General features: G+C 39.6%; 1 protein-coding gene and 2 long non-coding RNA genes across 5 annotated transcripts; 1 reads left to right on the top strand and 2 right to left on the bottom strand.

Moving 5' to 3' along the window:
- Positions 1–17,500: 17,500 nt before the first annotated feature.
- Positions 17,501–31,861, top strand: LOC147654605 (uncharacterized). Of its 2 annotated transcripts, none has more exons than XR_015282720.1 (4): positions 17,501–17,771; positions 20,212–20,384; positions 21,039–21,206; positions 28,344–29,606. It is a non-coding gene; the product is annotated as an uncharacterized LOC147654605 (long non-coding RNA). The 2 variants fall into 2 exon arrangements; XR_015282719.1 differs by lacking the exon at positions 17,501–17,771 and adding an exon at positions 19,210–19,423 and having other exon boundaries at positions 28,344–31,861.
- An 8,622-nt stretch (positions 31,862–40,483) lies between these two features.
- Positions 40,484–45,905, bottom strand: LOC147654604 (uncharacterized). The gene is made up of 2 exons (XR_015282718.1): positions 44,453–45,905; positions 40,484–41,807 (listed from the first exon to the last, which is right to left on the bottom strand). It is a non-coding gene; the product is annotated as an uncharacterized LOC147654604 (long non-coding RNA).
- Positions 45,906–49,079: 3,174 nt separating this feature from the next.
- LOC111925989 (uncharacterized) lies at positions 49,080–67,725 on the bottom strand. 2 transcript variants are annotated; one of them, XM_086875782.1, is made up of 3 exons: positions 67,421–67,725; positions 66,701–66,860; positions 49,080–52,196 (listed from the first exon to the last, which is right to left on the bottom strand). In XM_086875782.1, the coding sequence occupies exons 1-3, from the start codon at positions 67,651–67,653 to the stop codon at positions 52,185–52,187; spliced, it is 405 nt and encodes a 134-aa protein (XP_086731908.1). In that variant the 5' UTR covers positions 67,654–67,725; the 3' UTR covers positions 49,080–52,184. The 2 variants fall into 2 exon arrangements, with proteins under 2 accessions (XP_086731908.1, XP_023778410.1); XM_023922642.2 differs by lacking the exon at positions 49,080–52,196 and adding an exon at positions 65,179–65,456.
- Positions 67,726–72,089: the final 4,364 nt, after the last annotated feature.

Raw genomic sequence — 72,089 nt, 5'->3', positions numbered from 1 at the left:
ATCCATGCATGTCATGCCTCGATACTGTGCATATAATTCAATAACTCTTCTGAAGTTTGGCAGGTTTCCAACTGCCCTTGTGTCATCTTTATGAAATTTGAAAACATTAGGGTTGTACATATTATCTTTTGAAGTGATGATGTGATTCATTATCCTGCAGCTCTCATTACCCACAAGGGGCTAAGAAATTTATATCATATGCAAACTCAACTGTTTAGTGGTTTGTCCAGGGGCAATGCTAGGGTCAAAATTAGAAATGTCGAACCTCTCTCTTCCATCTTGCATGCTCCCTGCCCTCTCTTTATTAGCAAGATCTCTGTAAGATATAAACAAACAAACCACCAAAAAAAATTGCTTTTAGGTATTTATAGACTTAAAGGAATGTCTCAGCCAATAGGAAAAAAAAGTCAGTATTCATTCAAACAAGCTGAAATTCATCACAATGCTATTTTAGGAATTGGATGAAATAATTCTTTTCAAGCTTTCCACGATACCAATGCCAACAAAATATCACTTCAGCACCAATATCACTCCACCCTTTGCTAGGTGTTGTAGATGAGGGCTCAGTGAGCTTTCAAGGCAAGGTTCTCTGACTGATCCCACATCCTTTGGATGGTCAGGGGTTTGTCTCTGGGGCTTAACCTCCAGGTGGCACTTGCTATATTTATGTCAGTAACTCTTTTTCTGCTGGCTGGGGGTCCTGGAAAACTTTGCCAGCAAAGTTTTCTTTCTTCCCAACCTTGTTGGGATGTTGGGCAGGCAGGCCCATGCTAGTAAATAATACCAGTCTGGGGAAGGGGTCAGCCTGAGCACAGCCTGTAGTGCTTTACTGTCTGTGTGCTCCTGGGCACGATGCAGCTGTTCCACACAGGGCTTCTCCCAACCATTCCCAGACCTGCTGCAGGGATTTAATGGGGCAGGTATTGCTTCCAGCAAGCTATGTTCCATATAGACACTCTGCTTTTGGAGGCAAGAAATGTTGCCCTTGTGCACATGAGTTGTACCCTGCCAACAGTCCTCAGAATACAGGAATAGCCCCCAAAGTGGTTGTTTTTTTGTAGATATGCCATAAAATTCCACTGAAGGCTACACCCTGCTGCTGTAGCACTGTAATTGGAAAACAGAGAAGCACATCCAGCTGAGGAAGAGGAACACAGTCTATGGTCCCTCTTCAGCTCTTCTCACATCTAAGTCCTGGAACACAGAAGGAATTCAGTCTTACCTGAGCTCACAGACAGCAACTGGAGCAGCAAGAAAGAGGTCAAAATTACCAGAGTCAATACAGCAAGTCTATTACCCTCTAATAATTCTGCCTTTTATTTTTTTTCCTTTTTGAACAGGGGATATATATATATATATATATATATATATATATATATATATATAAAAGACAATTTCCATGGTATTAGTGCATCTTCCATCACTATATTGAAGTATTAAAATATAGATTACAGTTAACATTAAAATTGCTCAAATGGGACCCAAGAGACCCTTTGCACATTGCTGAATTGCAGGAATGCTTTCAGTGAAGTGATTCATTGATGTGAATAAGGAATAATCTAACTCAAATGTATGGCTAACACAAGCTAGATCTGATAGAATGGTGTGTGTGTGTGTGTGTGTGTGTGTGTGTGTGTAAGATTATATATCTACAGTTATCCTAGCAAGTAAAACATTGGGTTTGCAGCACAGTTATCTTTTGGGTCTGTGGAACTGATATAAAATATCTCAGCAAAAGCAGCCTTACGGTTGCAGCAGAGCCAATATCTTACAGCTGTGACCGTGCTAGGAGAACTGCCATCAGTGTGGTAGTAAAAAAGAAACAGGCAGGAAATAGGTTTCACATTCTGGCCAAATGTAACAGTATGGAAAAATGTTTATGTCCTGAATCAGGACAGAGCAGTCAAAAATCTAAAAACATCATGAGCTATAAATCCAGAAGATATGGTTTTGGGTCAAATCAGCTGTAACATTTTGTTTTGGCAATTTGGAAATACTTTGGTTGTTTTCAATATATATTTTGTAATTTAAGTTGCCTGTATTTCTTCATGAAATGCAATTTTGAGGCATAGAATGGTCATTTTTAGAGACAAAGTCTTCATTACTTCAAAAAACATTTGCAAATGCTTTTCAATCCATTTCCCAAAACCAACATTTCCCCTTGAAAAAAATATTGTATGAAGTAATCAATATGTTCTAATTTGAGAAGTAGAACAAGAATGTTCCTGACCAATTCACTGATGTATCCATAATGACAGCAATTTTCTTTGGTAAATGAGGCTTGGAACAATTCACATAAATTAGACTCATGTATGTGGGTGTTGCAGGACTGGCAATGATAGTTTTATATGTTTTGATAGTTTTATAAACTTCATTTGCTGAAGTTGATTGTTATTTTTTATTTTCTGACAGTATTGGGGATTCTTTCACCACACTCACAGATGTCAATGAGCAGAGCTATTCCCACCACTTAATAATGATTTTGGATTTGTTTTAGGTTTGAGCTGGACAATTACGGCATCCTAAATACTAAGAAAAGGTAGGGCAGATTGGAAATAAAAACTGTAATGGGAACTGTAAACATTTTTGCAAAGCTGTATCTCCTTTTTGTGGCCTGTAATATTTAAGAAAAATACATCTGAGGAGGCATTTTGACAGAACTTTCTGATACATGTTCACTTTGCTCAAGAGGATGACATATTCTCTCACTAATGCCTGTGTAGAACACCCACAACTCTGCACAGAAGACATTCACCCCTGTTCACACCAGAACTAGTATTAGCTGAACATGATGCCATGCATTTAACAGAGGATAAATGATTAGCAAATGTGATAACAAAGGCTAACTCTAGACAGAGCTCAGTTTTCTCCATGATTGGGAGGGAGTGGTGGGTTCTCCTAGGGGATGATCCAAAGCAGAAATTTCCCATTGGGGCTCTTTGGCCGAGCCAACACTACAGGACTGACAGGTCCTTGCAGGGTCCTTGCAGGATCCTTGCAGGCTCAGCTCATGCAGCACTCATTCCAGCACTGTGAGGGGGGTAGGAGGAGATTGTGTTTCTTTGACTTGTATTATATATATCAGTATTTCATTCCAAAGGCAATGCAGGTCCACAGGTAGGGAGGTTATCACATACCATTTCAGTTTTTACCCTGATGGAAAAAGTTGTGGGGCAGGCTGCAGAGCTCATCTTTCCTGCTGTATGGATGTGCATGCTGGGATCAGGGCTGCAAGGGGCACAGTGAAGTACCCTCGTGGTATTGCAGCCTCTTGCTCTCAAGATACAGATGAAGTATAGCATGAATTACTACTTCTGAAGTTATGCTCTGGATTTTCTGTCCCTCCAAATTCTGAAAAGTATCAGCTGTGAATTCAGATATCGTTTCTTTATTATCTGGAATAAAATCCAAGCACCATTGAGCAATGTCTTGCCTCTTAATTTTGATAATGCATATCCTTTAAAGTATGTTATGTCCTGAAAATAAATTATGGAATTGTTTTTTATAGACCAGCTCTTTACTGCTGACTCTGTTAAAATAAAGCTTCTCTGGAGACTGCAGATATTTATGACCATGATCAAATCAGTGCTGATCAAACTGCTTTGGTAGATATGGACATTTTAGACCTTCCCTTCCCTGTTGTAACTATCTGGGAAATGCTTGTTTTCATACAGACATTAATAGGGTTTCTGAAGCAATACTTAAATAGTGTTCTTATTCAGCTTTGTTTACCCCAACATAATTTTCTCTGTGTGTCTTATAGCTGCTGAGCTATAACAACTAGAATAAAATGACTTTGCAAAAATGGAGAGAGAATCTTGAGGCCATTATGCTTTGTGATTCCAACTGTTATTTTATATACCTATAGAAATTATATGTTAGCTAAACCATCTGCTAAAGTCATACACAAGCTGTTGTTTAAAAGGGTCTGCAAATGATCAGATAGAGCCTCACAACCAGGTCACTTAGTCATTACAAATGCATTTCAAATAGGATAATTTGACCAGCTGAAAGATATATAGAAGTATTTTCTGAGGAGAAAAAAACCTAGAAATTCTTTGCCTGTTACTGGGTTTTAACCTTGCAAATATCTCTAGAAAGAGACTTCTGTCCAAACCACAAAATATAGAGCTGGATTTTAAAATTCTTGAATTTGGGGGATCTGGTATGTAGTTTTAGTTCTACTCTGTGTTGAGGGGGAGCTAATTTGTGAAATTTAGAGCTGCATCTGGGTTTGAGTTGGAAATTAATCCAAGATTGGGGTTATTTACTTCCAAGAATTTTGGTTCAGACCCCATTTCTAATTATTGTCACAACTGAGAAAGCACTGATCGCTGATGCACGTCATTCAGGAACTCTGTATGAGTGTACTTGCACAAAAGTTTCACTTTACTCAATTGGAAGCAAATGTAGTGTTTGCAGCCAGACCTGGTTTGGCCATGAGTAAACTGCTTACAGCTCTGCAGAATGCAAAATTGGATCTTTAAGTGTAGTGGGTTATGGTTTCCAGGAGCAGTCAAAAGGACATCACTTACCTTGGACTTTGACTAAGAGAAGCTGAGTTTTTGTGATGACATGTTTTATCTCTGAAAGATTTTGATATTTTTGGTTAATTTCGGGAAGAGCTACTAAACATACCAGGCTTCTTCAATTTTTATGTAGGGTCTGTGTGAAGGTCCTCTTTGAGAAGGCTGGAATGTGACTGTCAAAGGAGTTGCCTTTATAAATAAAAACATGATGACTGAAAGACAGTATCAGTCATTGTCAATACTTTCTGAGGAAATGGAGACTATATCCCTGAAATCCCAAGCCACAGGAAAAAAGATTGAATTAGCTTTCTTACTTTGAGGGCCATTGTTTCGTTTTGACCTCGTTTTTTGGGGTTTTGGGTGTTTTTAATATTTATGTAACCATTATGCTTTGGTTTGAAGCTTACTCTTTGCACCTCTCACTCTTTATATGATATTATGACAAGAAAACACTACTAAAGCTGTACAGTGCAGTCCACTCCTTAGAACAGTTCATGACAAATCAAGAAAAATATTTATGGACATCTTTCTAGGACTCTGAACTTCTACCTGAGGATGATGCTGCCAGTTGAGTTATTTATAGAAATATGAATATTTAAAATATAAGCATTTCCAAGAACAGCTGCTTTAATTAATTCTGATCTTGGAGGATGGAGAATTCACTCATGTGAATGGCAAAGGGGATTCAACTTGTGGGAGGAAATCTCTGAGTTTTGTGAAGCAAGTTGTTCTTTCTTACCTGTTAGAAATACCTTAGGAGATAAAGATGAAGGTGGTATATTTCAATTAATTGTGAATGTAGTTTACCACTTCCTTCTCAGAGGAAACCTTCCTTCTCAGTTTGAAAACTTAGCTTTCTTTGGGAGGAAGGCTATAGGAATTGCCACAGTGGATCAGATCCATTGTTGATGCAGTCCCATAGCCAGTGCCCAGCAGCAATCTGTGACCAGAAGGAGATGCTTCAAGGGAAATATGGTTCATCTTTTATCTCCTCTTTCCTTAAGGTCTCCTGGGATAGATCTGTTTTAACATAATAACTAGAGAGGAGTCTGGGACCAGATTAGTGAGGTTTAATAAGTCAATTTTATACCAATTCTGTGTAAAGGAAGAGAGGATGTGGTGTGTTTTTAAAGGGCTTAATGCTGACCTGATGGTTATCCAGCCTGAGTCAACAGGGTTTATTTTACTGTTCAGCAATAGTGGAACCACAACAAGACTGGGTTTTTTTGAAGGCTTAACTCCAGACTGTCCAACACTCAACATGCCTACTCATTGCTCACTACTGAGATTTCATTAAGGTTCCAGGATTTAAAGTTGGAAAAACTGCATAATATACAACAGTTTTGTTGTTTTTTTTTTTAATTAAAGCTAGACAATAAAGATGACCCAAGCAGAATTTTGAATTCTACCTCTCTGAACTTTATTTTATATGTATCTGTGTTTAACATCAAAATAGCAGATGGAGCCAGTACTGGAAGGGGCCTGTTCTCTTGTTCAGATATTCCCAGATTTCATAAAATCAGCTTATTTGCTGAAATCAGCAGAATTTTTTCTGTTAATATTTCTGAGCATTTGTCCAATTTGCCCTCAAACCTAAATTACAACCCTAACCTAGCTCTGGACACTATCAACCCATTCCTAATTAAAAAATGGACTTTCTTTATCACAATGAATAGTTTTATCAGTTGTGATCCTTTGAGGCCAAATGTCCTTACACAGTGATAACTCTGAAGTCTTTATTATCTCTCTTTTGTAGTCATCTAAAAGCACTTTGTGAAAATGGCTTCTTACATATCAGCAAAATACACAGTTGATACCTTATTCTTTATGGACAACTCAGTGGCCAGAGATATCTGGAACACAAAACACAAAGCTTGTCTGTCCTACCTAAGGTAAAACCCTGAAATCAAACCACTCTATTTCTGCAACAAGGAAAAAGTTGTTTCGCAATAGCTGAATTGCTAATATATTGCTAATAATAATTGCTAATATATTTATATAATATATAATATAAATTTTCATTTTTTATGCTTCTTTAATTTTCTTAATAGCCACTTGGCAAATGTAAGGTGGTGTGAATTTAAATCAATGAGCTTTTCAGAATGCACAGTGTAGAAAATAAAGGTGTGTGAGGGTGACACTAGACTAAAACACAGGACACAGAGATTCACCTCATGTATTGACCACAGATTCCTGAGGTGACCATGCAAGTCACATTAACTCTTTGCATGTGAAGTCTTTCATGATGGAGGTCTCTAAACCTCTCTGGTTTAGAGGACTAGTGGCACTTTTTTATTTCTTCCTGGTCTGATCTTAACATCTTTATGGACAAAGCTGCCATTCATTAGAAATCATTATATTATCACTAAGAATCAGGCTTTGAGCTCAGCTTGAGCTTTTTGATACTACTAGAATGCAAATTTAAAGTAACACTGTAGGAATATTACATATTTATCTTGTATAGTAAATTAACTACTAGGAAGACTTATATTAAAGTTTTGAGGTATTTCCTGTCATCTCATGGAAGACAAAATGTAGACACTAAAATGTCAAGTGAGTTTGTGTCCTGCAGTCTTTCTTCCAGAGCTTTAAGGAGCTTTTTTCTCTCACAGCTTTAAGGAACAATCCCAGGCAATCATCCCGGCTCCATGCAGCTCTCGCTGTGTAGCTGAGCTCTGAGTGACCACTGGATGGCTGCACTTCCCTTCAGCATCTCCTCACCCTTGCTCCATCCTGTCATCCCAGTATTATGTGCTTATTAAGATGAACAATGGAAGGATACACCCAGAAATCTGGAAGTATTCAAAAGCCAGGCTTCACTTTTTCTCTTATATGTGCACTGTGGCCCATCAGCCTGTACAGTGAAAAGTTACAGTGCTGTTGGAAAACACCATCAAAAGGCAAAAAACGTGCAGCAGAGAAAGGAGACACAGAGATGAGTTAGCAATATAGTGAGCATATTCTGCACATTTATCTTGTTAGTCCCCATGTGCTGGTCACTTCCCAATCTGAGCACTTCTGCTGGATATCCTACTAATTCACAACTATTTCAGATTTTGATTCCCTTTCCTATGCTGGTACCCATCAAGAAGGCCCCTGCCATGTTCTTGGATGATTTCCTGGTTTCTGATATGGAGCAGGGATTCTGACCTCTGCCACCTGTCCTCTCTTCATCTCAGCCCCATGAGGAAAATGATTAAAGAGGCCACATGTGTGAAATTATCAGTGTAGCTTCACAACATTCTCATTTTCAGAGATGAAATGTTCCGAGCCAAACTTGCACTTGAAGGCCTATTTAAATTCTGTCCCAAAAGCTTTTGACACCAGAAGATTGCTGGTGCAATACCAAGACAAATAATATGAAATGATAAACAGCACCAATGTGATCAGCAGAGTAAGCAGCTCAGCTGCAGCATATCCTGTGCTCCTGAGAACTGGAAGAGCATCTCTTACTTTCTTAATAATGAGCACTGTAGAATGTGAACCATGAACACTCACATTGGAAATGGTAGCAGGGAAGATTTGGGAAGAGAGAAAATATACAGATTTTTTTCTGTGTTTATCCTGAAAAGTGACAGTCATGACCCTTTCTGCCTGATACTAGTCTTTTGTATCTTGGGGTTTTCTTTTTTTTTTTTTTTATTACCTGAAACAACATAAGGAAAACACATGAATTATGCTTTATGTGAGAAAAAAAAAGCAGGTTTAGAGCAAGGAACTTCTGTAAACAGGAGGTGTAGTAACTCAGAACTGGCTGATGCTAAGTTTAAAAGGAGAAAGAGAAAAAAAGCTGTCAGTAAAAGTGGATGTGTCAATAATTATGCAGCATGAATAGATAAATGTGTCAAGAAAATACCCACCTACCACAGTCCCATTTACAAAAAAGGTCTTTTGTTGAAGCTCACTAAAGTCAGCACAAGAGAGGGGAAGGAGAAAGCAAGCGGTGTGTTAATGGAGCGAATGAAGTCAAGGAACTAATTCTGGGTCTTGTATGAAATGCAATTTCCAGTCTCAATGCAGCTGGAGTGAAAGAAAACTTCTCAGTCTAAATATAGCATTGGCTGATTGCTGTGTGCTGTGCAGTCATGCTGAAAGGTTTCTGTCCTGATGGCCATGTGAGTGGGAGGCTCTTTGCAACCAGGCACCAGCACTGTGCATTGCTGTATGAGAGGGTTTCCTGCTGCACTGAGCAATTGATGCCAAGAGCTTGCAATACTCAAAGGCTTTGAGCAAGCTACAGTCTCTGCAGTCTTGGCTGTGTAAGCTCATGGACTTTAAAGGACAAAGTTTAGGCGATCATTTGATTTAATGATTTAAAGTTTTTCTGTAGACTAAGTGTTCAGCAGTTCTCTGTTTATTCACCCATGCCCCAGTTTGTGGGGCATTTTTAGCCCACAGGGCCAGGCACAGCTGGGTGTGCATGGCATGAGGGTGTCCTGGAAGGTTCCATGGCCTCTCCCTCATCACCTAATGTGAAATGTGCTGCCATGGGAAAATACAATAGAATGAGTGAATGGAAGAATACGATTCAGCTTCTTGGATTGACATGAATCTGGTCCTGTCCCTCAGGTGAAAATAAGGGCTATCTTTGAGCAGGTGAATTAACTCAACTGAATCTTGATTCTTCTGTCTTGTGAAGTGGGTATAATGTACCTTATCCACTCCTGGAAATGGCTTTAAGATTTCTGGATGAAAAGTTCTAGTTTAACACTGAATGTTATTTATTAGAGCACTCTGCCATCTGACTGTACCAGATGCAAATATTCACTCCTATTTCTTCAATAAGATTGAAGACAGAATCATAAACTTGGGCTTTTTTTTTTTTCTTTTTTTTTGAGAACTTTTGCACATTGATACGGAGTAATAGTGCTATTTCTCCTTTGGAATAGAATCTTCTGAAGACAGGAGAACTACTATTCCTTGCTCAGGAAGTTCCTGCTTTCTCATTGACCTTCTTCACTTCTGCAATGATTAAAATTAGGTCTTGCTAAGAAGAGGTCAGAATTATTATTGTGTTGTTTTAATTTTGAACTTCTGCATCTCCCAGGTTTAAACTGTAAGAGCAGTAAGCCCATATGTTACAGCTGCTTTCCACATGTGCTGGAGAGAGGAACGTGTGATTGTGAGGAATATGATGACATCCAAACCAATAAAACATTCATCCCAAGGTGAAGGGGTGTATCAGTTATATATTTAGACATTCGTTTTTACTGGCAGACTTAGAGCAATTTAAAAGCACAAAACCATAAGAGGAGGAAAGATCATAAGGGTCTGTGAGGGAGACTGACAGGGATGGAGGAGAGGGCTCATCATGAGCTACAGTGATGAAAACAGTGGGAGGTACACAGATGAAGTGCAACCACTCTGAGGTTCTCCTTCTTGCACATACTTTGTACTAAGAATGGCTGATTTCCAAAATTGGGGAATTTTTTTGGTTTTTTTTGTTTGGTTTTTTTTTTTTTTTAATCACCAGGAATATCTATTTTGCTATTGATTGCATTTTACTCCCTTAAATCCCCATGTCTTTGTTCTCAGTTTGTTTTTTCTATCCCCCACCCTGTATCTCATTATCAGAGTCAAAAACACTTCTAAAACTGGCAACAAGTTAAAATTATACTGACATAGATCATCCTAGTATATCCTAACAGCCCAGCCTAAGACAGTGTTATGATTTTGACATATCATAATAGACCATTGTTAGATAAGTTTGTATCTTTGACATATGTAAAGAAAGAACTCAGCATAAAGCCAACATATGCCTCTGGTCCTGCTTCCCTTGGGGGAAAGCTTCTCCCTAGACAGAAGGAATCAAGTCTTGTTAGGACCTTTCAAATAGAGCATCAGTGGATGTGAGCAGTGTAGAAATATCCCTCTGAGGTGCCATAGAACATGCACATCTGGGCTTTGGGAGGAAACACATAAGAATTTTCCATTAGAAGTAGTACCAATGCCCTTTCCAGCTTTTCTCTTCTGTTAACAACATCTACTGCTACAGCAATGCTGAGCCTCTTCTGGACAGCCTCCTCTGTGCACATCATGCTCAGCTGAATGAGACAGGGCTTTGGCCCCTTGAATTACTAATTCTTTTGGGAATGTAACACATCTAGATGTCTGAAATACAGAGATATTTTGAGATTCCAGAAGTATTTTTTCACTTGGCACTGTTATTCCAGCATGGTTACAATCACATCACTGTAAATGTCTCTAATTTCTTTTAGGTTAAAGGAAACATCAGTTACCAAGCCAAGTAGTATATTTAGCAGATCAGAAATGAAGAATTGCTAAAAAATTTATAAAAGCAATTAATAAATTAGCAAATACACAATTGAAAATATATCCAATAATAAATAGTTAAGGCATAGGCCTGAGCACAAATATGGTCTTTTAAAATCATTAATCTATGTGTGTATAAATTCACTGGTATTTTAGAAGAACATTCAGAAAACAGCATATCCAACTAGTTAAAAAAATAAAAAAATAAAAAAGGGTAACTAAATCTGTATCAATAACAGTAAGAAAACTGAAAAGTGCTATATATGTGATGCAAGGCATGATTGTATCTCGCTAATGCACAGTAGCCCCTAGTGTCTTTTTCCTTAATATACCAGAATCTGTAGTTGTGTCTGTTAATTATAAAGATAATTCCCAGGACTGGCCAATAACATGTGCATTCTCTGATCATTGCCTCTCCCATCTTCCTAGGAACTGTCTCAGCCTGATGGTGATTTACTGGCTGTACTGGCTGTACAGGGAAGTATACAAAGGGACTGGTCCCAACAGGTGGGGGCTGAAGGGTCATCCACCATGTGTGGCTGGGACATACATAAATGTATGAAGACATTTATACACTTTACAATTCACAAATCAAAATGTAAATATGTATTTGTATGTGATTCCTAATATAATCAGACTTTGCTGGTGGTGTTTTCTTCAAGGCAGCAGGTTTAATATCTTGTTGATGCTTGCCAGATGCATGGTCTGATGTAGATCATCAGCTGGAGTGCTTTTTGCTTACAAGGCATTGTGGAACACATATATTTACAGTGCCACATTAAAACTCAATTGGCTACTGCTTACCCTCAGAAGTCACTGTAAGCAAGATGTGCATTTTAAAAGAAAAGTTCATAAGGATGTGTTTATGCTCCAATGCAGAGCTTTAGATTGACTTCTAGTGAAAGACTGAAGGAATTTCAGAGTAACTAATGTTCTTTCTGTGACTGTTGTGGTGATCTCACAGGTATCTAATGATGGTAACATACATTCACATGAGAGAGACATGGATCAGTCATGCAGCAAAGCAGATCCAGCATCTAGTTAAGATATGGAAGGATTAGCAAGTGAATCTTTATAGAAAGAGGGGTACTTAAGCAAAGCATGATGATTTCATGACATAAAAAGGTGTGCTATAAAGATCACAGGTTTTATATTTTCTTTCCTGATTTTAAATAATACCAGTTACAACAACGGAGTTTAATGGAATTATATTTATAATTTAAAATACCAATATATGTGAATTTATATTTCACTACACTCAGTGCTAGAGAGTAGGGTTGTATCATTTAATCTATGCCTTAATCTTCATGCAGAGGGCCCAGCTGGGCAAGGGAATCCTTTGTATCCTCTTAGAGTACTGTTCTGTCCCAAGGGTTCCAATGTGCAGGATCACAGAGGGAGGAGAAATGCACCAAACCAAACAATCTGAAACAACAATCCACCAGCTAAACAGAAAATGAGCAAATAAACAAAGAACTCTTGAAGCTGTTCATCAGGATGGAAAAAAATAATGCTAGAGATTGAAACATGGCCACTCACTAAACCCAGAGCAGTTGATTCTCCTTGCCTACTGCAGCAACCCACAGCTCCAAAATTCTGTAAGAATGGAGATTTACTGAATCTACACCCATCAGAGAACAACAATTACTTAATTTAGTGTCTATAAATTTAATCCTAGCAGCTTTCTGAGAATGCACTGTAAAAAGTTACTGAACTCTTCCAATTGATCAGGATGTGATCATCTCCCCTTAGCATCTTATCACAGGGCTGATTTGTGTAATCTGACCTTCCAGCTCATGAGCTTTTGGCAGAAGGCTGATGTCAGCAGTTCTTCTCACTCTCATCCCTGTGCTTGCATGGTGTGATACCCACCAGAAAGCAAACCCTCACTCAGGCCTCATTTAACAGCAAGGGGAACAGAATACAGAAAAAAATTAGAACCATTTACAGAAAAAAAAATAGAAGCATTTGCTTGTAGTTGTCAGTGAGCAAAGCAGGAGAAAAGTAGAAATTTGCTTTAATTTTTAGCTTTTTAACCGTCATAATGATGTGGTTAGGGGAGTTCCATGGACTTATTCTTAAGTGAAATTCAGTGGGTGTGAACAGATCCTGTGAATACCTCAGTGAGTCCTGCTAGGGCTCCATCAAGAATCAGTACATCTCCCTGGAGCATGGCAGACTTTTCAAAAGCAGTAAATCGCAGATTTTGGTCCTTAAAGGACTTTGTTAATCAAAGTTCTACATTTGCAGATTTAAGCATTTATACAAGTTGAGCTTTTAGCTAATATTTAAATAGGGCTTGGAATGTTGTAGGCAGCCAAAATTAGTCTTTCCTCTTAACATATGGTATGGTATAACAGAACATCTAAGCCTTTAATCTTGCTAAGTAGGAGAGAGAGAGATAAATCAAACAATTTTAAGTAAATAAGCAGCTGATAGCAATATTATATGCATGTGAATTACAGCAGCCAGTGTTGGAGAAGCTGTGTTTTTCAACTGCAGGGAAGAACTTTTATATTATGGATTGCTCAACAAAATCCAGGTATTTAAGAAATCCCTTGGAATGAAAGCTAAACTTATAAGACCAATAATTCCTTTTAACACTGCAAAAAAAAAAAAGTACATCTAAGTATGCCAAACTGTAAAAAAGTCACACAGATCCAGTGTGTGACAAACCATTAGACAGTAAACCCACAGACATCAAAGAATTTGTTCATAAAGTTAAGCACAGGCATTTAGTTTGCAGAGCCAGAACCAGAATTTCATTTTGTGTAAGTTGTTTATTCTTTGCCTTAGACAGAGATTTCATGGAGCAGATTGAAACTCCAAGGTTTCATATTCAGCTTCAGGCCATTCTGATGTATTCATTTGAATTCAAGATGAGGAAAATCTCTACAAAGTTTTCTGTAATTTCTCTGAATTTTTATTTTGGGCACAGTCGATTGCATTCCTGACCTTGCAAACACTTTATGCATGTTCTTAATTTTGTTCAACCCTTTGATCTGTGAAACCATAAAAGTTTACTCTTGTGTGTTAACATTTGAAGGACCAGACACATCAGAGTAGCAATATGTGTTTACTTTGAGAAATAAAAAGGAACAACAATACCAGAAGCTGGAGTATTTCACAATCTAAAACCAGACAAATTCTCCTTTGGGGCACATCTAGCAAATCTCAGTTCCCACGCTTTTCTCCAAAATAGCACTTGAAGTTTAACTACTGAAGTCACTAGGTAGCTGCTTTAAATGAGGAGGTCTGTTTTGAATGCACTGCTAAATCTCTACCTTTCTGAAGTACAGAACTCCAGGACTCTTTTTCTCCCACAGTGCAAAGGTGGAAAGACACATGGGACTGCCCAGGTGTGCCTGGCTGGGACAAACCTGCCTGTGAGGGGAAAGAAGTTTAAGGGAGAAAAAGAAGGAGGAATTAAAAGGAATTAACTCCTCCACAACACAGAAACTGTGATTTGTGTCATGTAAGAAGGGACAGTTCTGCAGCTATTTATCACTGCTGGGGCTGTGTCCTGCCTTGCTCTTCCTGCCAGAAGGGGGAGAGAGTGGCATTGTGTAATCAGGCTTCTGCTGGTGCCCTGCAGAACCAACCCACTCCTGTGTAGGAGAGAACCAACAATACAAAGAAAAGCATGCGTTTGCCTTGCTACATCTGCACAAGCCCTATAGATATCAGTCAAGGTGTGAATGGACTCTAAACAAACCAAGTGGATAGATATCGCCAGTCTTCCACAGCTAAAATCCCATTTGTTTAAATATCTGCTGCTTGTTACTAAAGCTGTGCCAAATATAAGATTGCACTTAGTAAAACATAGAAGTAATGTTCTTAATTAAAACAGATTCTTAGAATATTTTTTTTGATAAACAAGTCTCAAGACAACTTAGTTCCTTAATGAGGCATTCCTGTTGATTTTTTATTAATATGGCAGATTTTTGTCACTTGGAAAAAAAAACAAACAAAAAGACTATAAAGTCTTTTTATCTTTATTCCATTTTCCTCTGGCTTCATTTAAAAAAATAATTTCCTTATCTGCTGTGCAGCCTCTGCTCAGTCCTTGTCAGAGATGTGTTTCTTCTTTGGCACTATCAGCATTAGTACATTTGCTGAAGTTAAGCTATCTCTGTTGTCTTGAAAGCATTTTCTTTGCTGGCTCTAGACTTAAAAGGAAAACAAAACAAAACAAAAAGCTTGGCAAACTTATTTTTAAACAATGCCTGGTATTTAATGAAGCATTCCCAGCTGTAAAGGATGCAATGCCACAGGTGAATTAAAAAGCTGCCATTAAACCTGAGTTGCTCTCAGAAGTGTGTTTTTGCCTTCCTGATGCTCTGCTCCCATCCTGACGCTGCCGTCTCCTCTCTGCCAAGCAGTAGCAGGCGACGAGTCTCTCGTGCTGATTTCTCCTTGGAAGATCAATCAGTAATGGTGAAACTGGGTACAATCCAAGAGTAACTGTGCTTCATTTACTGTCTTGGGCCAGAGGCAGTCAATCAACAAGCATAATAAAAATTTCTTTCTGTGTTTTCCATAAAAAAATTGACTGCTTTAAATCAGGGACCAAACCAGAGAGCAAAGCCTTCAGCTTTTCACATAGTCCCTAACCCTCATTTCTTCTTTCTATGCAGAATTTGGCATAACCTAAAAACTGACTGTCCCATGCTTCATCTTAGGTATTTCCTGGCATGCAAAGACAAGTGCAGCCCTGCCCCACACACAGAGGAATTCAGGAGGCCTGTTTAATTATCCTCCTGCATAATGCTGTCTCTAAAATAGATTTCTTTATGAAACATATATGCTACTTCACCCTCAGATTTCACAGATTCTCTGTAAAAGATGGTTAACAGCCTGAAGAACAAAGCAAATTTTCAAACATCAGAAGGATTTGCATGACAACATATTTGTGAGATTGTTGTTATGAGGGGGTAATTTCAGCACCATAATAATTTTTAAGTACATAAAAAAGAAATACAGTCCTTTCTCCTCAACAGAACAATGTTTCAAACTAGGAGGCATGGGGATGTAAAAATTATTTTGGCCAGAAGTACTTTCCTCTGCAGGACATATAGTATCATTTAAACCTTACAGGACATGGTGATATTCATACAGCAATTTCCCAGTCCTGTCTTGTGTTGTTACCAGCTATTTCTCCACTTCTCTTTTTGTGCTTGCGGAGGGAGGGAATGAAAGAAGGAAGAGAACACACTTCTAGAATGAGATAATTTTCTCCCACTGATTGAGAACAAAAAAGGCTGAGCTGAGTTCTTTGACTCCTCCATCATATCATGGGTGTCAAAAATAAGATGAAGTTGGGAAGAGTAAGAATGATCCAGCTCTGTCAGAATAGAGGAAATAAAAGCAACCCAGGTTTAGAGCACCATCTGGGAGAAAGGCACAGGGGGAAATGGATATTAATTTCTTTTAGTTTTCACCTGGCAAATGAAATCAAGTTCACTCCCAGAAAGCAGCTTGAAAATAAGTCTTCTAAGACAACAACTTTCCTGGCTAGATAATCAAAAAGGATGAGAAATACGTTCAAAGAACTGAGCTTTTCGTTTGTGGGTATGTCCACAAAAATGGGTGCAGGCTGTATGTTGAATGGCCCAGACATGAACCATCTGTGATTTGGAAATTACTGAGCTGTCCTAGCACCCAGTTCTAGTGTAAATAGACACTAAAACATACTAATGTGCTGTGTGCTGTCTGAAACAGAGATAGATTATGTCTGTCTTCTCAGAGAATAGACAGAAAAAGGTCATCCCTTCCATACAGTCATGTGCAGCATTATCGTTAGCTCATAATGCACATTAGCCAACTAAAAGGAAACATTTCCAGGAAAGTAATGGATCTGTTAGTTCCTCTGGTTCAGTAGCCAACTTTTCCTTTTGGTCCCATGATGATTAGTTCTCATAATATATGAGAGAAGTAATTCCCTTTGTCTAGAAACATTAAATAACCATATCATTAGTAGTTCAACACTTGGCGATTTGTAAACTAGGTTTTGCTCAAAAACAAAAAGTCAGTGGCCACCTAAGACATTGCAACAAAACTGCATGGCTGTCAGGACTTTTAAATACTGAAGGGAGAAAGAGAGCTTCTTTTTTCCTTTGTAAATGAAATACTTTTCTGGCAACAATTTTAGTAAATTCTTCCCTTTTTAGTGACAGCTCTGGATTGCTTTTTCACCATCTTCGCATACAACTAAGATGCTTCTGCCTCCCAAACAAACAATGAATATTTGGAACTTCAGGAAAATCAGTGTTTGGTGACATGCTCATAAAACCATCAAGGAGCTTAGATTCTATCCAGCAGCTGATGTTCACCGGCCAGCTCATTACACCTTTGCTAAGAACCATACACAACTTTTCAATTTCCTTTTACCAGGGCCTGGCCCCAGAAATGGTGTCAACAGCAAGGCAAGAGAAAAAAGATGAATTTAGAGCTCTCCTTCTAAAGATGGGGTTACATGAACCTGACTCCACATGAGGTAGTGGGGACACCAAAAGTATCTAATTTTCTGAGGAAGACAGAAAAGCAGGCCAGCTGGCAGCTCCTGAGGACCACAGAGAGCAGGAAAAGAGCCAAGTGGAGCAGATAGGCTGAAGGCTTGGGAGGTGCTTGGAGGGAGACCGTGGGAATGGGCAGAGGGAGGGCTGCAGAGGTAGGTGGGAACCGTATTCCAGAGCTTTGGCTGGCGTGAGTAAAGAGCTTGCTTCTGACTTGATAAGACATATCAGACATGCTGGTGAAGGGATTTGGGAGCAGAGGGACAGGAGGGAAAGGAGAATCTAGCTATGACTTTAATGAGTGGAAAAGCTAGATTTGAGAAATTCACAGAGCCAGCATAAAGAAGCAGCCAAGAACTGAACCTGAGTTTTACTGGATGGAATTTGTAGAATTTTGAATAGCAAAAAGGAATAATTTGACTCCATTTAATGAAAGGGCTCACATCAGAAATAGGTATGTCAATTTTTGTATGAAGGCATATATTTTGCTGTCTAGCTCCACACCAGCATACTCAGAAGTGGTAATTTCACAAGTTCTGTTTTAAATCATACTCCTCCAAGTTATTGTCGTGTGAAACTTGATCTGTGTTATAATTAATGACAGTATAGAACAGCTTAGCTTTGGAAACATGGAGTTTGAAAGTGTATAATTAGAAATTAATTGCTTTTAAAGCCAGTATTTTATCATAAAATATATTATGAAAACAAATGTAGGTGGTGTATTACATAACAGAACAAGTGACCATAATAATCTCTTCCGGCTTTAGTATGCAGAAAATGTATCGGGGGAGAACTAAATTTGATACCCTGAGGACTGTTCTGTTTGGCTTCTTAGCTGATTTAAGGAGATGCATGGGCAGAGCCAAGTTCAAAAATAGATGTGAAAGAGTGATGTGTGAGGTGGTTCTCTTTGGTGCCATAGAAAGGCCTTACATAAAACTAGGTCAGTTTCCTTTGGTGATGGGAGGTGTGTCTCACCTGCCTCAGTAACCTGTGCCTGCTCTAGAGGAAGTCCCATTTGCCTCTCTGTTGTGCTTAAAATTAGGGAGATTGAGTCTTTTAGTAGATGCCTTAAATGACACTATATTTTCCCCAGTTGACTGCACAGTAAATGTGCAAACCTCCTTCAAAGTGACTTCCCTGCCAGGGATATAGTGTTTTCTGGGTCCTTTGCTGAAGGGTCTGCCATGAAAATCTTGCTCAGCCATCCCATATATGTCCTATCCATGGAGACAACCTGAAGCAGCATTTTGTCTTAGGCCTGGCATTTGTGAAATGCTTGTTAAACTAGCTCAGATATCATTAGATAAATGCCAAGGAAATTTAGGAATTCCAGTTAAATGAACACTCACAAGTGATTCAATTAAGGAATCTCATGAGATATTTGCAGTGCCAAGAGATGTTGGTTTTTCGAAATTTAGGAGCCCAGTTTGCATGAAATACCATTTTTTTAGAAGTAAGAGCAGATTCACAAATCCATGCTGCTGAACTATGAATATTTTTAAAATGTATAATGTTATCTTGTGATGAATCTGGTCTTTGTGTTCTGTTGTCTATACTGAAAAACTTCTCCCCCTGCCCTTATTTTTTAAAGTCTTTCCCTATCTTCACAAAGTTCACTAACAACCTGAGCACAGTTTGATGGCTGTGTTTTTCCATGAATCACAGCTAGAAGTTCTTGTCTCAAGCTTTATGAAACACAGAGTCAAAACAGAATAGTCGAGGGAGTAAAATGTAAGGTCAGACAAGCAATGGGCAACAGGACTAGGAACTGAAGCCAGACAACCTTGTGCTTTCATTGCAAGGTCTTCCTCCTCCTCCTCCAGCCCTTTTAAGCAGAAATGCCTAACACCTCGGTGCTTTCAGCAGGTTTCCATACTAGGCACATCTCTGGAGGTCAGAGGAGGGTGGGAAAATCTCTTTTTGTCAGTGCGTGGGAGGGCCCTGACAGCTGCAGGCGGAGCTGGGGCCCATCTAAACCAATTTGGCAGCTCTTGCTGTGCTCTGGCCTCTGGAGATGGTGACCTGGAATGCAAAGCCTCCTGCCTTGTGTGGTCTTGTGCCTACACATGCTGCATGAGTCTAATGCTAGTCTTGCATGAAGAGGTAAGTTAGAAATAGAAATTATTCAGGTATGTAGAAATCTTAATTAAAACCCATGAGCTCAGCACAATTCATAAATATCTCAATCTAGTTTCTGGGATGAAATTTGGAAAAAAGGAAAAGAACTATGAAATGAAGGAAAGGACTACCTTACTACAGCCAATTACTGTGAAAAGAGGAAATATGTCTTCGTTGTAACTTTGAAAAAGAAAAGTTTTGGCCTGGTCTCTACTGTGGCATTATCTCAGACTAAGAAAGAGGGTGATGAATTTGTTGGGATACTCACTGGAGAAACTGCTTGATTGCAATCTGGCCTGCTGCTTAAGGAAAATAAAATTGAGTTCTCATCAGGCAACAAGCCTGTATAAGTTAATAGGCTTTAATAATAGCAGCTCATTACATTTTTATAAAACTGCCTGGGAAATGAATGCTGGAAATACAAAGGAAAGCTCTAAGGGATCACAGTTATAAAGCAAAGATAACAATATTACAGCATTTCAAAATAATGCATACTCTATACTGGATACCACACAGAATTCAGTGACTGGGATTAAGGCCAAGTAAGCCTTTTTGAATGGATGTCCAAAGCAGATGGGAGACCTGACTCATGTTTTGGAATAGAAAAATGATTTCTGGGACAAGGTGTTTGGGAAGCCTGATAGCAGTCAGAAAATTAGGGGGTACTAGCCTCCGTGGATGCTGATGTATGGTAACAATATTGTGGTCACTATTACAAAAGTCACATTTGCCAGCAAATAATACTAATGATAGTCATACTTTTTGTATCCAAGGCACACCACTTCTTTCCCATGGATTTTTATTACCTCTGTGCAGTAACTGTTGACAAACATTTACATTTTTGAAAAATGATGAGCACTGTGTTTGTGAACTTGGAGACATCGCTGTTCCCAACAACTGGTCATTAATCAAAGCTGTGGTGAAGGAACTCTTAGACTCAGTGGAGGTAAGAGCAACAAGGAGAGAAAACTTTTGAATGGATGCATGAGCAAACAGCACACACTGCAAAAAATAATGCTTTTATCAGTGAGGTCAGTCACATTGCCTGTAGTAAGGATCAAATTTAGGGGTTTTGTGTGGGAGCCAGGGCTCCCAAGCCTGACTGATGGAGGAAAACACCTCTAGAGGCTGATGCAGAATATCCAAATTGTAATGCAATTTGGATATTAATTTAGATGCCTTCTTCTTTCCTTTTGCTATACTTAGAACCTCAGCAGGTACTTAAATTAAGGGATTAAAATTAGTAAAGACAAATTGCATTCCCTCTACTCCAGTGTGTTCAGTGCCATGAAATGTCTCTGGGGGCTGTGTGTGCTCTGTACTTCATAGGATTTTTTTTATATCAGGGACAAATTTCCTCTGATCCTGTGTCCTCAGGGGTAATGCTATATTTTCATTAGTATTTCAAATTTGTCAGGTTGTCATGGTCAGTTGCTGACTAGAGATGAGGCTTTCATGTGACACTCACTGACTCTTCTGGAATAGCAAAGTATCTTACATTCATCTCATTTGAGGGGTTTCTTATGGGAGTTTTTGATGACAACTCTGAACATGTGTGGCTAATTCTTGCCTGATAAAGTCTGGCTGTTTTGTCTTTGAGGAATGAAGTCATAAGAGATGGACTCAAACCAGAATGTGACACATTCCTTGGAGGTGGAGAGATGCTTCATCCACCCCAGCAAGGAGACCTGAGGGCAACACCAGAGTCTTGACATTGAAACATTTCAGAAGGCAAGGTTCATGTTTCTGACTTCAGCCAAGACTGCGTGTGAGTGCTCATTAAATATTAAATAATAGTACGGTTCAGATCTGAATCCAAACTTCTCATCTTGCACCATTCCACCTAAGCTGGTTATGAACAGGAACATGGCTCGGAAACCCCTTTGAACTTTGGAGGAATTTTGGTTCTGGATCGAAAAGCTGAGTTCAGTAATGTGCAGCAAGGGCTTTCAGTCAAAAGGGAAGCATGAAAGGAAATCATTCAGGATTATTTTTGTAACATATTCGAGTAAACAACAGAAGAAAAAAGTCAAATCATCTGTGACTTGTATTCTAATTGCCAAAAATTATCTAAAAATACAAATTAAAAATATGAAACAGGCTTGTGTGAGTACACTTGAACCACTATTTCACAAAAGTTTCAACTGGGGGAAAAAAATTTATAACACCACCTGCTGTTCAGCTGGTTTTGACCTGACCCCTTTCTCCTTTTCTTGTTATTATAAACAGTGAGCTCTTTAAGTGAGAGCTGTTTAAAGGATAGGGGGCTGTAAGTGTTCCTTCCTAGATCCCAGATGCAGTGGGAGACTGATGGGCTTTTTGATCTTTATTTTATGAGTGTCTGATAAATTGCCTCTGGCACCTGGCAACTGAAATTTCACTATCTGAAAACTAACCCTTATGTCAAACAATGTGGCTAGTCTCATACTCCAAGTTAAAGAGCTGCATGCATTTAAGCACAGGATGTTTTCCAACATTCAGTACAGTATGTGGTGAAGCCCTGCTTCACATATTATTATTAGACAGATCCTCAGCTGATGTAAATTGGCATAACCTCATATGATTAAAGGAGCTGAACTGTTTTACATCAGCTGGCAACCTGGTCCAAAGTGCAACACACACACTTTTGATTTAAAGTAGTATTTTGTATGTGATTCTTCAAAGGTTGGTATGTTTCAGCTTTTTCAATATATTGCTCCGCAGCCTCTGTTTTTTGTTTCTGAGGCAAGTAAAAAAACAAGAACTTATTAAGATAAAGGATCAGGGGTAATGTTCTCTGGTCTGCTTGTTTGTTGGCTGCTTTAGATGGAAACTGAGCTATCATGTATTTAAAATCAAAGTTTCAAATGGTGCTCTGGGTAATGACTACCAAACTGTTACTACTTGTGCCCTGGGAGAAGACACCCTGGTCCCCACTTTGCTTCTCATGTGTTCTGGCAAATGATAGAAAACTCATGCCTTTTAAGTCAGAATTGAAAAGATCAGCAGCAAATCTGCCTGGAATACTGGGATTTCTGTCTAGTAGTAATCCCAAAACTTCATATTTTTCTCATCTTCTTATGCAAAAAGGATTTGTGAGGGAGAACAACTGAAATGGAGGAGAGGACTTATCATGAGGAGCAAAAATGGAAACAGTGGGAGACATACAGGTGAATTGGAACCACTGTAAGGAAATTAGTGTAGAGTAATTCACATATTTAAATAAATGAGAACATGGTGCAGTCCTGAGTACAGAGGTCATAGGACCTGTTCTGTGCATGGGCAGCCAAGGGTGGCTCAGAGGTTTCTGCTGGGTGAATGGGTGGGAGGTTTTCAATGCTCCCTTAATCAGGGGAGTCTGGAAATGTCAGCTGGGTGAGACAGAGCATTAAATAAAGCACGGATCCATTTCCTGTGACAAGCATCCAAGAGACATCCAAGTGTGACTGGATCTGCAACCCAGCCCTGTGCACAGTCATAATTGTTTTCTGTTGACTAAGACACATCCAAATTGTAGATTTCTCCAGAGAACATGCCCTCACCTACCATATGTCTCTTCATTTCTTGCTGCCATCCTCTGCTGCCCTGACATACCCTGCAGAAGGGCTGGGCACTGACTTTGGAAGGACGACAGCATCCAGCACTCAACATTGGAGTGCAGGTTAGACTGCTCCATGGGAGACATCCTGTTGGAGGATGACATCCCACCCAGAGTGCTAATAAGATGGTTCCTTTTACAGGAAAGCTCATGCTGGCAAATTGTCTTTGAAAACAATGCTGTTTGCTTAGAGCAGAGCATTCTGTTTCCTCGCAGGACAGGCAGCGTGGCTGGCAGGGTGCTGTGGGAGGGCTCCACACATCCGAGCTCTGGTGCAGGCTTTGCCTCCGGGCTTGTGCGGGGCTATGGATGAGCACCCCTGGAATTACTTTGCATCTCTTTCTACCCCCAGCCTTGCCTATTAAAGTGGGATCATGTAAAACCTAGCACAAATTAAGCCTGGAGCTTAGAAGAGGCTATTAGCTGCTACTGAAGCACAAATAAAAATAATCCATAATTCTTCCATAGAACATTTAAAGCGAACAGTCTGGGAAGTAAACAGCCACATTTTACTTCACTAAAAAATCACATAGGACAAAAGGAAATGCAGATGTTCTGACTGAACCATCTTATGAGTTGTTGACTAGTTAATTAATCAAAGTTGCCCAGTGATTTATTGATTAACAGAACTTCTGCAGTCATGAACACGTCAAATTTCACAATGGAAAATTTAGCAATGGAAAAAGTCTGGTCTTTTAGTTCTTTCCTTAATCAAGACAGAGAATAGCATGAGAACTGAAGACATTTCATGTATTAAGCTTATGCCAGGCAATCTAATTATGTGATAGTATTGCTTAGGCCATTTTGATTGTTTTTTCCATGCAGCTTTTTTTCAAGTGGAGAGATTTTTTTCTTTTTTTGTATTTTAACAGTGCTAGCAGTATCCCCCATATAAGTCCTGTTATGTCTTTAAGTGCATACAGACAAAAGTGTGCAGTATTTCCTGTGATTGTAGTGACATTCAGTAGTCTAATGAAGGATAAATCACAAAGGGGTTACTTTTCCTGTAGCTGGGAAAATACAGATGTAAAATATATTTAAATTTTCTTGGAAGACCTACCTTAACTATCAGTGTTGTTTTGCTTTCTACTCATCCCTATGATAAGAATAACATGATAAGGGCTATTTTTTGCAAACATTTGCCCCTCTGTACATTTTTCTATAAGTATTTAATTAATAAGTGAAATAAGCTAATCAAATATGTGCATTTGAATTGTTACTCAGAAGACACTGAGGTCTGTCACTATGCTTATATGTCCTGGAAGGTTAAGTTTCTCTGTCATAAAGATGATGAATAGGAGGCCAGTCCTGCATGATCATAAGCTTCCCCTTTGTATTTGGTAAAAGCCAAGTGTAAATGAGTCTGTTTCTCCAATGTCCAGGTATATTACAGAATCATTGGGCTTCAAGGGACTTTCAGAATCACCCAGATCCAATCCCCCTGCCATGGGCAGGGTCACCTTCCACTAAATCAGGTTGCTCAAAGCCCTGTTCAAGCCCCTGGTCTTGAGCACTTCTGGGGATGGAACATCCACAGCTTCTCTATTCTGGTGCCTCGCCACCCTCACAGTAACAAATTTCTTCCTAACATCTAATCTAAACCTACTCTCTTTCAGTTTCAAGCAGTACCTCTCATCATATCCCAACAGGCCCTTGTAAAAAATCCCTCTCCTGCTCCATTGTAGGCTCCTGTTCTTCAGGCTCAATAGCCCCAGCTCTTTCAGCCTGTCTTCATAGGAGAGGTTTTCCAGTCCTCTGATCATCTTTGTGGTCTCCTCTAGACTTGCTCCTACAGGTCCATGTCCTTCTTATGTTGGGAGCCCCACAGCTGAGTACAGCACTCCAGGTGGGATCTCACAAGATTAGAGTAAGGGGAGGTGGTGTAAATTCCTTTCCTCCACCTGCTGGACATGCTAGACATTGCTGCAGCCCAGGACACAGAATCACAGAATGGGTCAGGTTGGAAGGACCAGAGTCTTCTGGTCCAACCTTCCTGCTCTAGCAGGGTCATCCCAGAGCACATGGTGCAGGATTGTGTCCATTTGGTTCTCGAATCCCCAGTGAGGGAGACTCTACAGCCGTTCTGGACAATCTGTTCCAGTGCTTGATCACCTTCACAGAGATGATTTCCACCAGGTTGGCCTCCAGCCTATAATGGTGGCTGGGTTATTCTTCCCCACATGCAGCACTTTACATTTGCCTTTCCTGAATTTCAGATTGTTCTTCTCTTCCCATCTCTTCAGCCTGCCATGGTCCCTCTGAAGGGGGGGACAGCTGTGTGAGATATCAGCCACTCCTCCTGGCTTTGTGTCATCAGGGAAGTTGCTGAGGCAGCCTCTGCCCCTTTATCCAAGCAACCGATGAACGAGTTAAACAGTGCTGGGCCCAGTATCGAATCCCCAGCTGGACCCTGTGTCACTGATTGTGGCCTTTGGGGGTCTGCTGTTCATCCTGTTCTCAATCCACCTTAATTCACCTCCCTCTCCTCCTCAGTTTGCTTATGAGGATATGGTGAGAGGCAGTGTTGAAAGCGTTGCTGAAACTGAGGTAGACAATATCCATTGCTCTCCCTTCATCCATCCAGCTGTTTCATCTTAGAAGCCACTCAGATAGGTCAAGCATGAATTCACATTTAGTTAATCCACAACTACTCCTGATCACCTTCTTATCTTCCATGTGGGCAGAGATGGCCTCCAGAATGAGGTGTTCCATCATCTTTCTGGGAATTGAGGTGAGGATGGCTGGCATGTAGTTTCTTGGATCCTCCTTCTTGCCTTTTTTGAAGAGTGGCATGACATTTGCTTTCTTTTAGTCCTCAGGCACCTGTCCTGATCTCCATGACCACATAGTTGGCTTTTTGGGTTGTGAGTGTACATTGTCAAGTCATATTGAGCTTTTTGTCCACTGTCACCCTCAAGTCCTTCTCTCCCGGTTGCTTTCAACCCATTCTCCACCCAGCCTGTACTTGTCCTTGGGATTGCCCTGAGCCTGCTGCAGGACCTTGCTTTTGGCCTTGTTGATCTTCATGGGCTCAACCCTCAAGTCTGTCAAGGTCCCTCTGAATGGACTCTCACATATTATAAACATCTCTCAGGACAATTGTGCACCAGACTGGGTAAGATATTCTGTATCATGCAGAAATGTCCTCCAGCAAAACATGGAGAGATCAGAAGGCTCATCAAAAGATATGGTGACCCTATCAAAAGAGGTTTTCCTAACAGTGTCCCAATGTCAGCAACTGGTAGAAAGCTCACTTTCTGGTTTCATAACTCTTCTACTATGCTAGGTCTATTCATTGTATTGCACTCCATTCTTTCATAATTATTGTATAATATTTCACAACATATTATTTTACATGTTGTTATTTATACAAGTCTGATTCAAGAAAAGGAAAGGTGATTTGAATTTGACTTCATTACATCTTCCTGGCTTCTGGAGGAGCCCATGGGAACAGCTCCCAGCTTCAAAAGTGAGTGGCCTTGATGCTACTCATTTTGACACAAGTGCTGAACTAATCCTTGGCTCAGTAGGTGCTGAGGGAATTCCATCAGATCATTTACACACACCTGCACTTAATGAACTTAAAAAATGAGGTAATACCATTTTAATGACTGAAATTCTCAGATTCTTGAGCTGATAACTTGGTTTGAGGAGGCAGTTACTGTTTTCCCAATGGGAAGAAAGAAAATATTTTTTTTTCTGCAAATAGTAATATCTGGATATTCAATCCACATAATTTTTTAGTATAACTTTGAAGTACCCATGATAAAAAAAAAACCTGAATAGCTTTTTTGAATAAAAATGTGCAACATACATAAAAAAAAGGAAGTGTATCTTAAATATAAATATTAGAATACTGAAAATACAAGTAATCTGAAGGGATAGGTCTATTTTTAAATGTAAAGGGTTATAGTCTTGTGCATATATGTGGCCTGTATTGTAAAGATAAAACTTCCACATAAATTAGTAGGAAAAAAATTATTGGAATAAGTTAAGAAAATGTAACTTTATTAAAGAGTTGACTTTTCATTTTACAGCCATGAAAATATTATTGTATTCTTTTAAATGCTTGGACACTAAAAAGAATTTTTAAAGTGATTGTTTTAGGGACTTCTGCTCAGTGGCTAGCTTGCTTTCTTTGAACCTGCATTGCATCTGTCTTTGCACACAAAATTTCTTCTAATGTCCACAAAAGTTCTATGAGAAGTACAGGCATAGGGTGCACATTAGTTATCTGAGGATTAAAAACCTACAGTGAAATGACAAAAAAATTATTCTCTTCCAAAATCATAGGGGAGACTTTTAATGAAGATTAAAGTCTGGACTGTACAAAGAGCTACTCCTGTATCTGTATAGTTTGTGACACCTCAGGCCCTCACAGGGTAATAGGCTCTTTTGTAGGCTGACAGTCACTTTCCTCTGGGGACCACAGAGACCACAGTGCTCTCATCCATCTATTAACAACCAGCAGGGAAAGTTTATATCTGAATAATGAAACAATGCATGGTCTTCAAAATCCTCTCCTCCTTTATTCCCTGTTTCCCAGGATTAATTTTCTCCACTGGACAGTTTGTTTCTGTGCATGAATTTTATTTGACTTACCCATGCCTCTTGAATCACTGTGGTCACTAGAGGCACCCATCTTCCTGAGCTGCAGCCTGCCTAAAGTCAGCACTCTACACAGGCCTCAGTTAAATCTACAAAGAGAGGTAGAGAGAATCAGGGTCTTCCAATGCTAAAATTAATAATAGTTTGTCTCTTGTTCTATAAAAGCTTGACGTAGTATTTCTTACACCTATGGGTTGCAAAGGATCTACTCCAGCAGTAAAGATTACACCCAGTTCACAGGATTTGGCTCTGATTTTCATACATTCTGTAATGGATGCTACAAAAAGAGGTGCTTTTTTGGCTCACAAATGGAATATTTCTTAATAAAAATAGGAAACAAATGCTGCAGCCTCTCTTTGACAGCAGCCTGCAGAACCCTGTCTGGGGGCACAAGGCATCAATGTTGTGCAATGTTTGAGATGTATGAAGGGGAATGATCTTTGGCTCAGCTGAGTTTTGGAGCCTGAGCCTTGTTCCTGGTCCCAGGAATGGAGGACAAACCAGCTGTCTCCAGACAGCTTTCTCCAGAGATATCTCCAGAGATACCTGCCTACCTGGGCATGCAGCTGCTGCTTGGAAGAGCAGCACACAAAGGCCATTGATGAGCAGAAACTTCTCAGTTGCACAAACGTTCTGGTTTTTGTTCCTCAAGGACCTTCCTACCTGTTTTTTTCATTATTTTCTCACCTTACTTTTCTTTGTTAATTTCTCTCTTTTCAGGGCGAGCTGAAGAAAATGGAATGAGACTGGAGTTCCTTGAGTGCTTCCCTTCCTCCTGTTGGCTTTGTGCTGTAAGAGGACATGTCACCCTCTGGTCCTGAGCTGACACTGTGTTGAGCAGTGGCTTTGAAAATCCAGGTCTGGCAAGAGCCTGAGGAAGTCTAACCTTTGATCATCCACACGGCACCATAGGTGATGTGTCATCACAGAGTCAGGGACTGCACTTTTTAGTCAGGGGTTACCTTTAATCTCTAATTTGGCAAAACAAAACAAAATAAAGCAGAAATTCCCCTGAAGCATTTAATTTTTGCCTTTAATGCCAGAGAGCTTAAGTGTGGCAGTTTGGTGATGTGCTATGCAAATTAAAGCTGTGAAAAAACAAAGCTAGTTAAACACAAATTTTTCTTTAGCAGGTAATTATTCTTAGCTGTTTCCACATGCCTCCTTACATCCATGAAACCCTGGTACATTACAATGAAAGACTTATTTCAGAACTCACACATGCACTATTTTGTTAACAGTGGAAGCACAAGCAGAACATCTGGGTGCCAAGTTCAAGGAAAGTGCAAGATTTTTTTCTGAATTCAATGTTGGTGTGTCCCATCATGTAACTATGATATATGATAAAAGGAAAAATCACAGCCAAACTCAACCTTGTTCAAAGCAAGGTGCTAGTGAAAGGATGGGATGGAAAATAAGTACTAATGGATTAATGTTCCACGATAAATGTTTTATTATAAAAGCTAGCGAGTGATTAGATAATTCTTGCTTCCAAAAGCAGGGTTTAAATATTTCTGCTTGGCTAGAAACCAAAACAAATACATCACTTAACTATCTGGTTTATAGGAACATCTATATGAATAAAAAAGTAATAGAGACTTGGTTCCTTTTGTACAGTAGGTGTAATAAATAGTCAGCTATAGCAATGTGCTGCTTACTGTTTGGAGCTCTTACAATACATAAAAAGAAATTATTACAAGTATTAAATGTGCATCTGGAATTCTCCTCCATACAACAGAGCTACACTGTTACTAATTAAGATCGTTTTCAAAGGGTTCAGCTGTAAAAGTTCAGGTACAGAAATCTTCCTCTTTAAGGACAATGAAGATACAAACATAAAAAAATCCCTAAATATTTATATTTATAAAATTTATACAAACACTTTAGCCACAACAATTTTCATTTCCACCAGTACAGCATATTTTGAACACAGGTGGACTTGTCAAAATGATATAAAGATATTAAATATAATTCCTTATAAAACTTTGTTTCTGTAAATATATTTATTAATTAATGGATCTCAAAAGGCTTATGGAGGAAATTAATTTTATCCCCGTTCCAGTGGTGAAAAAGTCAAGGTATTTGGAAAAAAACAGCTTATTCAGCACCCTCCAACAAATCAGGCTGCAGATGTCTCAGATCCAATTTAATACCATGTTTAAAGGATTGTGATGGCACTGGTTGCCTTAGTTATACTTGATGCAAATGCTTGGATAGACACTTGATACTTTCTGCTTAAGGAAGGGTCTTTAGAGGGGTAGTGTCTTTAAATCATCTCTGGTACCTTCTGTGCAGGTTTCTCAGAGCAACCAATATAATTTCAAATAGCATCTACAAGAATTCAGCCTGGGAGGCCTGGCTGGACCTTGAGGAGAAGGAAGGGAAAAGGCAGAACCTAGCACATGAGGTCTCCTTCTGTGTGCAATTGCTGAAACATGGATAAGAAAGAAAAAATGATGCAAACTCTAAGTCACAGATGCAGTCACAGTCACAGTTCATTGACTTAACAGAGAACAAACAAACACAGGAATGTGTGAGCTACAGGGAGGAGGAAGAAGTTATTTTGTTAGAATATCAAATTAAGAGTAAAACAGAACAATGCACATAAATGTGCTCATACTCTCCCTTCTGTCACCTTAGGATCTAAGCCTGAATTCTGCTTCTTGTTGAACACCCTTGATTTTGTTCATGTCACTCTGGCTTGCCTGGGTTATTGAGGGATGCTTCAAGTGCCAAGGGTATATAAAGGACATGAACAACAGTCAAAGCAGCCATAAGTTGATCAGTAGATATTTACACTGAAGTAACCCATTTTAAAGCATGACCTTGTGCTTCTTTAACATTACAACACTCCTAAATACTAATCTTAAGATCTCAGTCTGGTCTCAATAGGAAAGGCAAACAGACCATTCTTTTAGTGCAGGCAGCCTAGGGGTAAGTGAGTGTTTATGCATATTTCTTCTGGCTGTCTAGAATTCAATATTTAATAAATAATAGAATTAGTACATGGTGTCTGATGACAGTGGGATACTGGATGTGCTTACGGGTTGTTGCTCATTCCTCTGCAACCTCACCACCTTGTTCTGTGCACAGGATGAGAGAACAAGATCATGAGTGAACCTACTAAGTCCAAGTTCCCTGGACTTTGGAGAGATTGTCCTGGCCAGCAGTTTTGGGCTCAGGCAGACTAGCCCTAAAACTGAGCAAATATGGGGGTCCCCAGTCTGTGCTGAAGTCTGTTCTATCACAGCTGTGCTGCAAACAGTCCTCAGATACTCCTTAAAATGCTAACTCAGGAATGTCTGCTCACACTACACTCACTGCAGTGTAAACACACCCTTAAAGCAGATGTAGAACATGCCCCAGAGAGAGATAATGCAACACCCAGGGATGGCTGGTGAGTAAAGCAGCCTGCATGCAGTCACTCTGCCCTGCACATTCGTACTAAGATGAAGGTCAGACTTCAGCTTGGTGCAAAGCTAGTGGAGCGTGACAGCCGCATAAAATACGATATAATAAACATATGGGAGTGTTGCTTTCTTCTGCTGCTATCAGTCTTACGGATGTCAGTGGAATGAAGATTTGGCCTGTGTTGTATTGCCCTACAGTAGTTTTACCAACAAGGTAGATTTATATGGCTTTGGAGTTAAGCTACTGCTGCAAAAACAAGTCCTCTGGAAATGTTTGGTGTGAGAGTATTTATAGAGAGGCTACACTGGTTTCTATTGTATTAATGCTGAGGCTCTCTTAAAGTTATGCAGAGCATAATTATTTTCCATTTCTGCTAAGGGAGGGGTAGAAAATTATACTTTTATGGCAAGATCCCCAGTCCTAATATCACTTAAAATAAACTAAACTTTAAGGGCTTAAAATAAACCCCTTTATGAAAGTACTTGAATTAAACTGTGCACTAAAAGGCAGCAGAGGAGACTATATTGAATTGTCTTGCATGCAAGCTACTAGAAAATGCATCTGGTGAAGCTGTGCAGCACATCCATGAGTAAAGATATGTCACCACCAACACTCTGTTTCTTCTGAAGTTCAACAAACACTGGAATTTGAGTTTGATGGGTGCTGAAGCTTATTTTACAAAATTACCTAGTCATGCAACTCACATATAATTGAAATAGGAGCTGATTGCTTTGAATAGCTTTGGTCAAATGGACCCAAATTTTGTATCTATCAAACTTCACTATATTTTCAAAACATGTTTCTAATATTAAAATGTTTTAAACACTGGAGGAAGAGCTGTTTTAATGAACGTTTTACAGCAATTATTTAATCATTCTCACTGGAGCATGAAAACAGTGTTCCCATGAGTAACCAGAAGAAGATGCAGGAAAATCCTTTTCCCTCTGTGGTGCAGAAATGACTTGATGGTTCCCATGTATCACTGTTGCCTTTCATAGTGCTGAACTTCAAAGGTAAACAGAACTATCACATGTAAATCTGTGGGATATATATGAAGGTGGGGAAGTTTCCTCCCTTCCCATTGGTCTGTATGAATGAACAGAGCAATAACATATTTCTCTGAGTGCGAAGTTTGGGGTCAGAACATTGGTTTTGTCAGAAGGCCTGGGACAGGTTTGCTTTTGAAAATGACCTTTTGCCATAAAATGAAATTTTTCTAGTGCTTATAGAATTTGGGGCATTGGGGTGTATCCTGCAGTGTTTTGAATCAAAAGTGACAGACATTGGTGTGCATGTTACCACTCCTATTTGTCTGAGAGCCTGGGATGAGGTTGATGCTGTGCCTGTGTCCTCAGCCACAGGGAGGTTTGGATTTTCCAGTCTTGAAGTCGCACAGATGAAGAGCAGCAGATGGGTGTGCTCGTGCAGACCAACCGCGGGCTCCTATCTCAGGCAGGAGTAACATTTATACACCATGGGCAAGGGCAAGCTTTCTTCAAAACACTGATCACAGTAAGAGCCTAAACATGGGTTTTCTAAACCACTTTTTAGGTATCTATCTCTCCTAAATGGCCATAAAGAGAGTATAGAGTGACTGGCCTCTGAAATTAGTTGCTTCCACTGATATTGTGAATATTGAATGCCGCCTGGAAAGGATTTGCTTCCTCCTGGCCTTCTGAAGATTGACCCCGTTCACTCAGGCTATGCTCCTGGGTGAGCTTTTGCCCCTGCCTGAACTCAGATAGAGCAAAGGTTTGTTTATATCCAAACCAAATTAAAATTTCCATGTAGTACAGGGTATGGAGCTGTGTGAAAACTGAAGATCTGACTCTAGGGAGTCCTGCTTTACAGTGAACCTCTTGAAGAAAGAAACATGAATTTTCTGTTTCTCCCCACTCATTTGATTCCCCCACGATGAGCCAAAGGAATTCAGCCAGTGAGGGGGTGGCTCAGGCTCTGCTCTTGGGGCTTTTCACTCAAATGAAGATGCTGACTCCTCATGAAGCTACTAGTGGGGATAAGTGTAAATCTGCTTTCCCACCCCAAGGACTTGCCTCTAACTATGCACAGGAATTTATAGTTTGTTTTTTAAAAAAATATTGCTCCCCATTATCCATAAAAGAGAGAGGCTTGTTGGAGCTGCACACCTCCCAGGCATGGTGCTATTGGCTGCCCTGCCAGCCCCGTGATGTAAATTACCTTTGCACTTTGTAATAGAGTCAGCACCATGACAGGAACTCACACATCACTCAGTTGGCTAAGGGTAATAAAGAGGAAAATCAAAAGGAGCATGAGTTCATGCTGGAGGCATGTGCAATCAAGAAGAGAGATTTATGACAAAAGCTGAGTTATAATATTATAGGGTATAAACAGCTTCTTACTGTTATGTTTTCATACACCCCATGTTTCTTCAGTAAGTATAGTGTTAAGTTTGAGGGAGACTTAGCTGTGAATTTTTTGCCTTCTTAAAAAGGTCTGGAAAAACAAACTTGCATTTATGTGGCATAAAAATCATTGCTGAGGTTCAGCCTGCTGGTGTGAATAAGTACAAGGTAGCAGTCTCTGGCTAACAGGCATCAAAAGCATGTTTTGAAAGTCTGGTGTGATGATTCTCGTTTGTTGACAGAGGTTTAGCTGCTACAAAACTCACTTGGTCTATAGCACACTGCAGTATCATCTGTCATCAGTAGCCACTCAGGTGTTCACCAGTGTTTGCCAGAAGCAGTGCCAAGTGCCTGACACAGGGATGGCCTCAGTACAGACTGCACCCAGAATATCATGACTATAACATTATCTGAGCATCCTCTGGTACAGAGTAGGAATGGCTGTGCTGCCTTGGCCAAAGCTTTACCAATTTCTGCTGCAGATGCTGAGGGAGCGCCACTCTCTCAGGAGATGGCACACTGATGTCCTTGGTTCCATGCTGGTGACTCCTCACTGAGTTGCTCCATCACCATCAGAGCCCCTGGGCATGGCCTGCAGTCCCAGTGGTGTGGGCCAGCAGCTCTGCATCCTCTTTTCCCTCCCCTCCCACTAACCCCTGCCTCCTAGGTGGACAAGTGGTTTGTGCACAAAAGAATAAAGAAAAGAATAAAGAAAAGCTGAATAAAAACCAAAAAACTCCAATTATAACTTGGAATTAACTTGAAAGAGAATTTTAGAAGATCTGAAATGCTGCAGAACCATATAACAAAATTTAGACCATTTGAATGTGCTTTTTTGTGCCTGTCCTGTTACAAAGAGCAGCTCTTTGCACTTGCTAGCACTATATGATCTGAGTCTCCCTGTAAAACTGCAAAAGGAACATTTCTGGTGTCTGGGTTTATTCTAGTGGTCTTTATGCCACTTTTGTTCTCATCTGGGAAACCAACAACAGGCCCAGGCACTGAGACCTCCTGCCCACTCTGCCCATATCAAGCTGTAGCTATGACCTCAAAGTGCTTAGGCACTGGTGTACACTACCGTGGTGTCAGCCCTTCCTCTGGGATGCCCATTTTTCACCCCATCTCACCCCACAACTCCACTGGCTGTGGCGAGATAGAGGGGGAGCCAGAGCCAAAGAAATCATCTCATAGTTTGACAAGAGGGTAGAATTACAGAATCATAGACTCAATTAGGGGGAAAAGACCTCTGAATGTACGGATTCCAGCCTTTGACTGAACACCACCATGTCAACATGCCACTGATTGCTGCATCCAGTCTTTCCTTAAACACCTCCAGGGACACTCAACGGAAAACGTGGAAAACATCAGCCCACCTTTTTTATATTAAAGCAAAAAGGATGAAGCAGATGTATTTAAATAAACATGGACTCTTGTTATGCATTTCTGAGAAGTCAAGAGAAACTTTTTCAGAAGCAGGAGTAGCCCATGAATTTAAAGGGGTTTTAAATACTGTACTTTCCCATAAAGCTGTAAAATCCTGGCAGAAAGCTCAGCAGCCAATCAAGGAGGAATGAACCTGAGCATGTTATAACTCAGATTACCAATAAAAATGTCAGGCTGAAATCAGAAGTGGGTAGTTTTATAATCTTGAACTGAAAGTATTTTTTTAATTGCTTTCAAATGGGGAACTTAACAATATAATTAAATATATGTATAAAAAGCCCCAAAGTGCTACAATCTGCTTTACTATCTGACTTTTTCAAGCTGATTATTATTACAATAGGGGAAATGGTGGATTTGAATGTCTTTTCTCTGGCACTGCAATTTCCCAGCTGTTTTATTGGGATTGTATTAAAACTGGATAAAATGTACGCTGCTGCTTCCATAAAAACTAGTTGAGCATTAAGAGTTAATACCAGCATTTTAAAATCATTAAAACCAGCCTATAGCTGTAGATTAGTGTGGGGTGAGATGTGTTATTTGAAGCAGGTGTGATCTGTCAGGAGCAGTGTTTTGGCATTTTACAACCAGTGGGGCTATGTACACAGCTGTAGACTGAAGAAAAATGGACCAGCGTGGGTACAATGGGCAGCTTTGTATATATGTTGCTATTTTGCTAATGCACTTTTAGCGTATATATAGATAAACAGTTCAAATATTGATTGGTATTTTGTGGTATTAATAGGCTCACTTTAATCTGGTTTAGTCTCTAAAGTATATTACATTGATCAGTGACCACTGATATATTTTCTTAGTGAGACTAAATTATGCTCTTTCCCAAAGGATATGTCTGTAAACAAAAGTGCCTGGAGGAATAGTTTGGATAGTGAAAGAGAGCTGAGTATGTGTCAGTCAGGTGTAAACTGCTGGAAATAACCTGTTACTGTTTATGGGCCAGCTTGTTCAGATCGCTGCAGAATAGAGTTGGTTGGGAGCCAGCGATCAAACACTTCTTTTGTTGGAAAATGCCAGTATGGGGAAACAGAAGTATTTCATAGGAATGTGTCAGGTCTGATGAAGTTTTGATGAAATACAAACAGGGTCCTGCTGGAAGCCTACCATGTTCCTGCCAACCCGCACAGGTTGTTGTTGGACCAGAAATTGTTTATTCTTCAAAGGCTCATGTTGATAGGGCTGCCCCAGCCTCCACAGGTCCTGACCCTCCCTGGTGCTGGTGGGGCTGGGCAGTGTGGAAACCTTGGCTGAGGCTTAGAGGGTGGTCTTCCAAGAATTATTTGATCATGCAAATTTCAAACCTCAAATTTCAGTATCTTCATTATGACAAAACAATTCTTTTACATGGATTTTCTACTCCATGAGGTGTTTTTGTATTTTGAATTTTGCAAAAGGCAGTGAAGTTTGCAATTATTTTAAGTAAAGGTATCTTACCAACAAAACAAAATTTCAACTTAATCTCATATAGTTGATGGCACAGAAATGCTACTGAAATGATACATATGGATTACCCAAACTTTCATATAAGGTCCTTAGGTTTCGACAGCAACATGTTGTTTGGGTCAGGAACATGTAGTGGTCTTCCACTGTTTAAAGTAGTAGAATCCTTAATGTCATATTAGAAAACTTCCCTGATGTTACTGTTTTAAAGAATGTTATTTATTACACTAGAGAACTAGTGAAAAGTAATTTTTAGCTATGTGGTGGGAACAAAATATAACTGGAATATGTAAACTCTATAAGTTTATGGAAATATTGAGTTAAACACTGTAAAGACTGATAAGTAAATTTTAAGAACAAACAGATTTCTGTGAGACTGACAGGTTATAGATAACATATAGATAGTGCTCTTTCCTTTGCTATAAATATGAGAGTCTGTTTTTATTCCCACCTATACTGATTTTTTTTTCCCATTGTAATTCATTTTTCTGCAGTGGAGCTAATGATTTATACTAGTGCAAATAAGAATCAGAATTGGGAGCATTACTTTCAACCCAGCAGTGTCCATTTAACCGTCACAGTGGGTAAAGACAAGAGCTCTCAGAGAAGGTTGTTTATCCTTATGGGAAGGGACAATAAAAACCACAGGGGATTTCCCTTCTGGCCTGGGTGGAATTTTAAGGGATGGAAAAGGGTAATTTTTATTCTACACTTTAATTATCCAAGACCTTTGATGTTAGTGGTAGATATCAGTATAAATCTCAAGGGCATGAAGTTAATGGAATTACATTAAGGGTGAATTTTCCTCAAGGAGCAATTCACACACTCTGCTTTGCAGCTAAGAGCGCTATAGGTCAACAAGGCTTTGCTAATTATTACAGATTATGTGAAACATGACTACTTAGACCACAGAAATATGTACTGTTCAATTACACATGTATAACCAAAAAGACAATATTATTTTGAATCTTTCCTGTTGAACAAGTACTAGAATTTTTTACTACATGACTCCAGCCAGGAGCACTGATATGTTAGCTGGAGGACTGTAAGTATAAACCAAGGTCTTAAGAGTTTAATCCTCATTTTTGTACTTAAATCTTGTACTGTTTGCATTCTCTGTTACTGGGACATTCACACGGTCCCTGGTGACTCCTGGGACACAAAATGTGTATCCTGTGCAGCCAAAGGAGCAAAGCCAATGCTGTCACATAATAAATAAAAATGTGGAAGACGAAATGTTATAACATCCTGGAGGGTGTAGTAAGCAAAGTCAAGCTAAGAAGAATGTATCCAAAAACTCCTGTGAGGCAAGACCAAGTATTTTCAGTTCAAAATATCACAATGGGAGTGCGAAGGCATTATTTCCATCATCTCTGGTGGTAAAATAGAGGTGTGGAGGAACAAGGGCAGAGATCCAGGAGGAGAGCTACCACCAGCACTTTCAATGTCTCCAGTGTATAAGAGTGGCCATCGTAAAAAAACCAGCAATGGTCACATGAGGTTACATGATATTATAACCTCCCTTTTGGAAAGAGAAGCTATTCTGTGGCAAGTCTTGGAAACTACTTTTTCTGAAGACTGGTCTCTATTTGGAAATTGTCCATGTCTGTGGGAGAGGCCTGTAGTTTGGTCTTATTGATGGTGAAGTTATGGTAAAAGTGATTTAGAGGGAAAACTGTGTTCTGAAAGGGCAGTGGCAGGAAGAAAAATGTCTCTGTGTACACAGTGGCTCAGTCTGCAAAAGCATTAATTTAAAGACTTCCTATGCTTTACTATCATTAACACATTGTAAACACATGAAGCTAACTATTCATAAAATAGCATCCATTTCATGGTCCAGATCACTCCCCTCTTGTGGGAAACCATGCAGGAAGAGCAGGAGGAGCCCCTGGGGAATAGGAAAAATTTCAATGTCATTCCTTAAGGGAAGATAATATTTCTCTGGCCCATAAACAAACAGCTCATTTTAATGTGAGAATTGGTATAGCTGCAAAAGTGCCATAGGATCCAAAATCCAACTCTCCTCCATGATTCTGTATCCCATTAGTCCAGCAGAAAGTAACTCTGGGGCTATAGTGAATCTTGTGCTTCTTAATTCTCAGCCTGATGCTTTTGCAGGTCTCACTCCCCAAGAAGTTAAGCAGAAAGTCATACAACCTGTGGCAGATAACTTAATTATAAGGTCTTAGATAAAATAACATGATGAAGTCTGGGTTTACTTGTCATGAAAAGCTGAAGAATTGAGTTTATTTTCTCTATCACAGAAACAAAACCAGTCTGTCACTCCAATGTGACATGGGTTACTCTTGTTCCTTCTTCCAGGCTAGTGGATATATTAGGTCATAAGTCCATGGACAATGACAGATTTTAAGTCAACAGTGATGGCAATGTCAAGCTGAGGACAGATACTGCCTCACCTCTTTAAAGACAGCATCTCTTGGTTACCACTATATTTCCAACTGGCACTGTCATCTGCTAAGCAACAGCTCTGCCCTGTTTCTCATTCTGCATTACTCTGAATTTCTTGAAACCTGCTTCTAGTCACTGCTGCAACTCCTCCACCTGTTTTTTGTTCCTTTGGATATGAGCTCTGCCAAAAGTTTGCTGAAAGCATGAAAAATGTACTTTCACTGCTCTGCTGAATTCTGGGACAGGAGAGTGGGAGGGAAGAGAGTCCATCTCCCAGCCCTGCATTCTCACACTCACACATCACAAAAGCCATGGAGCTGGGCTGGAAAGGGCAGAGGCTGGTGTCAGTGTCAGACTTTCATTTCCAATTAAAGATGTCATATGTGTGTCTGTGCTACTGAGGACAGGCCAGTCCTCTGTAATGAGATATGAGCTTACAGGAGAACTAGACTAATTGTCCTAGCAAAGTTCTGAAAACACTCATGTGGTAGCAGGTATAAATAAAAGATCTAACAGTCTCTTTCAATTGATATTACTTGTATTGCACTTGAAATGTATACAGTGCTACATGAAGAAAAGCATATACCACCAGTGTGAGCAACAACTTCCAGCTCTGTAAGAAGTGGGAAACACATTTTTTTCTCAAATGAGGTTTGACTTAAACTAGTGGCACTTTGGGCAGCTGTTAAATTGTATTTAGAACTGGCATTTGCAGACATCTTATCACATCCAGATTGAGGCAGAAATTGGACAAAGATGTGAATGGCCATTGTTCATCTCAAAGCTATTCCTGTATTCTCAGTAGAGCTGTTGATATTTGAACTGGGGAAGCTCCCCTCTCTCTGTTATATTGTTTCACCCCTCCACCAGCAGCAGTTTTGTTTTCTTGTAGTGAACCCCTCTTTTGGACTGCCTGTGCTCAGGCAGCAAGGGCTGAGGTGTGGGGGGACCCACTCTTTACCTGCCATCTTCTCCAGCATAAGGCTGACAATCTCAGAAAGCCAGCATTGCTTGCAGTGCAGCAGAAAGATAACCTACAAAACTTGGTTAAATGGTTGCATGAGATATAGGTGTATATGTATATGTATTTATGTATATGCATAAATTTCTCTTGACAAAGAAATGGCAAAGTGCAGCTGGGCAGAACAACTATCTTAGCCTTCCTTTACATTTCTTCTGGCAGAAGTTCTACCAGCAAGAGAGCCCACTGAGCAGTCATGAGGCAGAAGCTCTGGGCTGTGTTTTTGCCTGTGAATGATGGGCTCTCAGACTTGAAACCAGGCATGCAGCTTCCCTGAGACCCAGTCGCTGTGCCAATAAAACAGACTGGTGAAAGATATCTCCCTAGGGTGTGGTGAGGATGAAAAAATAGTTGGAAAGAGCATTGAGGTACTCAGCTGAAAGGTACTTGATACTATCAAGTAATTGTTATATTTATTCATTGATAAATAGCTTTTTGGACAGTCCTTGGGAAAATGTGGACATTTGAAAAGAGGCCAATAATATTCTTTACAGGAAAAGCAATGACCATAAATTTGAACATGCTTTATATAGTTTATATCTGAAGAATGAAAATATATATGTAGATTAAATTACTACATTTGTAGAGTATAAAAATAGGATATAGTCATAATCCCCCTTTGAGTAAAGCGGGAAAAATAAAAAAAAAAGAAAAAAACAAAAATCCAGCTGCTTTGCAAAGTTTCTAGATGCAGAATTCAATAAAACCTTGATGTATAAGCAGAACTGAGCTTGGATATATTAATCTCCAAAACCCTTTATTTTGCAGCCAAAATATGCCTACATGGAGTAGATTAAAAATATTTATACAAGGCAAAATTCCAAGGCTAGTGAACATCCTGTTGCCAAAGACATTTTGCGGACAACAATATATCATTTTACCACATACAGTAGTTACTGCTTTCACAGTGAGAGAATATGATAACATAGATATATACACATGAAACTCAGAAATTATGTTTGTGCCCACAAGTTGACTGAAGTGTCTCATATGGCCATGCAGGAGACCAAATCCTCCAAGTGACTGCAGATGCCCTCTTTCCAGGCTGTGAATAATTGAACTGTGAATTTGAACTTCATGAAAAAGCTGTGTAAGTTAAAAAATAAAATGCTGTTTAGATGTGATGGATGTCTTTGGTTGCTAGCTATAGACTTGGAGTGAGTTGCCCTGCTGCACCACAGATTTTCTAAGTGAGGCAAGGGAGCACTTTAAGACCTTCCCATCACCTTTAGAAACATTAGTGAGCTAATAACTGCACATTAGTGAGCTAGAGTTAAAGCTTCCCTTCATTGGTGAGCCACAAAAACCTATTCAGAAAAACAAGTCAAGGAGGATAAAAGTGAGTCAGGCCAAACATCCACACTGTCCAGAGCCCCATATCTGAGAGCAGGCTTTGAATTATCTCTATGCCATGAGTGTGCCAGATCTCCTCAAACCTACTACTGCAGCACAATGCAATGACTTCTGAATTTTATTTCTTACTGTTACATACCCTTACATTTTTTTTTTCAAGTCTGCCATGGCTTTATCTCATTTGGTAAAATCCCCTCCTGAAATAAAATGAGACACAGGGACAATCTCCTCCACTTTCTTTGAGGGACATTATTGTACACATTTCTGAAAGATCTTCCTCAGGCTGAAGACTCCAAGCCAAATTTCATGTTTCTTTCATGGAAGTATTTCCACTTCAGTGCCCACTTTTATCTTTCTTGTCTCTCTCTTGCTAGGTTGCTAAAATCTCTTAGAGATGAGGGGATGACAATACAATGATCAAACTGTACATGAACCAAATATTCGCGTCACAAAATAATGTCAACTTTTGGTGTGTGGGGTTTTTTTTTCCCTTTTTTTTTTGTTTTTTTTCTTTCATTTCTCTTCCTTGTTCTTTTCTTCTTCTATATTCCCTTGCAGAAACACTTCTGTTTTATATGCTGCTTTGGTATAGGCCTTCTATGGGCTCAACCTCCCTCTGGTGGCTCCTGTCTATCTTCTGTTACTGTAGACAGAACTCAGGGAAACTGTGATCCTAAAGCATACTTACCAGAAGTACTCCATGTTATATTTCTAAAATGAGGAGGAATTAATACAGACTTTTATTTCCCAGTTTGTTGTGCTCAAAAAAACCCAAATAATACTGTGAAAATTAGCCTGAGAGACACAGAAATAATATTGCAATAGAACATGTAAAATATGATTACTTACATTAATTAACAATATTCAGAATTAGTGAATTTCATGAAGTGTGGTTATCTCCAGTTTTGGCAAAATAATCCTTTTGTTCTGTCAATTTTATTAAGAACAATAAAAGCAAGGTATGTGGAAAATACTAACAATAGATAGAGATGTTAAACATGCTCCAAAACCAGGTATCTTAACATTCTGCTTAACAAAAATAAGTCTGAAATAAAAATGAAACAAAAGACAATAAAAACTGTCTTTTCTGGATGATGCTGGGGAATAAAAAAAACAAAACAACCCTACTTTTGTTGGGCATTAAATGAAACAGTTTTCATCCTGGCACAGTGACAGACCACATTATGACAAAGTTAACATCATTTTTCGTTTTCACAGCACATTTTGTAAAACAATTTATTGGCCTTGGTTTGATGTTCACTTTGAGTTTTTTAAAGAGGTTAGAGGTCTATGAAAAGAATGTAAGGAAATTCCTCTTCTTGGATATTTTTAATCTGAAAATGGAATATTTCTTTGATTAAAAGAAAAATTAAATAATGATTCATATTTACTTTTGAACACTTTGTTAGATAAAAATGAGTAATTATTCAGATCTGAAATTTTGGACAGTTTGAAAAAGGGCTCAAGAAGTCATTTCAATACAAAGAAATGCAAAATGACAAAATTTTCATTTCAAAGTGTGTACTTTCATCATATTGCTTAGAATTTTCAACACAAAATTGCAAAAACCAACTTGTTGTCCAACCACTTGCATTTTGTTGGGATTTATTTATTTATTTTTTGTTTGTTTGTTTTAAAACTCTTGGGCAAGCAGCTGTAATCTGCTCTAATTATAATGCCCCACTGTACAATAATTAGTCCAATTTTTTAACTCTACACACTCTGAACATGAACCACATATTAAAGAAATCAGACCTAAAAAATTGACTATAAAATAAATGAGTATCAGGGACTATGCTATTTTGTCACACAGAATAATAAACTAGCTAAGTAAACTTTAGTGGAGTCAATATCCAAAATTATTTAAGCTGTTCCATTGTACACCTCAGTGTCAAATTTTTAGATGATTGCACATTCCAAAACTACTTAATTTACAGTGAAGGAAGGCTGGACTCTGCTTTTTATCTTTACCAAGCTTTCAAGCAGAAACAAATACCCTGGCCTCCCAAAACTTAAAACAGAAGCAATAAAGTACCAAAGAAAAGATGAGAACTTCTCCATTCCAGAAGAAAGCTGCTATTGGCAGCTACATTCCAGGACATCCTGTTTTGATTTTTCTATTTAATCTATTCATCTATTCATCTCAAGTGTTTTTCAAACATTTTCAGTAAGGATCTTTAAACAATTGTCGAAATATTTTCTCTTAATTAAAAAAAAAAAAAAATATCAAAATTAAAAAAGGGGACTTTTCAGCCAGAGAAGCACTTTAGGATGGTTCAGAGCATTTTGAACCCAGTGCCACCGAGTTATCACCTTCACATAGGTGTACAAGGGGTGTTTGCAGAAGTGATGTCCTGCATTGTGCTTGAGACATCAGGTATTTATTTCCCTGCTCCCAGACTTTAGGCACCCTCTACACAGGCAAGACCTGACCCTGCAGACACCTTCACATGTTAATTGACAGCTCTGATAGACACAATGCCACTTTGACTCAACTTTATTCATATGCATGAAGTCAGAGGCATGGATGTGAAACACAGGATTAAATGTAACCTCACTTTTTATTTTCCATCTAACTCTTTTTTCCTGAGCTACACATTGCAGCAAATACTTGTTTACTGCTGCATTTCCCAAGACTTTTTCTCCCTTACTATTGTTTCATAATGACACTATTCTATGGAAATGATAAAAATATTTTGAATGCAATATATATAAAGCTGTTGTTGATTGAAAATTACTTCAAGATATATATAAATTGCCTTTAGTTTTGTTTTACCTCCTTTTGCACTCTATATTCTATTGGAAAAACATTTGGCCTGCTCTTTCTTTTTTTTTTTTTTTCCTGAATAAAACAAGCCCATTCTTTTCCAATCTGGCAAATAAAACTTAATAAAATTATATTCTTTGATCTCTACCTAACAAAGAACTGTATATTGTTAAATGAAGTGGAACTGCAGTTACACAGTTTGCTGTGGACACACACTCCTGGAATCAATTATCTATAGATTTTAGAGGAGCGCAGAATTTACAGACTTTTCAAATGGGAACTGATAGTGAGCTGAAGGAAAACCACAGATGTTTCATAGTGGTGCAATGACAAGAAAGAGATCAATAAAACACTATGAAGAAAAATTTTAAAGGAAATAATATTTCCAGATTCATATATAATATTAAATTGGGCATTGCTGGACGATATAATTTAATTATTTGCAGAGATAAATATGTACATATTTTAAAATGGTTTCTGTGAGTTACTTAATAGTATGGAAATTTAATTGCAGCTTTAATATCAAAGTATTAAGTAACTTTTATGTATCACATATTGTTAATAAAGTGATGATATAATGTCCACTCACCTCACAGCAGGAGGAGTGCACTTCTACAAAGTTTACCATAACCAGCAAGCGTGATGGAAGCTGCACAATTACAGCTTCTGCCAGAGCCATGTCTGTTCTTTGCTGGACATTCAAGATGCACTATGAACCATGGTGAAGGAAATGCTTGTAAGTTTTCTAGATGCCATCAGCAGATGACTGCTCTGAGGAGAAGGTTTATAAATGAAGATCCAGCTGTGTAACCATTTGACACCAGATACATTCATATCCACATCCAGGAACTGTTATCTGAGCCTGGAAAACTGGACTTAGAATTGCACAGGCTTCCTTTGCATTCAGCAAGGAAAGACAGGATCTCCAAAGGGTGATTCTATCTCCCCAGTGATTCTAAAAGCAGTGTAGAAGGTTGACTCAGATGCTGACACTAATGCTGTGGATACCTAGAGCAGGACAAACAAGTCTCACGGGTGCTTCTGTGGGTGATTCAAGCCAGCTGAACAGCTCCATTCAGCTCCAAATAAGCACCAGTTACAGCTGCACACTGAATCTGCATCTGCATCACTTGGGGTTGGTACAGGTGTCAGGTAGAATGAGTTCACATTGAGTTCAATTTGAGTTACCTCAAAGCCCTCCTAGGTGCATCCCTGGGATACATGGAGAAACCATTGTAACAAGTCCTAGAGTTTTGATAAACAACATTCGTTAATCACATTCTTTAAGGAAACCAAAGCCCAAACCACAGTAAAGATCCATTTACCTTTCAGCTTCACCTCTAGTTTGTCATTGTAGATAAATTGTCTTTAGAATTTTGGCTGAAAGCAGTGTTGCTCTTTGGTAAGGCATCCAGAGTGACAGATAGAGACAAAACATGAAATGTTGAAAGCTGTGAAGGTTTGTACAACTGGCAGGTACAAGGTAAAATCAGAAGCTGATATGAAGAAAGAGCACAACTGGTCATAGAGTTTAGTGTGGAAAGTAAAACAAATAAAAGATTTATCAAGGAAAAGAGAACAGATATGGATTTAGGACAATGGGTCAGGAGGATGTTTCTAGCTGTCTCACTTTGAAGGTTCTGTAGGGAAGTCAAGAGGTTTTTATCTACTTATCCTTTTCTTATGATCCTTTTTGCTAACTATTAATATTTACATTTTTATATAGAAAAATGAAGGTGAAGACCTTTCCTGTTGATGGATTTGCTGTCCACAGTGCTCTGAATTAAAAATGTGGATTCTGTCTGATACCTGCTGTCCTACATTACTTTGATTTGAGTCTTAAATTTTCTCTTTTCATGTTAATATTTCAGATTACTCTTGGTCACATAGTTCAATCTGGCACAACTAAAAGAGTATAGTGGGGCAGATCCAAATAGAAAATACTAAGTACTTCATTCAAGGCATGATTGCTTTCTTCCTACAATGCACACCTCTTGGAGCTGGGTGGGTCTAGTTTCTACAGTCACCTTTTCCATATCACCCTGAAATCCAAGAAAAAGGAGTCCTGCAGTCACAAATTATTTAGCTTATGGATAGTAGAACTGCAGCTCTGGCAAGTGCCCTGACCATGAGACCATCCTTGGGAATAATCATATCCACTTCCTCAGTGGAGTGTGGGCTGCCCCAAAAAATTGGATGTTACCATGAACATGGAAAGCCCAGCTCTGTCTGTGGTTGTCCACAAATGAAGCAACTTCTGAGAGTCTAAGTGTAACTAAAATTAAGGATTTAGAATTCTTTCACCTGATACAGATGAATTAATGAATTCCGATGTCTACAAAGCCATGCAGCTCTCAGAGTGAATTTGTTCTCTGGATTTGAATAGATTTCAGGATTCCACCTGGGCACCACTCCTGAGGAACTGGAAGCAGCAATTATCAGGAGTGGAAAAATCAGAATGATGTTAAAGCCACGGCTCCTGTTTACAGCCTAAGCATGTGCCAAGTACAGCTGCACTCAACATTTATCAGTGGAAAAGAGGCCTCCAGCTGTCTTGTTGACAGGTACTAACCTTGCATTGCTCTGCCACAGTAATAGATTGTACTTATGATCAAAAATAAAGTATTCTGTTATACCCATGTAGCCACACAGCCTTTCTGCCCTGTACTCATCAGCATTTACATACACAGTCAGTAATTCAGTGCTTGTGCAACTGTGCAAACAATAACACTAGATAGCACTGTTTCTTTTAAGATCTTTACAGATCTCTGGTTGAAACATAATCCTGACCTAACCATGTCCTCCTCCTCTAAAAATGGGATGGTATTTGAAAATATGATGGTACTATGAAAGCTTGTGGAGCTGAGAATGGGGACATTTAAGCTGAAGTGTTTGATCTTTGCACTCAGAGTTAAGCATCATTTAGACAGCCAAGTGGCTTAATTTTCAGAAGGGCAGACTGACTGCAAACGTGCTGGGTAATTAACATCCCAACAGTCCATTTAAGTAACTTAATAATGTTATCCCTGATTTACTGAGTAGGCTTCTGGCTCGCAAATCAATAGCACAGCCAGAAGGAGATCCCAGAGCACGTAACTCCCCCTCCAGAGCTTCTCTTCATTAAGCAATGAGTAAAGTTTAAACCTCTACAGATATTTTGTGGATAGAATAGGTAACCTCCTGCTGCAGGTGAGGTCAAAACACAGGCATGCCCTCACCAGGGACTTCCTAAGTAATATCAGATCTGCCCACACCTTCATTCCCTGAGCAACTTACCAGGTTTTGACTGTCTCACAGAGAGAGTAAAATCCAGCTTCAACCCAGTAGTGGCAGTAACATGAACTCTCCCCAGGGCCAAAATTTTTGATCACACACTCAGAAATATCTATGAGAACAATCCCCCTTTTAATGTTATTTCTGTATAAATTATGCACTACTCCTTTCCAGCCAACATTTTTTTTATCAGCAAAAGTTATTTGGTAAGGTTTTTGTTTTCATACTGAGTTTTGATTAAGGAGGAGGAAAAAAAAGAGCATTTCATTTTCACAGTATCTCTCGGCAGAGCAAGCACTCCTGTTTCTACTGTGGGATTTTGTTTTTCTCTACAGTATGTCTTGACAAATAGCCCTCTCTGATTACTATGCTTGCACAAGATTTCATTATGGTTTTGATAACATGCCACAATCTTTAAGTTTCTGTTTGATATAAAGAGTCTGTCCCTGAACAGTAATCATGAGAGAGTGGGGAATATTGAGTGTTAGAGTTTCCATATTTTATGAGCTGCCAAAATAAATGATTTAGGGCAGAGAAGCCTGTATTAGTAGCAGATCTCCAGCTTCACTAAGGCAAGATACAGTGCTGATGAGTGGGCCAGTTTGTGGGAACTTATTTTTAGTTCCATTGTTATGACTTCAGTCTTCAGAGCCCAGATTCCCAGGTGGTATGAGTTGATCTGGTTCCATTGTCTTCTGTGCAACTGTGAGTTCTACACTCATTTATGATTCTCTCTATAGCCCATGTATGTCTAAGCATCTGGTGCTGATGACACAAGACTCTTCCGGACATATTCAAAATTTTCATTTTACCACTGCCCAACATGAGCAGTTTTTTGATTATTTGCAGTGCTTCTTGGGGTCTTTCTGATCCCTTCTATACTAATTCTATATTTGACTGTAGAAGTGGTATCAGTCAAAGGGGAGTCAAGTTAGTTTTAAACTTTGGCTGGCTGCAAAAGAGGAGTAATACACCAGAGATCAAAGGGAAATATTTTCCAAGGATCTCATCCAAGGGAACTCCTCTTGGATGAAAATATTCCAAGGGCCACACAGACTGAAAAAAGTCTCTCCAGAGGCCAGAACTGCCCATTTTCAGAATCTCTGTGTTAATAACTTCCAATTCTCTGTTTGAGGAAACTTCTCTGGTGGTTCCTGTTTCACTGTGTTGTTTATTATCTGTCTACTTGGGGAATCACATGTAGGTAGTGTTTCCCACCATGTTAATTTTATCTTACATATATCTTAAAAAGCAATGCTGAACTGCTCCCAAGGCTGTGGGAAATTGTGTTTCTGGGAAGTTACTGATTTACAGTAAATATCCTGGTGACATTTGTCCAGTCAGTGGAGTTTCACTAGTAGTGAGTTGAAATTATAAGATATCCCCTCAGCAGACTCTGATATGTTTGGGGTTTTTTTTCCCTTAACAGAGAATTTCAATGCATCTATAATCAAAGGAAAGAACACTTTAGCTTGTAGTCATGACCAAATTCTGACTAATACGGGATTGAGTCAGTACATTGGACCTAAATTCTAGATTGTGACCAGACTTGTACTCAGTTACCTTCTCTCACAAAACAGAGGACTGAATACTGAAATAAATCCCAATTAGTCATCATGATTCCCATCCTTTGCATACTGAACTGATGAGTAAAGATCTTGCCAGGAAGAAAGGGAGGAAGGGATTTAGATTTCTCATTGTCATTGCTGTAAAGAATGTAGGATAAAGTAATCAAGTGAAATCTCTTGTCTGCTATGTATTATCTTAGGCAATAAAAGTTTAGCAAGCCACATTAACTTGGTGATCCACTTCACACACCTGTGTCCTGTTATTTTCTAATTACATTATAAAAGATTTGTGTCTACATTAAAAGAGTATATTGAGGTCATTTTTACACAGCTTCATATTCTGAGAGGGACTTTTTTCTGAATTTTCATTCCTAATATATTGAAGGGGAGGCTATTATAAAAACAGTGAATCAGAGGATCAAGGAAATAAGAGAACCTCTCTGGAGGTCATCTAGTACAGTATCTTGATTACAGCAGGACTACAACAACAGTAGATCTGACCAGTTGAGGTCAAGTCTAGATGATTCTTGAAACTCTCTGAGGACAGGCCTTCCATGCAGATGTGGGCTCCAGTGTTACACTACCATCCTAGTGAAGAATTCTGATGTTCCAGGTGAACCTCCCAAGCTGCAGCACTTTGTTCTTGCCCTTTGTTAAATTATCTCCTTCTCCTGAGAGTAGTTTTGTCCCATTGTCAACTTTACAACTATCCTCCAAAGAGTTGTAGTCTGCTGTTAAATCACCCCTTTGCCTCCACATCACTGCTGAAAGGCAGGGCAACTTCTTCTGGCCTTCCTCTGGCCACATTCCTCCTAATGTGATCCATCATACCATTTTCTGTGCTTGTGATCAGAGCACACTCATGTCCATTAGTCTGGTATTCCCTAAGTGCCAAATGTCCTTTTCAAAAAGGCTGCTGTTCAGAAAATTTGCTCACTGACTTGTGCTTGCCCCAGGTATAAACCTTTGCATTTATCCTGACTGAATTTTGTGAAACTTCTCTTAGATTAATCTTCAAGTTTGTCAGGGTCTCTTTGGCTTCATACTCCAGTTGTAGAGTGTGTCAAACCCTGCAGTTTGCAGTTAATTAAGTATTGTCTACACATTTGACAAGGGTGGCTTCTGTCTCATTTTCCAGGTCATGGCAAAAGATGATGAAGAGCACCAGTCCTACTATCAGTTCCCAGGCTGCTCTGCTTGTTTCTGGCTGCCAAATTGATACTGAGACACTAATTAGAATGAGGTGCCTTGGCCAGTATTCAACCCATCTTGAAGACAGTTTGTCTAGCCGGTATTTCCTCAGCCTACATATGAAAACACTGTGTGGGATGGTGTGAACAGTTTTACAGAAGCCAGAGTGTATTACATGTTATCTGCACAGACACTTATTTCTTCATCAAAAGCACTTGGGCTGGTGCTGTGTGATCTGCTGATGTTGACTGTTCCTGATTACCTTCCTGTCCTTCAAGCTGGTGAAGCTATAATGCTAATGGGGTGGTGGTGGTGGAGAGAATGGAAAGCTCCTCTGATGGAACAGGTTTCAGTTAAATGATACACCAAAATATTCTACCACTCAATGCAAATGGCTGTGCATTAAACCAGTGCAGGTTTTGGTGGCACCAAAAAATCTGTCTCCTGAGACTCTTCCCCTTAGCAGAGCTTTATTGCTGTTGGAGGTTTTGTGTGTCTTGACTTGGAAAGCAGATAAGTATGCAACGATATAAGAACATTTATAACTTTATAAAAATATAGTTTTAGCAAATCTAGTTTGTTCTTGGCACCAAATTAAGCTGTCTCTTACACCACCTGGTCTTTCCTGTATCATGCCCTTTTCTCCTATTCTGTTTGTCATGTTCCTTGATAAACTATTTTAAATATCATTGTTATTAAGTATCACTCCTGGACATGAGTCAGGATGAATAGCTCATTTCACATCTCCAACAGTTGTTGTTTTAGGGTTTCCATAAACTCAGCTAGACATCAATGTATCAGTTACATTTAGGCCATATGTTCAAGACTTTATTTAAAGCATTAGGAATAGCATCTCATATTTTATGCTGCTCAGTATATTATAATGTAAAAAAAAAATAAAAATACAAAAGACAAAATTAAAAGGATTTTGGGTTTGGTCAGACTGAAACCTTTCAATTGACCTCAAATTAATTTCATCCAGCCATTTCCCTTCAGAGAATTTTGAAATTTTCTAGTGGGGAAAAAAGCCAAGGTTTTAAATCCTTTGTGAAAAAGATTTTCATTCCCTGAAGAGCTGTAAAATTCAAGTAACAAACATGTACATGTTTTATCCCCTCCTAAATCACATGTCAGCTTCCTGCAGGCGAATGCCAGCAGTTCCTGTCAAAGGTATAAGGTATAAAACTATTCTGGTAGGAGCTGAGCTTCAGAGACTTCCTGACTAACATGGGGATTGTAAAAAAATCTAAAATAGATTGGGAAGGAAGGCTGCATTCATGTGAAACATGGAAGCTCTTCTCCAAGATCAGAGGTGATTTTTAAAGGGTCAGGATCCTCTGGATTGTTAGAATAGCCTTAGGCTTTTCTTTGGAGAGATACAGCTTGAAGTAAAGAGTGTTAAGGTAATAAAAATTACTCCAGTTACAGGATTCTTCAGCTGGAGCTTTCTGAAAAATTTGAGAAGAAATATGTGTCCTCCCTGGAGCTCACATAAGAACTATGAGTGGATAATGGATAAAGTAAGAAATTATCATTTTTCAGGAAAACAATCCAAGCCATTTCAGAGAAGAAAATGAAGCCACAATGATAATAAATAATTAAATAATATTTGGTTATCTGTGCCAAGTTGTGTGAATATGTCCCTAGTTTAAATGAGTGTAAGTCAGAAGACGTGCAGAATGAGGAATTTGCTTTAGAATTAGTCCTTAAAATAGACAGAGATACTCTTAAAGTAAGTAACTGAAGGTTATATTCTGTGTTTCACTCACAGTCACAGTAGATGCAAATAACAGATAAACAGTATCCTACCTGGTGCATCTTCTGGCCTATGCTGGATTTTTCTCTGCAGCCTCTTATTATTTTGATTTTTAGGAAGTTAAAAGTTCCAAAGAAGTGTACACAATGATGAATATTGTTTTGTAGACTATTCTGTAAATAGTCTATAAAATATTTTTATCAGTGAGGGCGCTTTTATGATCTTAATCCTAGGAACTTTTTTAACCTAAAATATAGCATCTGCAGTAAATATAAACTGATTTTTGGCTAATACTTTAAAATCCTCTGTAACTATTTTTTTTTTTTTTTTTTTTAGCCTGTAGACCTGGATTTACATTTATTTCATCTGACATATACAAACATCCAGTCTTGGTATCAAAGGTCAAGTAAGTTACCTACACTGGCTGTGGAACAAGGTCATCCATGGGTGAGGTGGCTGAGCTTCCCGAAATCCACTCCCTGGTTTACCTCACTGCAGCTTCACCAGTGACTTGAGCCCATCTCTGTGAGAAATTAATGAAGCCACTGAAATCAAAGGAAGAAATTAAATGCTTGTGTATACTCCTGCTTAACTCACAGGCTTTAAAAATTATTTTAATTAATTTAATAGAACTTGCCTTCTAGCCATATCTTATTTTTCCTTTTATTTAATAATATTTAATTATTAATATTTAATAATAATTACATAAGTGTTATTTTTTGTATGTACACTTCTATACACGTTGTTTCTCTGGGCGGATATTCCTTTTCTTCACCTAGATTCTTGAAAAGTCTTGCAGACTTCTTTGCATCCCCAGCACATAGGACTGTGAGCCCGATTAAGCTCCAGCCCTTGATGGTTTACTGCTGCTTGGCAGTGGAATCCTGATACTAACATCCATTTATTTAAAATCAGTTACATAAAGCTGAGGACACAGATATTGGTAATTCCTGGAGTTGAAATAAAGAAGCAATCTTTTCCAGAACTGCTGAATTTTTTTGAGTAGCAAAACTTTATAAAATCTTCAGAGTTGCAGAAGGATGGTTCTCACACTATGAAATTAGCAGCAATGTTAATAGTTTGATAGTAATAAACTGGAAGATACAATTAATTTTTGATAAATGAACCATCATAAATCTACAGAGAACAGTGTTGATTACATCTATGAGATCAAATAATGTCTTCTCAGATTTGCAATGCAACTTTAGGTTTTTCTCTTACCGCCAGTAACTTGCCCTTTGGTAGTTTTCAAATAAAGACAGGATTAGAAGGAATCTAGTTTGAATAGGAGCTATGGCCTGTAGGTGGTCATGGCTATCAAGATGATCAGGCTGTTTAGGAAAATGTTCGGCAGTCAGCAAATGTAAGGTCTGAACATGAAGATCTTCGTGGCCAATTAAAATACACATCTGTCACATTTAATTCCAACATAATCAAGGAAAAAGATTATTATCTTCCCAACTGAGGTGTTTTTAACATGTTTTGGACACACATTTTATACTCATTTCAGACTCATGTTATATCTAATCTACATCATCTTTCCTAGGTTTCTGTCAGAATTGAATTCTTGGTTAATTATCAATGATTGTAGGATTTTCTTCCCTGTGTTATGACTTATTTTCTTGTTCAGTTTTCTTGTCTTTTATTATATCAGGTCTCTCTAAACATTCTCTGTCCTTAAAAATCTTGCCAAATAACCCCTGGAGTGCATACCCATTTTAACAGTGTGAGAAAGCCCTCTGACATTTAAGTGCCTTACTTGCTCTCAGCTGGACATGTGCTTAACAATGGTGCTGAATAGGGCTTTTAGTGCTAATCTCTGGACAAATCTTTCTTCTTGGACCCTGCTGTGCTGGAAAAAGACATTTCTGCAACCAAAAGTGCCTCACCCTTCTTCCTCGGCTCTGGCCAGAGGTGGCAGTGTTGCTGACAGAGCTGATGCCCCTGTCCCAACACTGGCCATTTCCTGTAGGAACAGTTCAGCCCAACACCAAATTCTGCTTACACTGATGGTGGTCAACACCTCCACCAGAGCCACTGCCTGGACAGAGGCTGCCTACCACATCACAGCTCCCTTTCCTCAGGAACCAATGTAGAGGTGAGACTGGGAAAAAGTCTGAACACTTCCAGAGCTGAGTATAAAAGTGATTTAAGGTACAGCATGTGGCATGCCAGGAAACACTTCATTATGATTGTAGGTGTTACCCAAAGAGCACTAGTGTGTTTAGCATTTTAGATTTTCTACCCTATAACACATGACACAAGGTTTATGCTGCACATGTTTAAGTCAGAAAAGGTGTTATAAGTAGGAAAATGGGGAAGGAATTAAAGAGCAAACAGATTTCTGAGTGTGTTTGAGTTCATAAATAGCTTCTCCAAAGTAATATCTTTCTAGAAGATGAATCAGAAAAACATTATTTACTTCTCTGTAAACCAACAGAGCAAAGGTGATTCATTTAGCATGACTAAAACATTAGGCATCTTTTTAGGATGGTCAGCAAACATCCTGCTCCTATATTCTCAGTATCACACAGCCATTGGCAGAACCAAAATGGAAAAGTAAGGTTTGTTTATTTTGAGGACAACTTATTGTATTTTTTCCAGCAGTTCTTCCTGCTGTAAGCAAACCTGCACTTATTTAGGGCCAGACACATCACTGTAAATTATCTCCCACAATGAAGGAGATGGAGCAGATTAATATGGGAAGCTTTTTTTTAAAAAAAAAAACAGAAAAAAAAAATGACCACAATAAACAACAAAAAGATCTCATTATAAACTGGAATGATGAATAAGTTGCACACACATAGGAACCCCTTCTGAGAAAAGAAGGTCAAATAGTTAAAAGAATTTTGAAACTTTGACTGTGATCTATGTGATTACTCAATATTTCTCTCATCAGTTGTTATAAACATATATATATGAGGGTGAAAAGCTCATTTAAGGCAGGAAGGATAGGCTGCTGGAAACGGCACAGCCTTTGTATTTAGGAGTAGAGCTGTCTAAATAACTAATCTTTCCACTCTTTGTCTAAACTTCGGAAAAAATTGTTTCAGGTCAACCCAAAATGACTTTTTTGTTAGTTTTGCTAGAATAAAAATGAAGGAAAAGGTATTTAAATTCTGATCAAATTAAACACAGTGCTTGATTATTTATCTTGCAGTTTGTTCTGGTTTTTTTTTCTTCATTTCAATTTTACGTTAGATTCAACTACGTTAGCCTTACTCTCAAAGTGTGTAAAGTGAGAAATCTGAACATTCTTTTTTTTTTCTAAAATGGGCTGAAAAAATTCTTATTTCTATGTCCACATTTATTTTCAATTTATACTATATATTAGCTTTATATCACAAATTCTTTTCATCAGAAAATCTTTTAGAACCCTTAGATGTTCTAGGAACGCGGCAAAAATTAAATCTAATGACTAAGGTAGATAATCCAACATTTTAAAAAGACAAGGAATTAGGCAGGTATGTGCAATAAGTAATTAATAACCAGACTCAAAATTATCTTCCAATTAAGAAGATTTTTTTAAACAACATGTCAATATTGATTTGAAATGCGAATTCTCCAAAGTCACCAGCCTTTGGATGTCTGGAGTGTACTGCAGCCACAATGAATGGAACACATTTGTAACTGCGGCAGCTGAATTCTCCTTTCTTTTTTAGAGCTACCTCTGTTAAGTGAGCTCCTTGCATACATTTGATGTCACTTTTACCTTTCTGCCATTTTCATGATGAAAATAATTAGTAAATACAATAAATGTGTCTGGGAAACAGGCAGAGCTGCCCTGCCAACATGGCTACTAATTTGTTTCCAATCCAGTGGCAAATTATTCTCTGGAACATTTCTTTCAGAGACACACACACACACACACACACAGAGAATGTGTGTGAGAGAGAGAGAGAGAGAGAGGGAGAGAAAGAGAAAAAAATTAATAAATATTTTGCAGAAGGTGAAGTTAGAGGTCCTGTCACAAATCCTGAACAAATTACAGGGAAGCAGAACCAGCTGGTGGAGGAATACTGCTGCAGTAAGCACAGCTCCTGGCCTGGCCGGCCGGCCACTCTGCAATTCTCAGCTTTACTGTTGCAAAATACCTTGGCAAAATAATAGGCAGAATGTGTTGCATTTATTCAAGAAAAACAAGAGATGATCCAAGTTACTTTATGAGGAAATATGAAGTGGTCCCTGCCTGGGGTTTCTACGCCAGGTCACTCTGTGTGCTCAGAAAAACTCAGCACAAGAGGGTTGCTAAAGGGAAGCTTATGAGGGGGTGTGGAAGGAAGAGTCTAAAAAAGGGAGGCTATGACACAAACCTCATGGATGCAGAAGGAGCAGTGGCTTAGGCAGAGCTCGCAGCTCTTGTCTGCTACAACACCAAAATCCAGTAATTCCACACAGTGTGTGGGGTAGCATGGCTGATGTTATTTTATCTTAGTTTTATTTGAATTCACTATTTCAAATGACCCATTAGAAACAGCCCAGTCACCATCTCGCTCAGAGGGAGGGAGACCTTTCCCAGAGGGCTCTCCCAAAGGATATAACCCTGCAGGTGCAGCGCTGGGCAGAAAACTCACCATGGTAAAGTAGAAAGGAGCTACATGTATCCATTACTTATTCACTCTCTTCTCTATGGCCAACCTCTGAGCCTTTAAACTTTTTCTCTGTCCATAAGATGTTGCCTATGAGTTTTGAAAGGATGGGTTAGCATTTGCTCGTAAGAACATCAGCATGACTAATCCTTAGCTCAGATTCTACCAAAATCTAATTCTTAAGTAATGATTTTTACTTTATATAGAACATAGAATGTAAATGAAGTGAAAGAAGGAAAGTGAGAGAGAAGGGGGAAGGTTGCAGTAGTGGCAGGGTTTTTGCTGTAGCAGACTATTTAATATCTGAACCACATGAGTAACTAATTTTTTCAAGCTTAAGGATTCTTGAGAACTTCAGGTTTAAAAGAGATGGTTTTCTAGGAAAGATGAAGTAGCTCATCCAGAAATTGCTGTCTCAATGCAGAACGCCTCTGTCAAGATGTAGTGACCTGTAATCTGCAGGAAACCAGATTAAATCCCCCAAATGGTTCCTCATGTTCCTCAAATGGATGTCTGCATACTACAGCTCATTTACAAACAGACAATGTGTCATTGGCAATTTTTTCACAGGGTGTTAATAAAAGGCTAATCAGTCCTTGTAGTAAGGGATTCTACAACAGCTTCTATTGATGGACTGTCTCTACCATGGCTTGTAAATCCTTTGTTTAAGGAGTCTTAGTATAAAGTGTTGCAATGACAGTAATAATCTAAATGTGCAACCAATTCTGCCTCCTCCGCTGCCAGCAATGCTGATAATGAGCTAACAGAAGCACTGCTATTATTGCAATGAAGCCTGCAGGGAGAAAAACCCTAAAGGCTTTTATTAGCAACACCAAGACATGCTGCTGTTTCATTCCAAACCAAAATGAATCACCTTTTCTATTTCTGGATTGGAACAGCAATTGCCTGCATTGCAATACGTTGCACAGTATGGCATAAGTGCTGCCCCTACTATGAGTAAACTCCAAGTACTCCTGGAGTCTTATCCAGGCAGTTTATATATTCTATTTTAGTTTTACAAAATGGGATATATAAACTTGGGGACTTCAAATAAGACAACTCAGCATACTCTTGCCTTTCTAAACATGCACAATGTTTAAATGTTTAAAATTTGTGTGTTTATAGCACTGGAAAATAAAATCCAGTGTGCCAGGTAAAACAATGGTGGCATGACAGCACCACTGACAACCTCACCTCTACTTTGGAGTAACTATTTCTTAAGAAAGGGAGATTCTTATTCAGTGTTTGACCTATATGTTGAGGCAGCAAGAAAGAAACTCAAGTAGAAGGGTAAGATTGAGAAGTCTTGAATTTTCTTTTTGGAATATATTACTGAGGTAAAATATCTGATTGGATCCTTCACTCATTTCATAAATGCTGTAAATGACACAGAGGTAATTCAAGTCTCTGTTTGGTATAAGTTTAGATTCAGAATGAAGATACAAATTAAACACTCTTTAAACAGGATCTTGTTCATGCTCTCTTCAAAAAATCAGAAGCCATATTTAGCACAGTACCCCATGGTCACAGCTCCCTTTGGCTCACATGGAAGCTATTAATTGCCCAACACTTCTGAAAACCAGGTCTGAATTGTCTCCATCTGGGACACAACAGATGAATAAATACCTGCAGTACCAAATGAGAAGTGACCATGAAAACCTTGGCCTCTCAAAGAGAAAATCACAGTAGTTTATCCCCATGCCTCAGCTGCACAACTTAAAAACAAACTACAGAAATCTTAAAAACAAGATTGGGGTGGGCAGAGACCTTGCTGCTGGTTTTTAAGGTGCTCTTGAAACAGAGCCAACAGAGCAGCATAAGGAATCATCAAGAAGCCAAAGTGTTATTAATTACTCTTATATTTATGTGCTAATGCTGGTAATCTTAAGTAACTGTTTGTGAGAATGTTTCAGCCTGGCTGAATCCAGAAGTATTGTGTAGATGCAGTAACTGTCAAGAATATGAGCTGTGGAACAACAAAAGCCACCTGCATTGCTCATGAAGGTCTGGAACCAAAGTACCGGAAAGACGGGGTTACATGCCAAGAAAAGAAAAATCCATTCTGCATGTTCTACATATGGACCGAGGCATGAGGCCCATAAAGATGAAAAGCTGCCGCTAATTTTAGTGGGATGTTTCTATGACTAATGGACCGTGTCACTTATAAGTCCTCTGGACACACCACAGTCCCTGCTCAGAACTGAAGGAGAGTAGTTTGATTCCCAGATGGATACCCTGGAAAACTGGCATTCCCATGAACCATCGTGTACCTTTAAAATGATGCTGTAGTAATGGTGATGAAAATAAAACACAGTCAGATCCTGTGCTTTCATGGCTGGAGGCAGCAATCAGCAGATCGTCACATTGCCAGAGCTGACTTCATTTGCTCTTTGGCAAATCTGTGCAGCAAATCTGAAACCCAGGTATTATTATTTTCAGTCAAAATTCCAGCAACTGACATCTCTTGCTACTTTTCAAGTAGCCCCTAGTGACTCGCCAGCGCTAAAGGACTTTGCCATATTTGCAGGAGCACAGCCACTAAAAATAGTCAAGCATGTGCCTACAAGATGGCTTAGTCTGCACAGGGTTATAAAACATACACTGGACATGTGATTTGCTTTGCTGTCGTATTTTCTGAGTTGTGAGCAGCAAGCTGCCAAAATAGAATTCATTTAGTGATTTCTTCAGAGCTGTAAGCTTAAAACTGGTTTTTCTGTTCTTAATTTATGTCATGGAGTCTCAACAGCAATTTAATTTGAAGCCTCAGAGTGGGGGAAAGCCAGCTACTGATGTCTGCAGGCTGGTTGAATGTGTGCTGGCAGAGGGCTGGAGTCAGAAGCCGTGCTGGTAACTGCTTCAAAGAAGTGGCTGCTCAATCCTCAGACAGTCTGAGCATTTTCCTTCATCAGGTGACATAGGAACTGGAGCAGAAGTTTAGATATGCAGATGCTGTACCTGAGAGTTATGTGGCCAGCTTGATATAAACAAACAACAAAATATTACTGCAGTGATTGAAAAAGCCACTATAATATTTTCACCTTCAGAGCAGTAGTTAATTTCCAGGTTTATACTTGAAAATGTGGAAAGGGGCTCAGACACTTTGAAATTTAGAAAATATGAAGCAAAAGTTCAGTTTGAAAGGTGAGTGTTAAGAAATTATTTGTCCTTCCTTCCTTCCTTCCTTCCTTCCTTCCTTCCTTCCTTCCTTCCTTCCTTCCTTCCTTCCTTCCTTCCTTCCTTCCTTCCTTCCTTCCTTCCTTCCTTCCTTCCTTCCTTCCTTCCTTCCTTCCTTCCTTCCTTCCTTCCTTCCTTCCTTCCTTCCTTCCTTCCTTCCTTCCTTCCGCCACTTCCTTCCTTCCTTCCGCCACTTCCTTCCTTCCTTCCTTCCGCCACTTCCTTCCTTCCTTCCTTCCGCCACTTCCTTCCTTCCTTCCTTCCTTCCTTCCTTCCTTCCTTCCTTCCTTCCTTCCTTCCTTCCTTCCTTCCTTCCTTCCTTCCTTCCTTCCTTCCTTCCTTCCTTCCTTCCTTCCTTCCTTCCTTCCTTCCTTCCTTCCTTCCTTCCTTCCTTCCTTCCTTCCTTCCTTCCTTCCTTCCTTCCTTCCTTCCTTCCTTCCTTCCTTCCTTCCTTCCTTCCTTCCTTCCTTCCTTCCTTCCTTCCGCCACTTCCTTCCGCCACTTCCTTCCGCCACTTCCTTCCTTCCTTCCTTCCGCCACTTCCTTCCTTCCGCCACTTCCTTCCTTCCTTCCTTCCGCCACTTCCTTCCTTCCTTCCTTCCGCCACTTCCTTCCTTCCTTCCTTCCGCCACTTCCTTCCTTCCTTCCTTCCTTCCTTCCTTCCTTCCTTCCTTCCTTCCTTCCTTCCTTCCTTCCTTCCTTCCTTCCTTCCTTCCTTCCTTCCTTCCTTCCTTCCTTCCTTCCTTCCTTCCTTCCTTCCTTCCTTCCTTCCTTCCTTCCTTCCTTCCTTCCTTCCTTCCTTCCTTCCTTCCTTCCTTCCTTCCTTCCTTCCTTCCTTCCTTCCTTCCTTCCTTCCTTCCTTCCTTCCTTCCTTCCTTCCTTCCTTCCTTCCTTCCTTCCGCCACTTCCTTCCTTCCGCCACTTCCTTCCGCCACTTCCTTCCGCCACTTCCTTCCTTCCGCCACTTCCGCCACTTCCGCCACTTCCGCCACTTCCGCCACTTCCTTCCGCCACTTCCTTCCGCCACTTCCTTCCGCCACTTCCTTCCGCCACTTCCTTCCGCCACTTCCTTCCGCCACTTCCTTCCTTCCTTCCTTCCTTCCTTCCTTCCTTCCTTCCTTCCTTCCTTCCTTCCTTCCTTCCTTCCTTCCTTCCTTCCTTCCTTCCTTCCTTCCTTCCTTCCTTCCTTCCTTCCTTCCTTCCTTCCTTCCTTCCTTCCTTCCTTCCTTCCTTCCTTCCTTCCTTCCTTCCTTCCTTCCTTCCTTCCTTCCTTCCTTCCTTCCGCCACTTCCTTCCTTCCTTCCGCCACTTCCTTCCTTCCTTCCGCCACTTCCTTCCGCCACTTCCTTCCTTCCTTCCGCCACTTCCTTCCTTCCTTCCTTCCGCCCCTTCCTTCCTTCCTTCCTTCCTTCCTTCCTTCCTTCCTTCCTTCCTTCCTTCCTTCCTTCCTTCCTTCCTTCCTTCCTTCCTTCCTTCCTTCCTTCCTTCCTTCCTTCCTTCCTTCCTTCCTTCCTTCCTTCCTTCCTTCCTTCCTTCCTTCCTTCCTTCCTTCCTTCCTTCCTTCCTTCCTTCCTTCCTTCCTTCCTTCCTTCCTTCCGCCACTTCCTTCCGCCACTTCCTTCCGCCACTTCCTTCCGCCACTTCCTTCCGCCACTTCCTTCCGCCACTTCCTTCCGCCACTTCCTTCCTTCCTTCCTTCCTTCCTTCCTTCCTTCCTTCCTTCCTTCCTTCCTTCCTTCCTTCCTTCCTTCCTTCCTTCCTTCCTTCCTTCCTTCCTTCCTTCCTTCCTTCCTTCCTTCCTTCCTTCCTTCCTTCCTTCCTTCCTTCCTTCCTTCCTTCCTTCCTTCCTTCCTTCCTTCCTTCCTTCCTTCCTTCCTTCCTTCCTTCCTTCCTTCCTTCCTTCCTTCCTTCCTTCCTTCCTTCCTTCCTTCCTTCCTTCCTTCCTTCCTTCCTTCCTTCCTTCCTTCCTTCCTTCCTTCCTTCCTTCCTTCCTTCCTTCCTTCCTTCCTTCCTTCCTTCCTTCCTCCCTCCCTCCCTCCCTCCCTCCCTCCCTCCCTCCCTCCCTCCCTCCCTCCCTCCCTCATAATGATATGTGGTGGTGTTGTAACACATGTACTCACATACTTCTAAAAACTGAGATGCCTCTCTAAAGAGTGTTAAACTTTGCAATCATCTGACTATTTTCCAGTAGAAAAATGAAAGTTTCAGTTTGTCCACTGAAACAGAAAAAATTGTACTCCTGTGTACAGAGTTTGGAAATGGTCACTTCCAAATCCACAAAATCTGTTGACACGTGTGATAATGTGGTCCCTGTGATTCCAGGCATTAATGCACCCTTTCTTGCATATAATAAATTAGCAAGGTGCATCAGAGTTTATTTTTAATGTCGTTTGTTAAATTTTATCATACAAACCAGTTTTGACAGAAACTTTTCACAAAAAAAAACCTGCCACTTGAGAATTTAAACTCAAACATCATTGTGGGAATCCTAGGAACAGAAAAAAAACCCCAAAAACAAAAAACAAAACCCCCAAAAAATCAAGAAACCCAAATCCTATATGCTAAATAGAATTAATATACTAGGACTGCATTTTTCTGCTACTCACAAGAGTTCCTGGTGAAGCCCCTGTCCCTGCTCCAGGGAAGCTCTGGCAGTGCCACCTGGTTCTGGCTACACCATGGCCACCACCACTGGGGCAGGAATTGCCCTCAAGCAGCAGTAGTGTCAGCTGAGGCAAATTCCTGTGTTACTCTGGAAGTCAAGAAACATTACCAATAAAAGATAGCTGATGAACTAACCTACATTTTTGAGCATCTAAAGGTTTCCTTGTGATGATTATGTGTGCATCAGTTTATCTTTTTCATTCTAGTCCTTTTCTTCCACTTCATTAAAGTTCCCAACAGGCCAGAAACTCCTCAAAATGGCTCTTCCACAAAAAAAGCAGAAAAGCAGAATCCTTGTTCTTTGTGCAAGCATGTCAGCACACCACAGTGTATTCCATCTGAATTTTTAATGGATGTGGTTTTGGAAAAAAAATAAAACTAAGAACTAAGTAGTAACTTCAAACATCTACTAGTTCCAATGTCTCCATGGCAGGGGGAATCCTGTCAAGCCCCATAGACTTATAGGGATCCAGCTGGAGCAGCAGTTCCCACACAAGTTCAGATTTGATTGGGAATTTATAATTCTCAGAACCATGGTCCTTCCTTTTTTGCCTTAGCCCCAAAATATCCCTCTTCAGCAACGCTAGTCTTCTGCTTCATTTCTTTCCCTTCCAACATTTAGGAATTGCCTATTCCTGTGCCCTTAGGAGGTGGTCCTTAAAAAGCAACCAGCACTGATGGACCCTGGCCCCTTCCAATGCATTTTCCCAAGTCCTTATTCACTAATTCCCTGCACAGTCTGAAGCCTGTTCTCCTTGTGTCCAGGGTGGAAGTTTTGCTGGCACTTCTCCTGTCAATAGATTTTAAACTCAAACACTTCATGGTTGCTGTGGCCAAAATGGCCACAAATCACCACTTCACTTATGAGAGCTCTGTCAACAAGCAACCAATCAAGGAGGGCATCTTTCCTAGTCTCTTCCATCCCAAAATATTCCATGATTCCATGGCCTTTAAAGAAAAAAAAACAAGATCACTTGCTAGTTTGCTTTTCCTAGTTGGGGTGGAAGGACTCTCAATTTTCTGTTTACTGCGTAGGTACCTAAATCTGAGGTAGTCATTCTGGATCCTCTTTAACAATAGAGATTAAATAAGTGCAGCTCTGAAGGGAACAATGCAATTTTAATAACTACTTGTCAGCTGAGTCACCTGGTACCCTAGAAGTACTTACTCCTGCCCACGGGGTACAAAGGGAGTGCAGAGTGACCAGCCTTGCTGTAAATCTTCAGGCCACAGGTGGCTGCCCAGAGCTTGATGGATGCTGCCACCTCACACCACGCCAAATTGGTGAGTGATGAGTGGGGCACAGAGAACATTGGAACCTCTGCTTTAGTCTCCACTTGAAACACTTTGCTCTTGCTGCTGTTTCCTACTCTGTGAAATATTTTTTTGCTCAATGTATCAAGGGGATGAAATGCAACCAATTCTTTACTTTGAGGACAGACACAGGGAAACCTAAGGAGCTACTGCTACTGCCCAAAGGCAGCCCATAGCTATTGGTTTAATTGGTTTAATTTTCATTTGGAGCTTTCATATATGCAAGCAGATATAGGGTGCAGGTGGTTCACACACATTTTCAGCATGCTAAGAAGACAAGAATGGCTATTACTTCTATTTCTTATTTATTAATGTGCCTGACCCATGGGCTCTCTTCCTCCCACCACAGTAAATTTATGTGCATATAACATATTCATAGAAACCCAAAGTGCATAATTTGCTGCCAGCCAGCCTACACTGAGTAAGTACAAAAAGGAGCCTACATTACAGTGTGGGAAGTGTGGTATCACAAATACGTACAAAAGTAAGGGCTCACCTCATAATTCATGTGTGAGGGAACGAATATGACACAGCTAAGATTTTCATTGTTAATTTTTTGCAAGCACATTTTAATTGTAAACAGGCAGGAGCAGTGGCTATGTGTGGTCCCTCTCCCATCTTCCACTTTTGGCGGTTGGAGGGTGTTGGTGAGGAATTTGAGCAGATCTTGATGCTCTCGAATCACCCCCATAAGCAGTCACAGAGATGGAGCTGTTAAAGGAGCTAAACTTGCCAGCTCCCTTCCAGCTGCAACCACAGACCTGGTGTCTCAAGACAGCATCCCTGCCTCCTCAGAGCCAACATATAATGCCTGATCGGACCAGAGTCCACTTCTTTGGTGTGTTATGACAAATCTTGTGGCTTATCAGCTACAAACCTGGTCCCACTGCTGTCAGCCAGGGAGTTGCCCATGTTGTCTTTGATAAAGATGATTGAAATAGATGTTGCTGATTAAAAAAGCCTGTTTTGATTCTGTTTTAAGTGTCTTGTATAGTGAGTTCTCCAATTAAATAGCAGAATCATATTGTACTATAGGCATTGTAATTGTAGTTACAGATGTTTCTGACTTTCAGAAAAGATTTCCTTATGTCTTGTAATATTGCATACTCAGTGTGAAAAACAAACTCTTTACTATTTTTTTTCTTTTGTGCATGGGGAGCAGAAATGTCCACCAGTTTCAGCTTAAAACTTTTTTTTTTTTGTTTGTTTTGCATTGAGGTCAAAACCTTTCAAGATTTCTTTTAGTTTTTTTTAAGAGTACAGAATTAAAAAGATATTTTCCTATTTACTGTAACATGGCTTCATAAGCCAGTAGTGATGGCTGGGAATTTTAATGGTATTTTCTAGCCTAGAGATAAAGCTAAAAGCTAAAAGGGAGGTTTTCTCTTCAGTGGTTACCTCTTTTTTGATTTTTGAAGAGGCCAATTAGCTCTAACCTGACCAATAAGCACATGATTAGCTTTGAGAAAGCTGGCAAAGCTTTGGCTGTCACATTGAAATACACTTATGAACACATTCCTACTTCTTGTGGTTTTATGGTTTTCAACAATAAGCCTGTTGAATTCAGTTATATTTTTGTAAATTATGCAAAAAATATTAGCAAAATACTCTTTTTTCTTAATGTCAAAAAGATATAATAATCAGAATGTAATCTGATGTGATATGGCAGTATGAAACCAGTCTTCCAGAAAATTGAAATTGATTCCAGCAAGTAGTAGTCCTGGGAAGGGGTTCTACCCACCCTTCCATTCTCCAGCTGATTTCAAAGCCTTTTCAAGATTAAAATGGAGAAATTATCAAACACAGTACTTTTTTTTTTTTTTTACTTTTCACTTTCCCTTCTTTCCTTTAAATGAAACTAAATGCATCACTGAAACAAAACAAAACAAAACAAAACAAGCAAAAGTAAATAATATTTGGTGTCCCTGTTGTACACATCAGAGATTTTAATGGAAACTCAGAAAAACCTTTCCCTTTTCAAGATTTTGTCCTGAGAGTGGTGAATACATTAAAAATCCTGAACAGCAGCTGTCTGACTGTAGGCCACATGCCCACAGGACTTTTCTGAATGAAAAAAAGAACAAAGATATCGTTAAATGGAGAGATAAGTACTATGTGAAATGCAGATGCCAGTGCACAAGCTGACTTCACACCTGAATTACCCTGACAGACATCTGTCTGTGAAATACAGAAATAGGTCGTAAATGCTTGGATTGAAATGCATGCATTGAAGTGGCTCAGAAACAACATTGTGGCCAGAATTTGATGTTCTGAACATGAGAGATGGGTTATAGAGGTATCATTGTTGAGAATAAGGTATCTTTTTCCACCTTGGTGGGAAAGCCTCCATTTAAATCACATTTAGTCCATGGTCTGTGTTCCTTTAGGACCTAAAGGAAGAGCCTGAGAGAGAGCAACTGTCTTTTGAAAAGCTGCAGATGTACAGTCACCACAGATGTAACTGCTAAGGTTAAGCTGAGGTTCTTCCTTTACTAAGGAGAAAATCAGGGCAAAGGTGTGTGAAGGAAGAGTTTACACATTCTTCCTGGAGTTCACTGTATTTATAAAAGACAGGCCAAGCGTTGTGGAGTGTGAGTCTTGTTTTATATGCTGATCCAAATGCTTGCAGTTATGGTATGTCTATGCATTTCAGTTTCATCAGCATTCATAGAACAGCTAGATATCATTCACAGGACTGAAAAACTTAACTGAGTGGAACCAGGACTGTTTCTTATACCTCATGTTTAAAAGCATCTATAGAAGTCCTAATTATATTTACAATATTTACACTTCATATCATGCTTAGTGGAAGTATTAGACATTTAATTGACAAGGAAAACCTTTGACACTGACAAAATCAGAAATTTGCAGAGTTAAGTATGGCAGACCAGAATGCTTAACATTTTCTTTCTTATTTGGACTGAGTTTTGGTTGAGCCACATTGATACGTAGTGAAAAAAATAAAGCAACTGTGGCTAGACATGAAAGCAGATTCCCTTACACATATTAGCAAATAACTTGTACCAAAATATATTCTAGAGAAGACTGGGTACCTCATTATTCTGTGAAAAGCCACTTGTTTAAAACTAATTTAATTTTTACTGTACTGAAGCTGTGTGCAACAGAATCAGAATGGCATGAAAAACATCATCGTTTTCTGAGTTTCCCCCTCTTCTGTAGTCACTGTCTCTGGAAAACTCTGCCCCCAGTTTGAGGACTCGCTTATGTTCCATACCCACCAAATAGTGCTGAGGCTCAAGAATTGCCAGATGCTGGCCAAGGACAGTGACCAAGGTGGCTGCTGTTACCTGTGCCTGGGGTTTTCTTTGGTCTGCAGGCAGGAAGCAGAGGAAGATGATAACCCAAGAGGAGGCAGGGCCCTTGCAGACAGCATCTACCCTAAGGTGGGCCTGCAAACGGAGTTCAGCTCCCATGGCATCTCCACTGAACTCTGGATCTCTGCAGTTTCTGCGATGCACAGAGGGGAGAACTGGTTATAGGGTGTGATTGCCCCGCTCCGTTGTGTTCTGGGGGTGCCTCCCCATCCCCATCCACATCCTGAGAGAGCTATTGCGGCCCTGGTGTGAGGCAGGGCCGGAGCTCCGCGGCCGCCCCGCTGCTCCCTGCCTGTCCCGCAGGGAAGGAGCTCGGTGGGATAACATGGAAAAGCTCGTCGGCTGAGCTTGCAGGGAGAGGCCGCTTCCTTGTGGCGGTAGGCAGGAGGCGCCATTACACAGCTTGTGAGGGGGAAGGCGCGAGCAGGCCGGCGGGGCCGGGGCGCCCGTGGCTGCCAAGCCCCCGGCGGGAGCCGCGGCCCGGCCCGGGGCAGCAGCCCTCAGCTCCCAGGCTGCGGCCAGCGGCTCCCGCTGCCAGGAGCGGCTGATCCCCAGCTCCCGGCCGCGGAGCAGCGGGAGGGGCCGCAGCCCACAGCAGCCCAGCCTCGGCCGCAGCTCGCCAGGTGCGCCCCGGCTCCCCCAGCCACGGGCCCGCTCCGTCCGGCAAACGATTGGAACAGACCGGCAACCTACTGATCATGAGAAACGCATCTGAGAGCATCGCGTATGCTTCCTAATGTACGCTTTAGTGTTTGAAGTTCTTTAGAGCAGCGGATCGTTCTGGTATTAGCACAGGTCTTGCCCCGGGCAAAACGCAACCGAATGCTGAGCTTGGGTGGGATTCTGTCCCCTGCGCTCCAGGGCTCCAGCCGCTCGTCAGCAAGCTTCCTGCTGGGAAACTTGTCTCTCTTGTCTATTCTTTTCATTTACCAGGTAAATGAATTAATTGGAAACTTGCCCTTTCTGTCTCGAAATGATAAAATAACAACAGCAGCAAAAAAGCTCTAACAACCGCAAAACACACCACCACCACAACAAAACAAACACAGCTAGAAAAAAACCGAAACCAAACCTCAAAACCTGTGGTGTTTTCATCAAAACATTTTGGTTAGAAATTTTTGAACTTTTTTTAAATCAATATAGTATGTCTCAGGGAGGGGAAAGGAAAGGCAGACGAGAAAAAGAAAAAAGGGAAAAAATATGAGAGGGGAAGAAAAATCTGAAAAAAGAAAAAACGAAAATAAAAGAAAAAATAGAAAAGGAGAAAGAAAAAAAGATATGAAAGAAAGAGAAAAGAGAAAAGAACCTGGTATTTCCTGCAAAATTTTGTTTAAAATGAGAAGTAATTTTCAGCTGAAAATACTTCAACAGCAGCAATAAAAAAAATGTAACTTTAGCAAGTAGTTAAAGCACACAAATAAATTTACTCACCTGCATGGCATGATTTCCTTGTCTGAGCAAAGTTTATGAACTGCTCATGTGTCAGTAGGGTGGATTCCTGGTAAAGAACTGATTTATTTCAGTGAGTAATCCTAACACAAATTTGGTATAAGATCAGAATAGGTGTCTGGCTTCAGTGATTCCTGATTTACATCATTAGCCAGCGGAACTGAACTCTGACATTTATCCTTAAACATGCTTAGTATTAAATGAAACCGGCCTGTTTGACCTAATGTTGTTCGCTGCTCCACGGACATAATACTAAACTCTGCCCTGACATGTATGTACATTAACCCTGATGATTCTAAAGGGAAGCTGAACTTGTGCATGTATCAGAGGGCAGAATTTACCCTTGTACTTACAATAACCAGAATTTTCAATTATGTATCTGGCACATGATGGATTTTAAATTGATTTCTGAATAAAAGCAAGCGCTTTACTGGCTTTAGCACTCAGCCAAGCCAATTGGAAAGAATGTGTAAACTTTACCTTTTGCCTACTCCATCTGCCTGTGCCTTGAGAGTTGCCTTTGCATAAGCCTGACTCGGGTATTTGTTATCTACTCTACAGGCACACTGTGATCTTTATTTTCTTTTCAACCACAGCCACCATAGAGTCTAATAAGAACTGGCATTATGTTGAGTTTTTGTAAAATAATACTGGAGTTGAGGCTTGTGTTTAGGGGTGACAGTAAAAACCAGCCAAAGCTGTGCTCTGAAGAAGCTCAGGAAGGCACAACGTGGATGAGAGAAGTTCAGGGATGCAGGACAAGTCACCCCTTCGGCTGCCTGGTAGCAAAACTCTGGTGTGAAGGACTCGAGGACTTGCAGGGGGTATGTTTTCCTGAGTGAAGTTTCTCTCTGGCCGATGGCTCAAAGCTCCTCGAGGGTTTCGGGAGGCTGCGGGCTCGCTCTCGGCTGGCCCCCGGAGGGAGCTGCAGGCTGCCGCAAGCTGCGCTCGCCGGGCCGGGCACCGGGCGCGGGATGGGGACGGTGCGGGTCAATCACCGCTGTGACTAAACAGCCCGCGGTGGGAAAACAGCAATCCAAAAACCGAAGAGGAATTCAAGGTCTTTTTCCACCTACAGCCCAGAATGTGTTTGATAAGCAACACCTAAAACATGTTAGGAAGGAGACAGTTTGTTTGCTTGAGTGTGACTTTCTTGGCAGCAGGATTTCTCCCTAATTTATAACCATTATGTAAACTTCTGACTTCCAGATTCACACTGTGAAAATATTCAAGATGAACTAATCAGGGTGGAAATCTGAAATTGTTTCTGCATGGTTTATATCCCCCATCTGGCAGCACAGAACAAACAGTACAACCCTGATGGTGTTTACATGAGTTACCTTGTTGGAGGAAATGATTGTACTAAGAAAATTGTCCTTGCTCAAGAAATGTAGCAACTTGTTGGCCTAAACAGGACTTTATAGCTTTTGAATCTCTTCTTTTTGATTTTTTTTTTTCTTCTCATTGTATATGTTTGAGGAGGGGGAAGCTAATAGCTGTAAATTAGAGCTTTCACACCACATCTGTCTTTTAACTACGAGACAGATTTTGGTTAAACGTTCAAAAGTTACATTTGGTGCCTTTGATTGCTCTCTATCGAGAGCAGTACTGGGGAGCTTTCTCAGAAATCTTGCTTATTATTCTTAATACCTATTAAGACATTCAGTGTGACTCTTTCCCTCCCAAAAAAACTTTGCTGTCAGCAGTTTCAAGTGTCTGCGTAAATGCAGTGTCTCGGTCAAAAAGCATAAACGTGCTCCATGATTTTCATTTTGCTGCACCCTTAAGTGGAGTTTCACTGTAGCAAAGTTTATTATGGCCACTTTTCATGGTATTTGATTGGATTTGCAGTTCTGTCACTCACCAAGGTTTTCTTTTAGGAAGAGTTAGAGAATAGAATATTCTCTCTCTCTGTATATATAGAAAGAATATATATAGTATAACTTGACAAATACTAATAATGATAATAAGACAAATTTGTGAGCTGTGGAGTTTTCAGCAACTTTAGATGAGAAATTTTGTTTCAGTCATTGCCTTGCAGTGCAGAATATTTTACATGTTTGTAGCAGAGTCTGAATCTGCATCCAGAAGTGTTCCAGAAAAAATATAAACGCATAACATTATACCGTGAGAATTCATAACCCTAAAAGGTAATTGTTTTCATTACAGAATGGTCATTTAAGTTAGAGTTGTTGCACAAAGTTATCGTGGGGAAGACAACATGTCTTTTTTTTTTCAAACCTAAAATAAATGAGGTCTTGTGTAGTGAACCGTTTAAATTTTTTGGCTGTAGTTTGTATTATTCTGTAGTTTTCAGTTGGCCTTCTAGTGATCACTGTGAATTAATGGGATATGACTCTGTCATGTGAGCTTTCCAAAAAAATGATGGAATTACATTAAATTTATTTTACTATGAATTCCATCTATGTTCTCCCAGAAAAATTCCTGGACACAAATAATTTTAAAAACAACAAAACTGGCTTGTCTTTCAGGCTGAAAATTATTTTCCAAACACTTAAATTCATAATTAAAAAGTGGGTTTTCTTTCATCCTAATGTAAGGAGCCAAGAAAATGCATACTTTGCAGTAAAATTTTGGCAGTTTTTATACAGTTACTTCTTAGTCCAAATCAAATTTATATGCTAAATGATTTACATTGAAATTGTTTTATATTTCTTAGTTTGAAGGTTCAAGATGATTTGAAGGAAAACAACATATCCAATATCCCAAAGTGACTTTGCATTAAGATCTGGTTGCTAAATAAAGTATTTATTTTATTTGGATTTCTTTTTTTAATTTTTTTTTTTTTTTTAATGGAAGAAGTGTTCTGTGTTGGAAGGAGCTGCCACTATATAACGTACTAAAAGAAGTGAATCTTATAGCAAAGTAAAAGTACCATTGAGTCTTAAGGAAACAGAATTATGGTCAAATTTTATAAAGAAAAAAGGGGAGATTTTAGACATATGAAAGAAAAGCTTATTTCCTGAATGCATTGTAGTGCTAGAGAGATCCTCAGGGTGTTTGAACAGGCCAAACTTTAGGAACTAGGAGATGAGCAAGGATGTTGTATTTTAAAAAAAACATATCCAGTTAATTTAAAAGATTGAATAATGTACTACTCAATAGAATGCAAGGAAGTAAAATGAAAATATTTCTTTTTGGAAGTACTTTTCACCTTGTTCATTGGTCTAATCTGAAGAGTGCAGATTTTTCTTTTAATCACAATTTTTTAATTTTTATTTTTTTACAGATAGCTGAACAGCAACTTAAAGTGAAATTTCATGGGCTATTTTAAAGTGCATGGTTACCAAATATATTTTAGATTTGTTGACATGAATGCTCTTATCATTACTTTCAGGAAAGGAAGAGGAAGGCTGGGAATATTGAATAATATCTAAAATAATATTGTACAATGAGTGTTAATTTCAAATCCCTTACATAATAAAAAAAAAAAAAAAGAAAAAGAAAAAAGTGAAGGTAAACTGCTGTTTAACAGCTTCCCACTGTTATATAAACTTTCAAACAACCATGAAATGTAGGTCTCTGGACATCACTTAAAAGAACCACAAATAAACAGAGGGTCGTACCACACTTCTGTTCCCTAATGTGTAACTAAAAGGTTTAGGTAAGAACAGAAAGTGTCTAAAACTCCTTTTTGTTTATCTACTGCCTTGTGTACCATAAACACAAATAAGCAAAGCAAGCCTGGAGAGGGGAGGTGGGATGTTGCCTGCCTGTGAATAAGGCACAGAGGAGGTAAAAAGCCTGTTAATGTCTCTGGAGGGTCATCTTACCTTTGTGCATGCAGCAGGCTGGGACATTTATGTAGCAAAGAATCACCTACTTAAAATATAAGGATGCTGCACTTAACACTCCTGTGCCAGAACATCTCTGGGGACTTGTATATCTTTCA

The sequence above is a fragment of the Cyanistes caeruleus genome, chromosome 2 (genome assembly GCF_971803275.1).
Source record: "Cyanistes caeruleus chromosome 2, bCyaCae1.hap1.1, whole genome shotgun sequence".
Lineage (NCBI taxonomy): Eukaryota > Metazoa > Chordata > Aves > Passeriformes > Paridae > Cyanistes > Cyanistes caeruleus.
Note: the sequence above shows the minus strand (reverse complement) of the source record. Positions and strands in the feature narration are given on the sequence as shown.

Coding starts and splice junctions, on each gene's coding strand:
- LOC111925989 (XM_023922642.2), bottom strand. CDS start 67,653: ATGAAAAGAATAGACAAGAGAGACAAGTTTCCCAGCAGGAAGCTTGCT. Junction 66,861..67,420: donor AGATGCGTTTCTCATGATCA/GTAGGTTGCCGG, acceptor TGTGCATCGCAG/AAACTGCAGAGATCCAGAGT. Junction 65,457..66,700: donor AAAGAAAACCCCAGGCACAG/GTAACAGCAGCC, acceptor TTTTTCATTCAG/AAAAGTCCTGTGGGCATGTG.